Source organism: Natator depressus, chromosome 3 (assembly GCF_965152275.1).
Source record: "Natator depressus isolate rNatDep1 chromosome 3, rNatDep2.hap1, whole genome shotgun sequence".
Taxonomy (NCBI): Eukaryota; Metazoa; Chordata; order Testudines; family Cheloniidae; genus Natator; species Natator depressus.
In genome coordinates, this window is record NC_134236.1 from 36,643,809 (window position 1) to 36,715,897 (window position 72,089).

Genomic DNA, 72,089 nt, shown 5'->3' on the forward strand with positions numbered 1-72,089 from the left:
CTGATAATGGGTGGAAAGCAGAGAGTTGGAGTTAAAGGTTTTATTCTTCAGGAATACTGATGAGGAAGGGAATCCCAGAAGGCTCTATACTGAAACTAGTAGATTTTTACTATTGATTTAGATAACCTGCAACTGATTTAGACAACCCTATAAAGTGTCAAATAATTAAATCTGTAGAGACTACCACAACAGGCTATACTTTATAGGATAATCTTAATAAATTAAGCAAATGGATTCAGGGGTGGGTTGTAAAATTTCATGTTTCTGATTCTAAAATAGTGGAGTTGTGTGGAAATACCCAAACTAAGTATAGTTTAAAATTCATTATTGGATTAGTTAATACAGTTGTGTAAAAGGATCTTAATGTGTCATTAGAACCATCGTTTACATTTTAAGTTTAATATTAAGCAACGTTATGGAAGGAAGCTTAAATGCTGATTTTTCAAGATTGGTGCAAGTCCAAGGACACTTTATGAAGGACAGCTAGACCTGCCTTACAATACTATCATGAACATTTATCATTCCACGCACCAAAGCTATTCATCTGCTTTTTATAATAACGAATAAAGAAATATTCACCACATTTGTCATCAAAAAGTTTTTTTCCCCGGTGAGTGGGTTAGTATAATTTCAAATGTGATATATCCCACAATTTTCAAGTCCTGGTCACCTATACAGTTCAGAATATATAGTTCAGAGAAAGTATAACATAGGATAACACAGGTGACAAAATGAAATACAGGGGTTTACATTCTCTCATCCTCTCATTGTCATATAATATGGCCTTCAAACTTGGTACATTTTGTCCTTTTGCATTAGAAATACTTGTATAATGTCCCATTCCCATTGAGCAAGAATTCATAATAGGAATACTTCATACCTGTGAGGCACCCATATCTCAGTAAATTATAAGGTAGTGTCACACTGGAAGGGGTCACATCATAAAACATAATGATACAACTACTGCGAGCCAAAAGCTTCTGAATATGACATTACATAGATTTATCCTAGAATCTCTTTCCAAAAAGATCACTGAAATATTGGGGGAAAGGAAGTGAAACACCTGCAAAAAGATCTGAACCAAACATTCATGATGACCCAAATCTTTCTGGTTAATTAGATCTCAAAGAACTGTTGTTTGCACAGATAACCAAAATAGTCACTACTAAAGGGGTAGCAGACAGCGTGGGAGATTCAGTATCTCTCTAAACTGTCACATCGGGAAAAGAAAAAACCTTGAAGATGTAACACTATCCAGCTCAAGTTGTTGGCAGACATTAAAGTAATTGAATAAGTGGGTAATTTTAAATTATCTTCAAATAATTCAACTTTCAGCTATCTCTGTCCATTGAATAATGCCATTGCCTCTGGTCCTTTCCATGCTCTCATACAATCTAAATTTGCAATTACTCTTCCCTCATCTCTGAATGAAATGACATTCCTAATGTGACTGAGATCTTATAGCTTGCTGCTCTGGCTGAGGACTTTATAAAGGCTATGGGAACCTGTCTTCCAGCTTCGTAATGACCAAACTCACATTAGCTTTCATCCGCTGAGTCACTACACTTGTATGATGACTTCTGTAACCTCCATTAAGGTGTCCATCCATTATCTCTCAGCTTTTTAACATCTTAATGTGTAGGGAGGAATTCTTACAGGATGTACTTAATCCATAAAATACAATAAAACTGTTTAAATACAGATTTAGATTGAGACATAATTCAGGAGGCATAAAGAATCTGATGGTAATATTTTTCCTTCCACAAAATGGAAATTTTATAGGAGAAGAGCTGATACGAAATAGAAAAATGCAGATATTTATTAGAGGATCTATAGGACATAGAGTGTGTTTTTCTTCAGGTATCATTCAGATAACAATAGTTCTCTCATCCTCCAGTTTATTTGTGCTGTATTTGAGACCAGTATTTGGCCCATTGTGAGATTTAATTAGTTAATGTTTAATGCTCTATGTAACCTAAGTTAACTCCATTTTTCCCCCCTCTCTGCTCAGATTGGCTGAAGTCAAATGCCATACAAAATCAGGTACTATTACATTCTTTGGACATACACAGTATAAATACACAATAAAATATTTTTATATGTAACTACTTCATGCAGAGGTACTTCAGCAACGTATGCTCTGGCTTTGGAATAGCCTCATTGCTCATGAGCAGTGAAAACACAAGCAACCTCAAATGACATGCAACAAAACCATTTTATGACACTATTATTATTTATTTACTTATTTATCTATCTTATGCAACACATTCTGGGCTGCAGTGCAGACCAGTGAAGGGTTGTGTGACCATTCGCCTTGCAATATTGGGTGCCTTACAAAGCTTCGCTGCTGTAGCTCTCAACCTTGGCCGCTCACAAACAGAATGCAGGTCATACCCAAAGTGTCTGTATAGTTGCAGCCCTGTAGCTACAGCTCTGACCCCAGCAACACTCTGGCTTCCACCAGCCTTGGTTACTAATTGTAGGGTGACCTCACACTCCCAGTCCCAAATTTCCCCCAGAAAATGTGTTTTGCACCGTCCAGCCCTCTCCTGGGCAGTTCAGATATTAAACATCATTTGCTGCTATAAGGGGTCAATATTCAAGAGTTTGCTATTTTAACTGGAGTTACCCAAACAGTGCAGTTTAAACACAACATTGGACTAGTATAGATTAAAAATAAAACAAGTTTATTTAGCTACAAAGAGGTATAGTTGTACCTAAAATCTAAGGTGTCAAAATTAGAAATGGTTACAAGAGAAAGATAAAATGCTTTCTAGTAGCTAAAATTTACCAAGCAAGACTTGGTTCAAGGTAAAATCCTTACCACAGATTCCCAGCAACATTGCTGACCAAATTCTCAGGTCAGGATCTCTCCCAGAGTCAAAAGGCTGCTACCTTTGTTGTCTTAGCTGAAAAAGAAAGATAGCCCAAGAAATCTCTCCCTGTTTTTGCTCCTCACTTTTATAGTCCAGTCCCCCTTTTAAGTGGATTCTTCTGAGGGTTACCCCTCAAAGCAAAGTTTATTGAAACAGTAAAGAAGGCAACTGTGGAGTCTGGTGGTGAAGGTGGTTCCATGCTTTCTTCTCCCTTGTGTATGCTGAAATGCAGATTTGCCTTGTTTCCTGCCATTTCCCCTGTTTACTATGTATATGTAAATTGAGATAAACACACATTCCTTTGTTTAGGATTGTGAGGATGGTGCCCATGGGAGCCAGCTGAGGTCACGCAATTAGAGTGAACTGCAAACAGAATGGGGCAGACAAACCCCAAAAGCTGGTGGATACTCCAACACTTAGATTTACCAAGCCAGGACAAAACAGCTTCTGTATTACCCCACTGGTTATTCAGAAGTGCAAATAACACAGTTCCCTCAAAGTACCCCGCCTCAGGCCTCCATCCAGACACACATCAGATATGATGACGATTACTGAAAATCTTATCTGATCATATAAAAGAAAAGGTTCTTCCAATCCCAAAGGATCAGCCACACACCAGGTCAATATAAAAAACTTAGATCTTTATCCCAAATACACACTTAGAGCCAATCCTTATTAACTAAACTAAAATTTATTAAAAAAAGAAAGGAGAGAGAGTGTGTTGGTTAAAAGATGAATATACATACAGACTTGACTTCAATTTGAGATTCAGATACATAGCAGAGATGAGCTTGTAGTTGCCAAAAGTCCTTTTAGAAATAGTCCATAGGCTATAGTTCGATGTCCATATACAGGGTGACTCCAGCCAATGACTGGGGATCTCAATCCTTATGGCTCAGGGTTTGCCCTTCTTGAAACCCAAAGCAGATCTGAGATGAAGAAGAATTGTGTCCCAGGATTTTTAATACATTTCCAGAAGCCTTTTGGCCTGAGAAAACAATAGGCTTAACTTTCCTTCTCCCAAACATCATGGCAATTAGCACAGGACAATTTATCCATTAAACAGTTCAGATACAGGTTACCACCACCTTTAAAGAGACATATAGACAATAATACTATTTCACTCATGTGTCTTCCTAAATGTTAATATTCCTTTTTTGATCTTTGAATTAAAGCTATAGCAATAGACAATACTTGTTTGCTTACACCACAAGACCTGAGCAAACATCTACCCTTCTATCTCTAACAATGCAGGCTTACATTTCAAAGCAATATTCATTTACGTATCTTCCTAGCAAGTCTTTAAAGTTTGGCCATGAGTCATGTCAGTCTGAGAGTTAATTAACTCTTTCTGGCCCTGTCACCTTTCAATGAGATATTATATTACGCTTATAACTTTACAAGGATAGATTTGTTTTACAACTTTGACCTAGTCAGGGCTGCGTGGCATAGAATATTTGCTAATATTTTCATACGGGGGAATTCATAATTTTACATATAATGTTGCTACATACATTTTGCCATGACATTGACCAGCAAGGCATATTTTGTACAAAGATTACAATAATGGTGTGTGAATACAGGGTGCTTTCGATCACAGTATGTATTACAATCGTGCCTAGGGAACCCAACGGAAATCATGTCCCTGTTATGGTAGGTGCTACATGTACTCATAATACAAACACAGTTCCTGCCCCAAAGAGCTTGCAACCTAAATAGACACCAGTGGTAGCGTTATGACTTCCATTTTACAGATGGGGAACTGAAGTAGAGAGAGATTAGCTAGCTTGCCCCAGGTCACTCAGGAAGTCTCTGGCACAGCTAAGAACTGAGCAGATATTTCAAGTCTCAGTCCTGTACCTTAACAACAAGACCAGTCTACCTCTTACACCAGCAAGTATTCTGCATGCCATTTTTCAGAATTAAAAGTATTACTATTTGGTTCTGTATCCCTCCCCCGTACCATCAGGTATTACTGGCAGGATTTGACCCCTAATAAACAGCAGTTATGGGCAAGGGGTAACAGATTTAGAAATTAGTTTAGTGGAGATTTACTTACAGTTTGTTACTGAAAGAGTAACAAACATTTGTTTTAGAGGAAAAGCCCAGGAAATGTTTAAGGGGCAAATCCAACACCAGAATGGAATGGTTTCATTAATTTACAAAGGTTCTCTCAAACCCCCATTTTTAATTCACCCTGCCTTATCCCTAAGTATGATCATGTTGTTCAAATAAGCTGCAGATGCCAACAATAAAACCTAAAATCTAACCAAATTTCAAACTCCATTTTTACATTCCAGGCTCCAAAGGAAAACTGAAGGTTGCATTACAGCCACTCTAGACTTCAATCCTTACTTATTATGTTTCCAATAACACTGCTGGAGGTCCTAAATCATGTTAAAGTTGGTCTGTAAATTGGATTTTCAAACTTCAGAAGAAATGCATGAGCAGGGTAATGCACTTTCTTCTTATCTTGCATCACCAGTGCTTACACTAATTTCAACAAAATAATCTCTAAAAGGCACAGATTTTGTAAATTAGCAACACTGTATCCGTTGGAATCCTTCCTTCAGATCATCTGTAGGCTTTGCATTAGAAGAAGGGAAAAAAAGAAGTATAAAGCAACAAAAAGTAAAGTCTCTGCCTGAAGCACGCAGCATGATGCGAGAATTGATACCAGATTTTATTTTAATGAAAAGCAATTAAGGAAGTTCTTTATAAAGTGGATCAAATAGTCTTTGACTAAATAAGGTAACAGTGTATTTGCTCCTCACTTTTTGCTTCTGGTGTAGTACTCTCAGCTAGCTTTTACTGAGATTTGCAGGACTTACTTGAGGCCTTTCTTTTTCTTCATGGTCCCCCCGAAGTGCGGGGAGGAGTTGGCAATGTTGTTTATTTTAATTACTGCCTCATGGGGCCACAATTGTTTATTGTAAAAAGTCACTAATGAACAAATGACCCTGCCACCTGGAGCACTTTACAGGCTGGTGGTAAACTCCAGCTATTTAAACAAAAACCTTCTTGGGCTATTGATTCACTGGCTGGGTTGGATTGGACCCTGGGTGCATGTGACTGCTAGGCAACTGAGTGCTCATTGTTTTACACTCCCTATTACACAAAACAAATAAATCTTTTTCACGTTACCTTTTTTCCACACTCCATCTAAAAGAGCACTTATTATGTGACAGTTCACTACTAAATATATATTTGCGTCCATGTGTGTTCAGGTGACTATATTAGCAAATGTTTTCATACCCCATCGGGATTACAACAAATGTCTATAGCTTTAATATACTGGTGATGTTAATTCTGCTATAAAGACAGAAGTGGACAGGCCCAGAGTATAAACTCCTGTACATTTATTATGTTTGGATATTGCACTGCCCACTTCATTCTAAAAAAAACCTTTCCACTCCTTGAAAATAGGAACACCACAGATACAATACCGACTGTTCTGCTGAGTGGTCCTAAACATAAGTCCTGCACTATGATCTTCTTTACAAAACTTGTGGCACATACATTTGTTTCCTCTTCTCTGCCTGTCTGCTCTGTTCCTGTGAGCAGAACGTTCAAGAAGTCCTTTGATACAACTGCCCAGGGCAGGTGGAGGGTCCGCCACAGCTCCCCGGGGGGCTCTTACCATGGCTGGGCTGTGGCTCTGAAGCCCCGCCCCCTGGCCAGAATCAGGTCAGGGAAAGCCATGCGCGCAGCTTTGGGGAGCCTGGGTCCCTCCACCTGCACTGGGCAGGAGGCTTGGGGTGCGGGGACACCGGCAGGGGGCTGTTTTCAGCTCCACCCCCCCCCAGGCAGGGGGGGGAGGGAGGCGGGCTCCATGGCCCCACTCCGTCTTGGCCAGGGAGAGCCCTCTGGGGAAGAAGAGGGGTGGGGGCAGGACGCCCTCACTTTTGGGAAGGCTCTGGCACCCCTGTTTCTTCCCTTCTTATCCCCACTTGTCTACTGACTACAATAGACTAAAACAGCTTAAGGTTCTCCCTCCACTTTTCTTTCTGTCATACTGTAACTTTCTGAAAAGTTGAGAAAGTTTTGAAAAGTTATAAATTGGCAAAATAAAAAAAAAATGAAGTGGGGTAAGAAAACCTGGACAACATTCATTCTCTCACATTCAATGGGGGGGGGGGTAAAAGTGGGACGGGGAAATAATGGGGAAAACAGAAAAACCGCCAACATTTTGAAAATTCAAAAACTCAAAGTACAAAAGATCCTGGAAAAATCATGACTTCTGGTTTATAAAAAAAGTCTACTTTACATTTGAATTTTAAAAAAAATGACCAGCTGTACTTCTGAGTGTAGCTTAGTGACTTATAGCTTGAATAAAGCAATTGTCCTATACCATAGCAGACAATAGGTTCCTTTCTTACACATCACTGAATAAACCACTTAATTATAGGGATTAGAGTACTATGTAAATTTTCATAAATTAATAAACTGCAAAATTGGGACTGTACCTTGGCATAATTATTTGGACCCCACTGACAGAAGAGTTATGGTAGTTTGGCCCATTTGCAAGGCTACCATGCCAAAATAAAATATCTACAAGCCAATTGCACGCTTCTGGATCAATGCAGATCAGAAAGCTTGGTATAAATATAAAAAACCCCTAGAGATAAGGTATTTCAGTGAAAGGAGCTCACACTAATTCAGAGTGCAACCACCTTCAAAAAATGCTTTAAGACCCTGTTCAATAAAGCTTTTCCAACATAACCAAGATTATAACCAGCACCCCATCCTCCTCAGGAACATAACCTTCCTCTTCTGATTGGAAGCTGTGTTTGGGGAAGACAAGTGGAAAAATCCATGGAGTCTGCTAGAGATGTTGCTTTTCTTAGTTTAAATAACTTGAAAGGTTCTCAGATACAGCAATGGTGGGTACTAATATAAAACCTAACCTTAGTGAGATTTCCAGATGGAATTATTTGGGCTCACTTTTGATGGGGACCTATCACCCTCTACTCCCCTGTATGTGCATATAGGGTGGGTCACAATACTGCCCACTGTTAGTATAAATGGCTTCCTTTAAAATTAGGAGAGGTTACTTTAAATTGTACTGTCATATACACTCCTGTCAGTTGCTTTTTTGGTCACATCAATTTACACTCAGTTGAAAATGTCTAAGGAAAGCGGACACTTTCTGCCAATATTTGCTTTGTTGAAAGTCTAGTGTCAAGGTTCCTCCCCCACTCTGAACTCTAGGGTACAGATGTGGGGACCTGCATGAAAACCTCCTAAGCTTACTTTTACCAGCTTAGGTTAAAACTTCCCCAAGGTACAAATTAATTTTACCCTTTGCCCTTGGAATTTCCACTGCCACCACCAAACTTTAACTGGGTTTACTGGGAAACGTAGTTTGGGCACGTCTTTCCCCCCAAAATCCTCCCAACCCTTGCACCCCACTTCCTGGGGAAGGTTTGGTAAAAATCCTCACCAATTTGCGTAGGTGACCACAGACCCAAACCCTTGGATCTTAGAACAATGAAAAAGCATTCTGTTTTCTTACAAGAAGACTTAATAGAAGTAAAGGAATCACCCCTGTAAAATCAGGATGGTAGATACCTTACAGGGTAATTAGATTCAAAACAGAGAATCCCTCTAGGCAAAACCTTAAGTTACAAAAAAAGACACACAGACAGGAATAGTCATTCTATTCAGCACAGTTCTTTTCTCAGCCATTTAAAGAAATCATAATCTAACACATACCTAGCTAGATTACTTACTAGAAGTTCCTAGACTCCATTCCTGTTCTGTCCCTGGCAAAAACAGCATACAGACAGACCCAGACGCTTTGTTTCTCGCCCTCCTCCTAGCTTTTGAAAGTATCTTGTCTCCTCATTGGTCATTTTGGTCAGGTGCCAGCGAGGTTACCTTTAGCTTCTTAACCCTTTACAGGTTAGAGGATTTTTCCTCTGGCCAGGAGGGATTTTAAAGGGGTTTACCCTTCCCTTTATATATATGACACGCCCCCCCAAATCTCAACTAGGGTGAAACGCTGGCTGGGATTTCTTCCTGGAGCTCTAGGAAGAACAGAGTTAATAAGACACATGCACCTCTAAATATACTACCAAGTACATAAAGACTAACAATATTTTCCACATCTCAAGGACGATTTTAACCAGTTGATTCTGGGAAACTTTCACGGGAGAGTGCATCAGCCACTTTGTTAGAAGCTCCTGAGATGTGTTGGATGTCAAAATCAAAATCTTGGAGAGCTAAACTCCACCTAAGAAGTTTTTTGTTATTTCCCATGGTGGTATGAAGCCACTGTAGCGCAGCATGGTCGGTTTGCAGGTGGAAACGCCGTCCCCAAACATATGGGCGTAGCTTTTCAGGGCGTAAACAATGGCGTAACATTCTTTTTCACTGACTGACCAGTTGCTTTCCCTCTCAGACAGTTTTTTGCTGAGAAACACTACAGGGTGGAATTCTTGATCAGGTCCTTTCTGCATTAAAACTGCTCCCACACCACGCTTGGACACATCTGTGGTTACTAGGAACGGTTTGTCAAAGTCTGAGGCCCTTAGTACAGGGTCAGACATGAGTGTCGCTTTAAGCTTGTTAAAGGCCTTCTGACACTTTTCGGTCCACTGAACGGCACTTGGCTGTTTCTTTTTGGTTAGGTCTGTCAGTGGGGCGGCGATTTGGCTGTATTGCGGTACAAATTGTCTGTAATAACCGGCCAAGCCTAAGAAGGATTGAACCTGTTTCTTTGACTTTGGGATTGGCCACTTTTGGATAGCATCCACTTTGGCCTGTAGGGGGCTGATAGTTCCTTGACCCACCTGATGTCCAAGGTAAGTCACTCTGTTTAGGCCTATTTGACACTTCTTAGCCTTAACAGTTAGTCCTGCCTCCCTTATGCGCTCAAGGACTTTTTGTAGATGTTCCAGGTGTTCTGCCCAAGAATCCGAAAATATGGCCACATCGTCAAGGTAGGAGACTGCATATTCTCCTAATCCCGCTAGGAGACCATCTACAAGTCTTTGGAAGGTAGCGGGTGCATTTTGCAGCCCGAAAGGGAGGACATTAAATTCGTACAGCCCGAGATGTGTGGTGAAGGCTGACCTTTCCTTGGCGGATTCATCTAGCGGTACTTGCCAGTACCCCTTGGTTAAGTCCAAGGTAGAGATGAACTGGGCCCGGCCCATCTGTGTGTGGCATTGGATAGTTGTCTGGGCGAGTTACAGCATTTAGCTTACGGTAGTCCACGCAAAAACGTGTCTCCCCATCTGGTTTGGGAACTAGAACTACTGGAGATGCCCATGCACTTCCAGAGGGGCGGATTACACCCATCTATAACATATCCTGGATTTTCCCCTTCCATAGCAGTTTTAGCTTGAGGAGACACCCGGTAAGGTTGGACTTTAATTGGGTGAGCATTACCTGTGTCAATGGAGTGGTATGCCTGTTCAGTTAGTCCTGGGGTGGCTGAAAACGTTGGCGCATAGCTAGTGCACAGCTCCTTGATCTGCTGTCGCTGCATACGCCCAAGGGTCATGGAGAGGTTCACCTCTTCCACACCACCAGCACTTTTCCCTTCGTAGTAGACACCTTCAGGCCACTCAGCGTCCTCTCCTCCCTGGGCTGTAAACTGACAAACCTTTAATTCTCTGGAATAAAAGGGCTTTAGAGAATTAATATGGTACACCTTAGGCTTTCGGTTGGAGGTGGGGAATGCTATGAGATAATTAACAGCTCCCAGGCGCTCCTAGACCGTGAATGGCCCTTCCGACGATGCTTCCATTTTATGGGCCTGGAGCGCCTTTAAGACCATGACCTGGTCCCCTACTTTGATGGAACGCTCTCTGGCATGTTTATCATACTAGGCTTTTTGCTCTTTTTGAGCATCCTGTAAGTTTTCTTTAGCAAGGGCTAAAGAGGTTCGGAGGGTGTTTTGTAGGTTGGTTACAAAGTCCAGAATGTTAGTTCCTGGAGAAGGTGTAAATCCCTCCCATTGCTGCTTCACCAACTGTAATGGCCCCTTAACCTCATGGCCATATACAAGTTCAAATGGGGAAAACCCTAAACTGGGATGTGGTACAGCTCTGTAGGCAAAGAGCAACTGCTGCAACACTAGGTCCCAGTCACTGGAGTGCTCATTTACAAATTTACGTATCATGGCCCCCAAAGTTCCATTAAACTTCTCCACCATGCCATTTGTTTGATGGTGGTAAGGAGTGGCAACCAAGTGATTTACCCCATGAGCTTCCCAGAGGTTTTCCATAGTTCCTGCCAGGAAATTAGTCCCCGCATCTGTGAGGATGTCGGAGGGCCAACCTACCCTGGCAAAAATGTCTGCTAGTGCCTGGCACATACTTTTAGCCCTGGTGTTGCTTAGAGCTACTGCTTCTGGCCATCGGGTGGCAAAATCCATGAAAGTCAGTATGTACTGCTTTCCTCTGGGTGTCTTTTTCGGAAAAGGACCCAGAATATCCACAGCTACTCGCTGAAATGGAACTTCAATGATGGGGAGTGGCTGGAGAGGGGCTTTGACCTGGTCTTGGGGTTTTCCCACTCTTTGGCACACCTCACAAGACCGGACATAGGTAGAAACATTCTTGCCCATTCCCTCCCAGTGGAATGACCCCCCCCAAACGGTCTTTGGTCCTGTTCACCCCAGCATGGCCACTAGGGTGATCGTGGGATAAGCTCAAGAGCTTGGCCCAGTATTTAGTTGGAACTACCAACTGTCTCTGAGGATGCCAGTCTTCCTCGTGTCCACCAGAAAGAGTTTCCTTGTATAAAAGTCCTCTTTCTACAACAAACCTGGATTGATTAGAAGAGCTGAGAGGCGATGGGTTGCTCCGTGCCGCCGTCCAAGCTCTCTGGAGGCTTTCATCTGCTTCCTGTTCGGTCTGGAACTGTTCCCTTGATGCTGAAGACATCAGTTCCTCATTGGATTGTGGACCTATGCTTGGTCCCTCTGGAAGTGATGTAGGGGATGGGGCTGTTTCCGTTGACTGTGAACCACTCTCCGCTGGGACACTATGTTGGGGTTCAGGCTCCAGCTGAGCCTCTTGTGTAGGGTTATCGGCTGCTGCCGGTTCAGGTTCAGTGGGGCCCTCTGGTGTTGAGCGTTGCAAGTACTGGATTCAGTGCTGGCAATGGGTCTGGTGCTAGTTGTTCTGCTGGTTCCGGTTCTGGGACTGGTTCCGTCTGGGTCTCTGGGACTGGATCCACTACTGCTGTTGCAGACATTGGCCTGGGGTCCAGGTCCATCACCTCTGACTGGGTCCTGATAGAAGTTTCCGGAACAGAGCTAGGCCTCACGGCTTGTTTAGCCTGGCTGCAGGTGACCATTCCCACTCTCTTGGCCCGCTTCACATGATTGGCCAAGTCTTCCCCCAACAGCATGGGGATGGGATAATCATCATAGACTGCAAAAGTCCACGTTCCTGACCAGCCCTGGTACTGGACAGGCAACTTGGCTGTAGGCAAACTGAAAGAGTTGGACTTGAAGGGTTGAATCATCACTTGGATCTCTGGATTGATTAAATTGGGGTCCGCTAAGGAAGCATGGATAGCTGACACTTGTGCTCCGGTGTCCCTCCACGCGGTGACCTTCTTTCCGCGCACACTCAGTTTCCCTCCGCTCCAAGGGTATCTGGAAGGTATCTGGGCCTGCGGACCTCTGGTGTGATTCCAGTGCAATGAACTGTAATCTGTTGGGGTTCTTGGGGCAGTTGGCCTTTACATGCCCCAGCTCGTTACATTTAAAACATCGTCCAATTGACGGGTCACTGGGGCGAGGTGGGTTGCTGGAGAACGGGGTGGTGGGACGATAAGGTGTCTGGAGGGTTCTTTGGGAGGTAGGTGGGGCCTTGGGCGGCCCCCGGTAATAGGGTGTGGTCTGGGGTTGTCCCTTCTGGTCTCCGCTCCAACTGCGACCAGTTTTCTTCTTCTCTGCCACCTCCACCCATCTGGCTCCAATCTCTCCTGCCTCGATGACAGTGTTGGGCTTCCCATCTAGGATGTGTCTTTCTATTTCCTCAGGAACACCCTCTAAGAATTGTTCCATTTGCATTAGGAAGGGCAATTTTACTGGAGATTCAACACTTGCTCCTGATATCCAGGCATCCCAATGTGGTAGGCATGTCGGGTAAATGACACGTCTGGTTTCCACCTTAGGGCTCTGAACCTCCGACGAGAATGCTCGGGTGTTATCCCCATGCTGACTTTCGCCTTGGATTTAAACAGTTCATACTTGTTCATGTGTTCTTTAGGCATTTCAGCCACCACCTCAGCTAAGGGTCCACTGAGCTGCAGCCTCAGCTCTACCCAAGAGATGCTGTACCCAAGATGCTGTACCCAAGGCAGGCCCTTTCAAAGCCTTCTAAGAAGGCCTTCGTATCATCACCTGCCTTGTAGGTGGGGAACTTTCTGGGATGGGAAGTGGTACCTGGAGAAGGATTGCTAAGGTTTGTTGGTATATTCTGCTGAGCCTTTATCTTCTCCATCTCCTGCACACGCTTCCTCTCTTTTTCCTTCCCCTCTAGTTCTTTGGCCCTTGCCTCCATTTCCCTCCTGTGGGCAGCCTCCTGTACCTCCTTCTCCAGTCGCATGAGTTCTGTCTTTCATGTTCCTACTGTTTTTCCTCAGCCTGAAATCTGCATAATTCCAGCTTTTGTTGAGCTGTGGATTCTGTCATCCTAACCTCTCTGTTTTTAACTAACTTTACACCCGAGGTTTAGAAATAAACAAACAAAACTTAGCTGTAAAATTTTGCTGTGCTGGAATAGATATCTATTCTCTGATAGTGATTGTCAGCTTACAGAAAAAGACAATTCCCTTTGTCTCTGCTCTGGCCCCAAATCAAAGCAAAAAACCTCCAACTACTTTGAAACCTGCTTACCAGCAGCCCAAGGGGGGGGGGGGGGGAAACTTTTCAAACCTGTGCTCCTTGTAAAAAAAAAATCAAAATCCTAAAAAAAAAACCCTGCCACTTTTGTTCCATGCAAATCAGTGTTGTGAGCATGTGTAAGGGTGGGAGAATGTGGCCCAGAGCAGGGTAGGATCCCGGTAAATGGGTAGAACACCCCCCTATTTACTTTTAGGGGGAAAAAAAAACCTCTGGTTTGCAAAGACTGAATTTCCCTGCAGGAGATTAACTACTCTGCCTCCAGGCAAAGAAAACTTGCAATTCACAAAGATAATCCCCTTTTGTCTCTGCTCTGGCCCCAAAGCAGAGAAAAAACTAGTTGCTTTCAGTTGGACCTCCTTTCCAGCAGCCCCAAAGGAAAAAAAATCCTTTTTAAAATCTGTATTTCTGGTTCAAAAAAAATCTCAAATTGATCTCAAAATGATTTCAGGTTAATCCCACCACTCTGCCACCATGTCAAGGTTCCTCCCCCACTCTGAACTCTAGGGTACAGATGTGGGGACCTGCATGAAAACCTCCTAAGCTTACTTTTACCAGCTTAGGTTAAAACTTCCCCAAGGTACAAATTAATTTTACCCTTTGCCCTTGGAATTTCCACTGCCACCACCAAACTTTAACTGGGTTTACTGGGAAACGTAGTTTGGACACGTGCGTGTCATAAATAGAAAGGGAAGGGTAAACCCCTTTAAAATCCCTCCTGGCCAGAGGAAAAATCCTCTCACCTGTAAAGGGTTAAGAAGCTAAAGGTAACCTCGCTGGCACCTGACCAAAATGACCAATGAGGAGACAAGATACTTTCAAAAGCTAGGAGGAGGGTGAGAAACAAAGCGTCTGGGTCTGTCTGTATGCTGTTTTTGCCAGGGACAGAACAGGAATGGAGTCTAGGAACTTCTAGTAAGTAATCTAGCTAGGTATGTGTTAGATTATGATTTCTTTAAATGGCTGAGAAAAGAACTGTGCTGAATAGAATGACTATTCCTGTCTGTGTGTCTTTTTTTGTAACTTAAGGTTTTGCCTAGAGGGATTCTCTGTTTTGAATCTAATTACCCTGTAAGGTATCTACCATCCTGATTTTACAGGGGTGATTCCTTTACTTCTATTAAGTCTTCTTGTAAGAAAACGGAATGCTTTTTCATTGTTCTAAGATCCAAGGGTTTGGGTCTGTGGTCACCTACGCAAATTGGTGAGGATTTTTACCAAACCTTCCCCAGGAAGTGGGGTGCAAGGGTTGGGAGGATTTTGGGGGGGAAAGACATGCCCAAACTACATTTCCCAGTAAACCCAGTTAAAGTTTGGTGGTGGCAGTGGAAATTCCAAGGGCAAAGGGTAAAATTAATTTGTACCTTGGGGAAGTTTTAACCTAAGCTGGTAAAAGTAAGCTTAGGAGGTTTTCATGCAGGTCCCCACATCTTTACCCTAGAGTTCAGAGTGGGGGAGGAACCTTGACACCTAGTTTTCCATCAAAAAACTGTGATGGAAAATTTTCACGAAGGCCTACTCAATATGCTACAAATCACATACACTGAGTAGGTAGTCAAAGCGGAGTTCGCTTCATGGAAGAAAGCAGGCTATCACTTGATCCAATCCATTCCAGTTTTTTCTAAATTTAAGAGTCCCCTCCACACACACACACACTAATTGTGCAGCAGGAATACCTGAATTTGTCACCACATTTGAATTTGAAGGTGTTATGTGATGATTGTCAAATATTTTAAATATATAGTAGCAATTTGTTTCCCCTCTGTGATCAGCTCTGGTTTAATTTTAAGATTCAGCCCCTTCAGTGAATACTAGAGACACATCTGTCTAGCAGTTATACTGTTTTATCATGTCAGCTCCCATTTAACATACAATTATTTTAACTTGTAAAGGAAAAATATACTGCTAGTAGAATCTTGTGTTATTAGAAACAGGTTGCTAAAGTTTCCCACCTCACCCCCCACCTTCTGAAGAAGGCCTCCATCATAGGAAGCCATGTTAAGATGGAGTTGTCGTGATAGGAAGCCAAGAGAGGGAAGAATTCATTCCCATGTTCTTGTCTCCCCCGAGGGAGCTATTAGCCTATTTCAGCAAACAGCCTTTCCATAGCCACAACAGGTTTTCTTCTATTAAGCTCACAGGTAGTACAACTAATGAGGAAACTGCCTGGACTCTGACTGCCAGAGTGGTGTTCACATTCCTGAAGAGAGACTGCCTGCATAGGCCTAATTCTGCCATGGTCTCTTATCTTGAGCGGGATCCTACCCTGCTCTGGGCCACATTCTCCCACCCTTACACATGCTCACAACACTGATTTGCATGGAACAACTTGTGGAGAAAGTTTCTCAAGTTGCTAACTGTTGTAATAACTGGGTCTACAAATGGGGAATAGGGTGTGAAAGTTCATAAAGTGCAACAATAATCTATAACAATAAGCGTTGATGGGAAAAGGTGCAAAAAGGGAGACAAACTGAATTAGCACAAACAAAAAGGCTTACGGATGTAATTCTAGGACCATGTTAATTTTATGCCTGGTAAACAAGAAAAGAATGGGACTAGAAATCAGTGAGCCAAACTTGGTGTGTCAGAAGTTAGGCAAACAAAAACAATGAGGGGATGGGCTATTCCACTCATCATTCCCTTTTGGAGTCCTTAAAATAAAAGACTTTGGGGGTGGAAATTAGGAGAGAAGAAAAAGCAACAAATTGCTGACTGAAAGAGAAGGAAAGTACAAGCTTCACTATCATGGAGGGTACCCCCAACCATCTCCTGGGGTCCTGGAATCCACTGTGACACTTCATACTAATTCTGAGAGATACTTAATACTTCAAATGTTTTAAGTGTTTTTCCTTCTTTTCTGTATATTTAAAGGATTAAAAATATTTTTAGTAGTGTTTGCGCCATGGTACTAAGCACGCTGAGGTCTTTGTATACCAAACCCTGAACTTTGTTTAAAACTGCTAAATGCTGAGCAGCTTCAGGGTCATTTGGCCCATATATTCCATCTACATTAATACAACATAACTATTTATTGTTATTTATTTATTCACTTTTCATGCGTCCCATGATTTCCAAATACCTGACAGCAAAGTTACAAAGTTCTGTCTTTATCAAACATGGGACTGTATTTACATGAACCCCTTTGGCTCTGCAGGCTGACAAAAAAATCCATAGGATTTTTAACATGCCATATTAATCTAGAGTTCACATGATAGCAGATACTATGCCTGACTCTGTTGTGGGCCCAGTTTTGAATTCTGCCATCCTTGCTCACATTAGTAGTACCTTAGTCTGTGAATATTCCCCTTAACTAACCTTGGGATTTGTTTATGAACCTTCCAGCCTCCTGAAAAATCAAGGAATTCTCAGAAATACAGACCCACTGGTAATGGTGACTGCAGCATAGAAACTGCCTCCAATATCTTCCAGTTAAAAGTCTGGTTTTTTGCTTCATTTCACATGGCAAGAAGTGCCCCCACATGTTCAAAATAGCATATAGAGAAGCTGAGAAAGGCCACAAATGGCCTTCTAACAAGTCAAAAGCCAGGGAGAGTCCCCAAGGGGAGGAAAGGATAGAGTCAGAGAAGCAGCAGCTCTAAAATTAGGGAGTCAGATGGAAAGGATCCCGTGGGGGTGAGCAGAATTAGTATTTAATTACAGAACATGCTATACCATAATGCACAGGCACAAGGAGAAAGAACTAAGATTGCAAGGGCAATTTATATTCTGTCATTTCCTAAATGCTGAGTGCTTGGCTTTGCAACCTTTAAAAAGGTTCCTTAATGGAATGTTGAAAAATTCTAGCTCTCTCTGTATTTTTTCTAATATATTTTTCAGAGCCAGATTCTGCACCCTTTATTTGCAAAGAAGTATTTACTTATGAGAGCTGAAACAAATGGGATTAGTTACATGAGTAAGTCCTATCTACCACGAGCAATGGCTACAGAATCTGTCCCTCAATTTGTAGGAAGTTACTGAGTATCTGAATTCAGCCTTTGGTATGATAATTATTATTAAAGTGTGCAGTACTTTATAAATCTACCTCAACTATTCCACTTTTCCATTTGCTGGGTTGACAGATTACAGAAGGGATTTAAGTAATGCCCTCAAATCTGAAAGTAGCAAACCCTTTAGCAGGATGTACAGGCTGTCTGGAGGCATCACTATATATGCTGTGCTGATATATGTTCTGCAATATCCAGGAGGAAGCAGCATAATAAATAGACTTGTTATTTTGTAGTAATACAATGACTATTATTGGGCATTAGAGGTATTATAATTCAGATATACAGACAATAGCACATCGTATAGTCAGATATTACAGAGGATGAATTATATGGCTACACAGTATTATAAAATCCTCCTTCTTGGAGAACTGACAGTTTAAACTCTCCCAGTGTTGAGATTAAAACCACTGAAATGTGAAATGGCTGGTTTAGTGTCATGTATAATGCATTATTTCTCCAATCATAAATGCAATCTCCTATAAGATTTTCTGGACCAGTACAGATACTTTACACAATACTGTTGGCATTTATGCATCTTTTAATTTATTATATAATGTCCCCATCCAGTGCCCTAAACACATGTATGAAATTTAATTAATAAGACAAGCCTACGCAACTTAGTCTAATTCCATTTTTAAAAGTGACTTTTAGGCATTTAGGGACCTAAGTCTCATTGGAAGTCAATGAGATTTAGTCTCTTAAATCACTTTTGTAAATGGGACTTAGGCACTTTTGAAAATTTTACCTAAGGCATGCAAACTGGAATGAATATCTAGGGCCAGATCTTCAGTTGCTGTAAACTTGTTCAAGTGACTTAAGTGGCATTAGGTCAACCTACACCAGCTGAGGCTCTAGCCCCAAAGTATAAAAACCCTCACCCCCACCCCCAAAATAAGGCTCTGCCACTGCTCAATACCACCACTCAACCCTGATTCCCAGAAATATGTTCTCAACATTAAGAAACTGCATCTCTAGTGCACTGACAGAGGAAGTAGTACTCATTCCGTGACCCTATTTAGTGATTTATAGGTTAAAAACAGACACCTTACAATTGTACTGACGTATGAACTGGAAACCAGTGCAGATGGTGGATCAGAAGATGTAATATATGCTCCCTGCAAGAACCACCACTTAAAGTGGGCCAAGGACATCCATTTTCAGCATAAACAAGTTTCCAGGTGATTTTAAGGTGTAGGCACATGGAGATATAGTAGTAATCCAATCTGGAGGTCATAAAGATGTTAAATCACTGATGTGAAATTGTGATAAATAAAATACAACAACTTTTGATCATCGCAGCAGTTGAAGATAAAAAAATTCTAATTTGTAAACCTGAGTAACAAAAGGTGAGCAATTTCACCTCTGCTATTTTATCCCCGTGTTGCCTCTGCCCAAACATCCTACCTAGATTTCATCTCAATCACAATCAGTGTAGGGTGCAGGGCCACCGGTTTCTACAGGCTCACCCTGAGAGAAATATCCATGGGGAGCACAATCTGAGATCTGTTGGAGAAGAGATTTCCTACATAACATTGATATTCCTGTCAATCATGCTTGGAGTCTTAATGTTAGCTAGAATGTATACTATAGCTGAGGTACATCTTTTAAGTCAGGATAATTAAAAGAAAAAGATTTTGTATCCATATAGGTCACTGAAATGCCTTGTTGCATTGCAAAATTGTACCATCATATGTGAACATGTTTTCCTTTAGTTGGTAGCCTCTTTAGTTCTGCTAGGACAAGGATATTTAATTGCTGATAGTCTTTGATGCCCATGTTCGAGTCAGACATCTTGGCACCAGTCCTCCTTCCCCGCCCCCAGCCCAAAAGCGATAACGTGATTCAATATGGTAATTAGAAGATCTAGTGATACACATAATGAAGGTAACACTCAAAATGGAGGTTGAACTACATGTCAGATTGGGGCACACAGTTATGACTCCCAATCTCTCAGATTGGCGAACCAAGCCTTTTGTGAAAAGAGCTAAACCAAGATATGGTAGATGTGTACTATATTGGGTACAATCTGTCCACATAGCAGTGAGTGACAGTATCTCAACATATAGAGAATAATGAGTGAGAACGGGAATGGTGAAAGATGATTTACCATACCAATCAGTAGTAAAAAAGTGATAGAAAGTTTAAATTCTAGTAGAATCTCAAACGAACTGCAAATGTAATCACCTGCATTAATTTTTAACTCAAAAATCCAGCAAAAGCCATGAAACGCACAGTTGAACTGGCAGCATTTTCTTTAAGCATTTCCAAGGTATTTTGAAGAGTGACTTTTGCACACCACAGCATTTATTCTGCATTTCGGCACCACTACACAACATGCAGGTGTACACAATTTTGCATTTCCTGGCTTTATTTGGTCTCCAGGTAGCAGATACGTTCGCACTGTAAAAGAGATACAGGATTACAGTATGATTCAAGGCCCACTGAAGTCAATGGAAAGAAAAGCACTGACTTTGATTCATTTTGTATGACACACTTAGGGTCCCTTTGTGGATCTAGCCCTAACTTTAGGTGCCGATTTCTAAAATTTCATCCTAAAATCCCTGCTCAGCTTCCGCCCAACCCTGTAAGTACCTACATTTCTGATGTTAAAGTCCCCTTGCGGCCTAAAAATCTGCCACCAGACATGTGCACAGTTGCCTAAAGACTGATGACAACATGCCTAGCTCATACCTAATCTCCATCTGGATCCTCGAGATGGACCCCACAAGCATTGCTCTACCTACTCCAGTAGGTATGTTCTGAGCATGCCTACTGGATCAGGCCCTGCACAAAACACAGGAGGTGGTGCTTCCCCACCCCCCCAAATCCCCATAACTTTTATCCAAGTAGTCAGAGCACTCACACACAGGATGTGGGAAACCTGGGTTCAAATCCCTGCTCTGCCTGTGGAGCAGGAATTTGAACCCCAATGTCCCACATCCCAGGTGAGTGCCTTAACTACTGGGCTAGAGAGTCACTCTCATACTTTGGGCCAGTGACTAAACATACAAAGTGAAACAGTTTGAATAGGAGGGATTGAGAGAGACCCACCTCAGAAAAACCTGATCGTTGGGGCCCTCAGCTGGGATGTGGGAAACCTTGGTTCAAATCCCTCCTCCACTTCAAGCAGAGGGCGATAGGAACCAAGGTCTTTCACATCCTGGGGGAGTGCTCCAACCACTGGGTTATGGTATAAGGGAGGCATCAACTACACTGTCTCTTCCTACCCTCCTCTTTTTTTGGGCGGGGGAGGGTGAGAGAGGGCTTAAGCATCTAACCGGCAGGCAAGTCTAAGCCCTGGTCTACATTACAGAGCTAGGTGGATGCAAGGCAGCTTATGTTGACCTAACTATGAAAGTATCTACTCTAAAATACTTTCACTCCTGCCAACATAACTCACACGCTACACCAACTTAATTCCACCTTCACAAGAGTTGAGGCAGCATCAGTGTAGTGACTGTGTTGCTTCCCTGGACTGCTGCTAGCTTTCAGAAGCCATCCCACAATGCCATACACTCACAGTTCAATTGTTGCAAGCGCTCCTGGTGAAGACATGCACCACCAACACAAGGAGCAAAGTGTAGACACGTACAAGTGATGTAATTACTGCAGCAGCTGTATGCCAACGTTAGTTAGGTCAACTTAATTTTGTAGTTGAGACACTCCTTAAGTCCTCTATATGGATCTAGCCCTTGCTGAACTCCTAGTTCTAATTTAAGTGACTTCCAATATAAAGAGTGACATAATCAGGTAATCTATAACTGCTTCAAATAAAAGCAGTTCACTTAGTTCCTCACTTTAATGATGATGATGATACAAAACCAAAAGAGTTTAAAATTGTGCATTTAAAAAACCAGCAATTATTTTCAGAACACACATCATGAGTGCTTCAAATAGAACAATAAACAGGGTTTAAGAAGAAGAATAACACTGCCCTTTTCCTTCTGTCTAATCCATTGTAATGTCCAGAATAAATAAGAGCATTAGGGTTTTCTTCAAAAATGAAAACAGTTGGGTAGCAAATAATAATTCTGTGTCGATGAAGTTTAAAGACTGATGGTACCTTGCACGGCTATATTTGCTAGTTGGGAAATGGTGTGGGAGATTCAGCAGGCATAACTAATTCCTTCTGAGTCAAAATTGAGGCTATCAAGAATCCCAAAATTAAAGATCTGTCTATTACAACTGTCAGCTTTTGAGGTTCCTCAGAGGAAATGCTTTGGAGTACCTTGGGGCATAGAAAAATGACCTGAAAATAATTATAGTTCAAGCAACTAGCCTCTGGAGTTTCCACAATATCCATAGCTATTTATGCAACAAATTACCTCACTGAAGGAAGAGGCCAAAGTGGTTTTCTAGCAGACTGGACATCATGACAAAACTCCTACAACATGTTGGTACAGACCCAATCTGTAAAGCTATTCAGCTATTGTGTTAAATATATTTTCACACTTTCCTGAAGTATTAGTTGTTTGCCCAGATGTAGATTTTCAAAAGCATAAGGGGAACTGAGTGTGACATTCCACTTTTTGCCCATGAAAAGCTTTCCTAATAGTCTTAGAATTTGACTGAAAACTAAATTCTCTTTTTCTTACGCAAAGGTTTGTCATAAAAAATTATGAGATTTACAGGTACTAGAATTTCAATTTGGCAAGAAAATTTCAAAATGAAAATAAATTGAATCAGAACAAAAGCTACAAGTTTTAAAATGTCATATGAAACTTTGCCTTTTTTTAAGAAGAAATCACAATATAAAATACATTTGAAATAAAAAGTAATTTCAAAATGAAAAATCAAAGTGTTAGTTACAAAAATGTTAAAATGGAATATTGACATTATTGAAATGCTTTTCAATTTTTTCTTTAAAAAAAAAAATTGTGAAAATTGACACATTCCCATGGAAAGTTTAGGTTTTGACAAAACAGCGTTTTCCAATGGAAAAAACTTTGTTGGGAAATTTTCAACCAGCTCTAAAAATAAAAAGGAATGATTCAAATATTAAGCTAGAAGGACTAAGTTTGCTTTGTTCTGCAAGCTAACCTGTTGTATGAATATTACATATTCTATATATTTTTGAAGCATTAATATTGTGTTAGCTTATTGGATTAATTATGAAAGGTCATGGATAACATTTCCAAATAAAACTTGGAACTAGTCTGATTTACGGGACTTTTTCATGGTTTTCACAGGACGTCAGGTCAAATAGAGTGTTTTCAGCTGAATTTTGCTTTGAGATTTTAGGGTTGTTTGAACTCAAACTCAAGAATGGACTCAAGAGACACCAACACAGGTGAATCAAAATTGGAGATGAGGATTTCACAGACCAACTGTGAATTTAGGACCATACTGATTTTATCAGCCATGTAACAGCGTCTTTCAAGAGAATCATAATCTGTGACTAAAACAGTATAATTGAACTCTGTTTTCCAATCATGAATATTTTCTAATTTAGTAAGGAAGAAATACTTGGTACAGTGTTATGACTTTTCACGTTTCAGTACATTTATGTGCTAAAAGGATCATTTTTTATTTCTATTGAACCTCAAATTGTACAATGGAACCTTATTTATTAGAGATCTGAGAGTCTTAATTAGTTTCACAATCTGTGAAATGTTATATTTAACATTTATATTTTTCTACGTGTTTCTTATACTACAAGATGATATTTTAAAAGTATCTATCTTTAAATATATTCAGTGGGGTCCGAATTGTAATACCTTTAAATTTGTTGAATAGGTGGCATCACAATTAGACCCTAGGCACATCCCCTAAGCTTCCACAAGTTTTATTTACCTCAAAGTACAGAATATTCACTTCAAATAGTGAGTGCATATTTTGTTAATGGATGGAAAGTGTAATTGTGTACTTTAGAGTTTTAAAATGTAGCACAAGCAATGTGTATAAATGACCCAAATTAGCCTAAAGAAAGATTTTAAGACCTCTAATAAAATTTGATCAATTTAAATCTTCCTTAAAAAGCAATCTTCTGTAAGTCCACCTATACTTAATGAGCTCTCAGAAATCCTCAGCCACTGAACAAGATGATGATAATGCATGGCTGTGGTCTTTAAGGGAAAGTGCTAAGCAACCTCAATTATAAGCATCGATACCAGTTCTGGTGAGTGTAGATTAGGTCTATCTCAGTGAATTAAGTACTCCCACTTCCAAATTCCAAATCTGCAAGTCAAACTTCCTTGCCTTCCAAACTGGTTGTCCAACACACGAGGCTGGAAAATGGAATTTCTATACCATAGGAAATTCCTATAGGTCTGCATTTGTTTTCATCTCAGTTTGGGACAAAAAGCCAAAAAACCCACACTTGTTGTAGAATGAAAATTCCGTTTTTTTTTTTTTTCTTCACTTTAGTGTTGAAATGAAGAATTTTTACATTGTTGATAAATTTGAACATTTGGAAACATTTCAGCTCTACACTGTACTTTGGAAAGTAAAGTTTTTGCCCCCCGTCCATCAGCATTTTTCCAAAAAATATTTTAATTACAACAAAATTATTCAATTAATGATTTGTTAGAAAATATTTGACCAGCTGTGTTGTTCAGACAACCTTTGTCACTTATCAAGGAATATGTGGGTGTGTTGTATGTATGGATACTTCCCAAGCACTCTCTCTTTCAAAGAGGTCTTCTTATTTGTGCAAGGAAGGAGAAAGTGCCTTTTTTCCTCCTCTTCCTCAGGCTCATGCCTCACATTTCCTGCCCACCCACCTCAAACTAGTGTCTGCAGTAAGTTCCTGCTCAATGGTACCAGCTCTCATGGGCATATTCAATATTTTTCATATTTATTTGAAAACAAAAATAATTAATGAACAGCAGTTTTACAAGTTCTACACGCTGCTTGCAGTAATGGAATTGCTAAATTCCTCATTTACAAGAGTAAAACTTTACAATTGAATGCATGCAGGGCAAAATGATTGCTTGGAATTTTTGGCTTTGTGCTACATGTTTAGGAAGTCTACCTTCCACATTCAAGCCATGTCTAGAATAAGGACTTTAGAAAAAAAAGTCCCCCATCAGGGATTTGTAATGCAGTGCACTCACCTCTTGCAAGTGCCCAGTCAGCCTTGTCAGTCTGGTCTTCTGTGACTCAGCCCTCCAGCCAAGTCACACACGGTTCACATGCAAAACAAACAAAACGTCTTCCAGGGTGCCAATACAATATATTCTGCACCCCTTCCCAGGTTCAGTCTTTAACCAGTCCAACAGGGCCCATTTCATTACCCTTGCTTGGTCTGGCTAGGCTGCAAGTCTCCGACTCTGGAACTGAGCAGCGCACTGAGGGGGACTTCCCTGGGGACTCCTTGCCTTTACTTGAGTCCTCAGTTACTGCAGCCTTCCTACTGAGCCACCCGCCTTGGACTCAGTTCACTAACCACAGCTCTCCACTGAGTCAGTCCCAGCAACTACCTGCTTAGTCCCTTGCAGCTCCTGCAGGCAACTCCTGCAGATGCTCTGTCCACCCTTTCAACTCCTGCAACCAGCCAGGACCACCTCTTGCACCCCCAGTCTCTGCAAGCAGACTGAACTCACTCTGGCCCTGCAGCTCCTTTTATATGAACCTGCTGGTTATATGAAAGCTGTTCCTTGTAGCCACTCTATGCAGCTTGGAGGACCCCTCTATTGCTCTTTTCTGGGGTGGGGCGAGGCAGGGCTGTGAGGCCTCCAGACCTAGTCCACCCTGTCACAGGATTTTTTTTAATTCTCCAAATTGGAGAATATCTGGGTGTTACAGAAGTTAAAAGGTAGAGGTATGTGCAAATGTGTGAGCATGTATGAAAGTGATTTATCTACTACTTCTGCTGTTTCAGTGCATGGTTTGGTTACAGTGTTTCTTAATAAACTGAAATAGCAGCACCATAATCCACTACCCTCAACCACTGGGAAAAGCTCATAGAGTAAAAAGAATGCACGCATTAAAATAACATTCTCTATGCATTCAAAAGAATGAGTAATATATCTACCATGGTTTACTAATGTCTTTAGCTTTTATCAGGAAGTTAGTATCAGCTAGATAAATCATCTGCATTCCATTTTATCAGGCTTTCAAACGTAATAGCTATCATCCATCCAGACCACACAGGTCTATATCTCAGGTAAAAAGTAAAACAAAGCTGTGTGGTCTCATTTGTGAGCACTGTAAGGACAACTTATTGTTAACCTTAAAATAATCCATTGCATTTAAGATGCATAACCTATTTTCAGTAACCTTAAGTGATTATGCCTCGATTTTTTCCTACTTTCTAAGTCAATCACAAAAGCTGCCAGAGGAAAGTGTAAATTACACCTCCTTGCACCAGCCTAACCTTCCCAATATTCCAGCTGAAAAAACCTCCACTGCTATCTTCCCTCAAGATTTCCACTGGGGAACAGAGGAACAGGCAATTTAATTTGTGATGACGCTCAGACAGTGGAGGTCATTGAGCAGTTACACTCCCTAGCCACCCCTTTTCTGAGACATCACCACTCACTTTTAAGCCTGCACAGGTCCTTTGTGTAGAGAACAAAGATGGGGTGTAAAAGAGGTTGCAGACATTTTGTGCTGTTTCTTACTGACATCTGAGAAGGAAATTAAAATGGCTTCTCATCTTTGCTGATGGGATTAGTTGAGCCAATCAGGGAATGGGAAGAATATCATTTGAATTCTGCTATGACTTTCACCATGCAAACTGGAAATTCAAAATGAGTCTCAATCATGAGAATTGTGACCCAGTTCTTCACTCAGCTGCACCAATGGAATTTGATTCACCTCTACCCCTCCACAGATCCCCTGCCACTTGATTCCCTACCTCCTGCTCATGCTGTCCATCAGTGGAGTTAGGTTGGTGTGAACTTGGTGTAACAATTGAGAGGATCAAGCCCTCCAGGTTCACGAAAGCTTCATAAACTCAAAACCAGCTAAGTTTCATGTGTGCTCATCACCATGGGAGTGGCTCTGTTATAGTGCCCATATGGACTCTGGCCATCTCAAAAGGGAGGGGGGAGGAAATGGGGCCCATGATTCTGCCCATCCTACACACCAGCCATCAGAGCTGTCTAGTCATACAAGAGAGCAATGACCCATTAGTGGGTGCGGTCCCTAGTGCAGGCTGGGGCACTCTGGAAGTCCTGGACAGAGGCTCAGACTACAATTCACAGTCATTCTTTACAATTACAACTAGTCAAGAAAATTAACTCGTATCTGATATTTATGCTTTATGCCCCGTGGTTTGTTAGAAAGAAGGCCACCACTGTGGCTTGAATGATTGATAGTATGCTAAGAGTTCCATTGTCTGCAGCATTACAGAAAGTAGAATTCTAATGTGTCAAACTGAATGGAAGCTTTATCATTCATCCTTTTAAGTGGTGTTATCACTAATATGCCTGCTAAACAATAGGAAAAGCATAAGGACTGGAGTGACAGCTGAGTTGCAAGTAGGATGAGTATTTTAATACCTGTATCATTACCTATCCCCAGGAGCACTAATGGTTTAGGGCAGAGCTTCCCTAACTTTTTCATAAATATGCACCATATCTTGGTAGGGAGAATAGGATGGAACACTTTTCATTTAATCTGCAATTACAGACTGTCTCCTCTCTCACCATTGTGCACGCACACTATTGCAGTTGCTTCCATAGGAAAATAGAGAATATAATCTGTTAGCTGTCTTTCACTATTCATTTCCTTCCCGACTTCTTTTGTCCTTTCCCCTTCACATGCTTGGTTCCCCACACATGCTGTCCTACACTACTTTCGTCTCATCACGCTCTCCCGGACTACACCATATTACTTGACTGCTTCATTCCTTTCTCCTCTGAGTATCCCTCTTTCTGGAGGGGCTGGCACCTCCCCCGCCACATACACACTCACACACACGGTAGTGGCTCTGGGCTCCCAGGATAGCTCCTGCTTTCTTACTTCCCTTAATAGAAGCAACTATGCTGATTCCTGCTCCGTTGCATCCAGTCATTATAGTGCCAGCTTTCTCTTTGCACTGAAGAATGTGGACACCTGCAAAAGCAGATTTAGAGTCCAATCCTGCCCCCAGAGGAGCCACTGGGCTAGAACCCTCTTGCCCTGAACCTTGTGTAATCATTTAGATTGATGTACGTAAAATGCCACTAAATTAGAAGGGTCATGACTTACATCCACTTTGCAATAATGTAAATGACTACACAAGATGCAGGACAGTGGAGAATCTGTTCCAGTAAGAACTTTGCAGTTGTTGTCAATGAGAGCAGGATCAAACCCTGAAAACCACTGTTCCTTTTGCCGGTTAGTTAGTGCTGTTTTTGATGGCTATGAATGAAAACTACAACTTCCTACCTACCATAGGGTACATGCTGCAAAAATCAGGCAACAGAAGGAGGATGCAAGGGACTAAAACAGGAATAGATAGAAAAGTAATAAAATAAGCACTGTTAAAGCTTATTTGCTCTAAAAACATCCCAATTCCTCTCTAAATATTACTCAGGGTTCTAAAGTTACCTGCCAAACCTGAAGCAATTGTATTTTCAGCTTTGGAGAGGTGCCTTCATAAAATTTGCCCTCTTTGCAGAAAAATCATACATTGAAACAGCGTGAGATTTACTTAAACTTAAAATGCTTTTGCAGAGGTTAAAAAACTAGGGTGGGATATTTAAAAGCAACATCACTTTTCTTGGTTGAACTTCTATCGGTTTTAATGTTTTGACTGTATCACCCATATGAGACGAAGGAAAGCTGTAGGGAAACAAAAATCACAAAAGTTGGTTTTAAACAACTTTTTTTTATTCAAAAGTGGTCTAGGAGCTTTGTCCAGCTGCACCCACTTTCTCCCCGCAGATGAAAGTCCAAATATGTGACTTGCATATATGGAAGCTTTGAGTATCTATTCAATAATATCAACACTTAAATTCCCAGGGCAACAGAACCATTAATTACATTTCATCAGACCAGTTTGTTAGGGCTTTTGATACAATACGATCATGTGGGCCAAATAGTGTAAGGAGTTATATTCCTTGCTACCTCAATTAAATTAATGGGAGTTGCACATGGTGCAAGTCAGCATAAAATTTGGTCTAGAATTTCTATAGATCCCAAACGAGAGAAACCTACCAAACATCAATGCAATGCCTTTTTGTTTAACAGTGTTTGACTTTACACTTAGAGCAGAAACCTGCCTCTTGGTAGTTCACATAACGTAAGGACACTATCTCAGCATAACAACTTTAATTGTACAACCATAACCCTTCACCCCAATTATGTTCAGTCTTGGCTTATTTATTACCAGTGCCTGGTGCACTCTCTGTAACAGCCTTTTCCCTTCAACACTGCATTTAAAAAAAAAAAAAACACCAGCAATATTTTGTACTCCACACACATTATCATTTAAAAGTCCCTCGATTAAAGTTCTCTCTCTTTGAGAAGATGGCATGCAATTAGAGTGCAGGAAAAGCCTGGGACACCTATTTCTTATTTCACTTTTTATTTATTCATCGCTAGTTGTTGTTTTTTTACCCCTTTCTCCCAAGAATGATCTTGCAAAAGGCAAAAACTAGCTGAATAGTATTATCAATTTAATAAGGGTATCTGTGACATTCTGGGGTTCAATGCAGACCAGTAAGCGGGTGTGTCACCACTGCCTGGGTGCCTTAAATGCTCTGCTGCTGTGGCTCACAGCCTAGACACCAAGAGCCAGCAGACAAACATGCAGTCTCCTGAGTGTCTGTGTGCTTTACAGCTCTGGTTCAGAGCCCTGACCTAAGCAGTTTAGCATCTTACTGGAGTCGGGGTGTGCACAGGAATTTAAATTTGATCCCTTTGGTGGTGGGGGGGAGGGGCACAGAAGCTCATGCTCCCTCTTCCCCCATCTGGCCTGGGGCAGGAACTCGCTTTCCCCCAAGCCCACCTGGCCCAGGGCAGGAGCTCAATCTTGCCTCTCTCCACCCTGCCCGGCCCTGACAGGAGATCAATCTTTCCTCCCTCCACCTACCCCAACCCCAGCCGGAGCTCAGTCTTGCTTGTCTCTGTGGTCCCACGCCAGAGAAGTTCTGCACCCCTGACGATTATTGGGGAGGCACAGGCCCCTGGTTCCCCTCCCTGCACATGCCCTTGACTGGTGTTAACAAACACTATTTTAATCAAAGCACTGGATTGGTTTATAGTAAAAAAATAAAACAGCTTTATTAAACAAGAGACATATGTTAAGTGATGCCAAGTCAAAAGAATAAAGGTTAGAAAGGGTTATAAACAACAAAAGAACGAATACACTTTTAAGACTAAAACTTAATTTCAGCCAGTTACAATCTATGGCTATGTGTATATTACAGCTTATGTCAGCAGAACTTATGTCACTCAGAGGTGTGAATAAAGCACCCCCCAAGCAACATAAGTTGCACTGACATAAGTGCTGGTCTGGACAGCGCTATGTCGGCAGGAGAGCTCTTTCCCATTGGCATAGAGCGTCTTCACCAGATGTGCTGCAGCTCTGTATGTGTAGACATACATAATGAATTTCCAGAGACTTATCCCCCTTGGTTGAAGGGCCCATCTTTCTGCTATCTCAAGAGCTCTGGCCTCTTTAGTCCCTCAAGGTGTTGGATAATTTGGGGTTCTCTGCCTCTCTTTATAGTCCAGTAAACCTCTGAAAAAGCATCTCTCTATGTTCATTAACCCTGCTTCAAGAAGCAGGAAGGTTTCTTGGGTATGCCGTCTCCATCCCCTGTCAAGATTGTTAAATGGTCATCATTCCCCACTCATTCTCTTGATGGCTTTGTTCACCTTTCATGCCAGTATGCCTTCATAGTCTCTGCCCGGTGACCCGGCTGGAAAGACAAGCAACTAGCATGTCCAGATCACAAAGGATTGTGTCATTCCCTATCTTGTGAGCTTTAATGGTTCTGTTTACCACATATGTAAATTGCCACCTCATTATCACTGGTCAACCCTGCTTCACATGTATTCAAGACTGGGGCAGACCTATTTTCTGCTTTGTTCAAATACAGACTTGAAAACATAATATCGGAGAGCATCCCTAACTCCACATATAGTATTATTGTGAAATGTATGTATTGTTAACCACCAGTGTGCCCGTTTTCCAATGGTATATATAGGTCCTCTTTCAGATTTTATATCTATATATATATATATCGATATAGATATATATCTATATAATGACCAGTGGGGCTGGAACAATTTTTACAGTGGGAGTGCTGAAGGTGGAAACCACGTATTTGAGTTGCTATTACTACTTCAAGGCAGGGGGTGTGGCAGCATCCCCAGCACTGCTAGTTCCTGCACCTATGATCATGACACCAGTGAGCTGGGGTACACTGGTCAAGCCTGCTCAAACTCACTGCTAGATACCAGGAAGTCCCTTGCTTCTGGCCTTGGAATGCTGTTAGAGTCACACCTCCATCCTTACAAAACTGCCAGAGGGTTAGCCACTGGCTGACCCAGAGGCAGCAAATCAGAGCTCTCTTTCCTGGACAGGGCGTCTGCCACCATATTTCTTTCCCCTATGTCAGAAGAAATCTGTTTTGTCTCCTTTGTCTGTTTACAGTCTCCAGGACATATCAAAAAGTGTCTATAATATCACTTAGAGAGTTGTTACAAACATTCCACACTGACATTAATGACCCATGTGTTATTAGCTTTCAAATATATTATGGCACCTTTTCAATAAATATCATGACACTCGTGTGTGAGATGTAGTGATTATGTCAGGTGTGATAAGAGTTGCTGACACAGAGCAATGAGCCACTGTGGCAGGTTTTGTACCTCGTCCACCCCTTTGATCTGGGGTTGGGCGAGGGGTAACCCAGCCTTTCTGCGCCTACGCCTGTTCTACTACCCATCCAGTAGTCTGTACAGTGTGTCTCAATGGCCCGAGTCCCCCTAAACTCTCTCCCCCTAGTGGGACAGCATGGCCCAGTGGCCGGAGTCCATATAGTATGCTCCTAGAACAGTATGGCCCAATGGCCAGAGTCCTTCTAAATCCTTTCCCCCTAGTGGAATAGCACAGCTCAGCAGCCGGAGTCCATATAGTACACTCCTAGAGCAGTATGGTCCAATGGCCAGAGTCCCTCTAAATCCTCTGAGGCAAGCGAGGGGTCAGGGAATTATGTCACCTCAAGAAAAGGGGGGGGGCATAGTGACCTCCAGTAGGAGAGCCCGGGCCCACCCGCCTTCACTAGGCTCTGACCCAGGGCCCTGTCAGGGCAGAGTGATCCGCCACAGGGTCAGCGGGGAATCCGACTGAAACACGCTGACCGCATAGTGGTGGGAGGTACCACTCCCTTAGCTTCCCTGGGTCTCTTCCTACCAGTCCTCCAGTAGCCGTAGTCCCTGTGGCATCAGGGTCTCCAGGACTCTCAGCACCAGACGCTTCCTGGAGTTCCGATAGCTGCGGGCCTCTGGTCCAGGTTCCTGGTTCTTCAGCTCTCCCCAGTAAGGGCTGTAACAGCTCCTGGGCTGGAGCCTCTGCTGACCATCCTTCCTCCTCAGCTGCCAGCCCTGACTGAGGAGCCCTTCAGGCTTTTATACCTTACTTGCAATCAGAGCATGCCCAGCAGAGCCTCAGGGGCGTGGCTTCCTCTGCTAGGAGGGAAGGGTTAACTCTCTCAGTCCCAGTGTGGGGCCGGTCCGCCACATCACAGCCGCAAATCGGCTTCTGGGTCACAGTATCAAATGACAAAGTGATCAAAGTCAGGAAAGTATCAATTACATAGTATGATTCATAACATCAGAGAAATGCAGGGACTGAAGGGACCTCAAGAGGTCATCTAGTCCATTTCCCTGCACTGAGGCAGCATCAAGTAGATCTTGACCATCCTTGACAGGCATCTGGCGAACCTGTTCTTGAAAACCTCCAATGACTGGCATTCCACAACCTCAGAGGCCTATTCTAGTGCTTAACCATCCTTATACTTAGCCCTGGTCTACACTGGGGAAGGGAGGGTATCGATCTAAGTTATGCAACTTCAGCTACGTGAATAACGTAGCTGAAGTCGATGTACTTAGATCGACTTACCATGGTGTCTTCACCTCGGTGAGTCAACTGCTGCCACTCCCCTATTGACTCTGCCTGCGCCTCTCACGGCGGTGGAGTACAGGAGTCGACGGGAGAGCACTCGGGGGGGTCGATTTATCACGTCTAGACTAGACACGATAAATCGATCCCTGCTGAATCGATCGCTCCCCCCCAATCCCGCGGTAGTGTAGACATACCCTTAGAAAGAATAATAAAACTTCTTTGCTGCAGATTAACCCCATTACTTCCTGTCCTACTTTCAGTGGACATGGAGGATAATTGATCACAGTCATCTTATCTCCATTATCTTATTTGAAAACTATCAGATCCTACCTCGGTCTTCTTTTCTCAAAATTAAACATATCCAATTTTTTTAAAACATTTCCTCATAGGTTATGTTTTCTAAACATTTTATCATTTTTGTTGCTTTTCTCTGGACTCTCTCCAGTTTGTCCACATGTTTCTTAAAGTGTGATGCACAGAAGTGGACCGTGCTGAGCAGAACAAGACAATTACATCCCACAGGACGTTCTTTTTAATACACTCCAGAATTACTCCCCCACCCTGAAGCAGAATTCCTGTGCTTCCCTGCAGAAAATGGCAAGAGAAGCAAAGGGAAGCCATATGGGGGGCAGGCGCAAGGGGGGGATGACCATGGATGCAGTTTTGGGGGGAGGATTGCCCCCGCAACAGAGACGAGAAATGAGGGAGCACATGGGGTTACGTGCCACTGCACCCCCCCCACACACACACACCTCATTTCTGCAAGCCCAGAGCTGCCCAGCTGAAGGTGGCTGCGTCTGGGCTCCGCTGACTCTGCAGCTGAATGCTGGCTCCTGGGTCCTAGTGCCGGTCAGATCCCCTTCTGTGTGCTGGGAGCCTTCCTGTTTTCTGTGCAATAGAGAGCGCCCGCGGTGGGGCTGGGTAAGGGGAGGAGGGAGGGGAAATGAGGGAAGGGTGGGTGAGAGGGTGGAGGGAAGAGGCAGTGGGGAAGGCAGGGGGAGGGGAATGTAGGAGTGAGGCATAGGTGCTGGAACTAGGGGTGCGGAGGGTGCTGCTTCACCCCCTGGCTTGAAGTGGTTTCCATTATATACAGGGTTCACAGTTTCATTCAATGGTTCTCAGCACCCTCACTAAACAAATTGTTCCAGCACCCCTGGAGTGAGGGGAGAGGGGTGGGGCGTTGGGCAGTGGGGAAGAGGGATGAGATGGAGAAGAAAAGGGAATAGGGAAATCACAGGGGGAAGAGGAGCCCGGCATGCAGCATCCCTTTGGCAGCAGCTGGGGTTTTCCTGTTAAGCAGGCCCATCGAACCCTCACCCTGACAAGCCCTACCCCCCCCTACACCTGCACCACTCCGACCCCCCCCACCCAGACCCCCACTCCACTGATCCCCAACCAGCTGCACTAGGCCCCCACCCCATCAAGCCCCACTTCCCCAGCACCCAGACCCCCCACTGAGACACCCACACCCAGACCCCCCCCCACCAAGCCCCATCACCCCACACCAGGCCCTCCCTGCTGAGCCCCAACCACCTTCACCTGGATCCCCTGCAGAGACCCATTACCCCTGCACCTGGAATCCTGAACGAGTCCCTATGCATCCAGATCTCCCACTGAGCTGCCCACACCCAGATTGCCCCACACAGAAACCTCTCATCCCACACCTGGATTCCCCTACACTAAGTCCCTCCACACTTGGATCCTTCTGGGCTGAGTCTGCCCACCCACACCTAGTGTGCTGGCAGGGCCCTGGCGTGTTTCTGAGGCAGGCCCAGCCCTTGCATTGTGCCAGGGTTGGGTGCAGCTTCACTGCCAAGTCTCTGTACCAGGGAAGGTGGGGGCTTCAGCGTGATCTCCCACCTCAATGCAGTCAGTGGCCTGTGTTCCCACACTGGAGCCACATTTATTTATTGACAAATACATTTTGCAGAATTTTAAAATATAGTATGCATAATTTTTATTTTTTTGGCACTGAGTTTTTAATTTTTTGGTGCAAAATTCCCTCCAGAGTACAGAATGGCATTAGCCTTTTTCACAACTGCATTGCATTGTTGAATCATATTCAATTTGTGATTCACTATAAGCTCAAGATTCTTTTCAGCAGTACTACTACCTAGCCAGTTATTTGCCATTTTGCATTAGATTTTTCCCTCCTAAATGTAGTACTTTGGACTTATCTTGATTGAAGTTCATCTTACTGATTTCAGACCAATTGTCCAATTCATCAAGCTCAATTTGAATTCTAATCCTGTCCTCCAAAGTGTTTACAATCTCTCCCAGTGTGGTGCCATTTTCAAATTTTATAAATATTTTCTCTGCTCCTTTATTCAAGTCATTAATGAAAACATTGATTAGTACCAGACCCAGGACAGATCCCTGTGGGTCCTCATTGGATACATTCAGTTTGAGAGCAAACCATTAATAACTACTCTTTGAGTATGTTTTTTCAACCATACTTTTTTCAACTCCTACTTCATAGTTATTTCATCAAGACCACTTTTCCCCAGGTTGCTTATGAGAAGGTCATGTGAGACTGTGTCAAAAGCATCACTAAACTCAAGATATATCAGGTCTGCTCCTTCCTCCCCATCCCCTAGGACAATGACCCTGTCAAAGAAAGAAATTAGATTGATTTGGCATGATTTGTTCTTGACAAATTAAGGTTGGCTATTACGTGTCACCCTATTATCTTCAAGGTGCTTACAAATTGATTGTTTAATAGTTTGCTCCAGTATCTTTTCAAGCATTGAAGTGAGGCTGACTGATCTATTATTCCTCTGGTCCTCTTTGTTTGGCTTTTTAAAGATACATTTGCCCCTTGCCAGTCCTCTGGGACCTCACCTGTCCTGTATGAGCTCTTAAAGATAATCACTAATGTTTTCAAGATTGCTTCAGCTAGTTCCATAAGTATCCTAGGGTGAATTTCATTAGGTCATACCAACTTAAATATATCTAACTTATCTAAATATTCTTTAACCTGTTCTTTCCCTATTAATAACTAATGCTCAAATAAATCAATACTTCCTATTTATTTAAAATTTAATGTACAATCTGAAAACACTTAGTACTTTTGATGTAATCTTTGGGTATGTCTACACTGCAAACTAGACACCTGTGACTCACCCATGCCAGCCAACTCAGGCTTGGGCTGCGGGGCTGTTTCATTGCAATATAGACATACCCTTAGGGCAGAATTTTGACCTCCCCATTTCAGTTTTATATTCATTTCCATTGATTTACTCCTGAATTACAGCAATGTATGTATAATCAGAATCAGACCCACTGACTGCAGAATTTCATTATTCCACTTTTGTTTCTAAGTTTAGACCATTGACATAAAATTCCTTATTTTCTTCTCAGGCCTCATATGGTCCTAAGTATACTGGAGAGAAAGAGGTTAACTAATTTTTTACATTGCAGGCACATTATATAATTGGAGATATATAAATAAAGTCACCATTTAATAAAATTATACACCAAGGCCCCATTCCTACAATTTACTATGCACAGGTGAATGCTGAACCCACACCGACACTTCAGAGGGGTTCTGCACTGAAACAGTAGTCCATCGATACATTGTGCATTGCACAATTGGGCCCGTAAATTACATTTATACTAACTAACTAACTGCTCTGACCATATACATGAGACCAAAAGCACAGGGGGTCCAGTATATTTCATCAGTGATAAAGAGATCTTTTACTGGATAGCCTGATATTACTGTATTTTGAAAAAATATCACTGATTTCAAAAGCTGCCAAAGAACACTGCCCTGAAGTTATAAAAATGCAGATGCAGTTAACATAATTTTTGTGGCACCAAGTTTAATTCAAAAGGATTAAATAAGTGTATTCATAGATTTTTAAGACAATCAAATCTAGAAGCCATTTCCTGCATTAATCTTCCAGCTAACTTAATTATACAGCCCCAAGCTCTGGCTCCTGATCAATTAACAGAGCTGTAAAAATCTGGAGCCCAAGCCTACCACATATTAATCACCACATCTGATGTAAGGAAACAGCCTTTATTGTGGTTTGAAATCCAACCAGTAACCACAACTGATGTAGCTGTATTCCACTTAAAAAATAGAGTTTTTTTTAATTATTATATCTCTTAACACTGTAATATGCTGTACTGATAGACGGTCATGTTAAGGACAGATTAGATAAGTATTTAAAAATAAAAATGTCTTCTATAAGCTACTGAGCAACACTATGGATATCTACGCACCAAAAGGAATATTTTCAATAGCACTGCATGTCATATAGTCATTGCTAACTATCTGACATTGTAGCTTTTTAAATTGTTTTTCTTTTCATTAAATGAAAATTGTGTTCCCCAGATTAAGCTAATCAAATCATAAATGCATTACAAGCAATTTAGCAGTGATTTAAACATGCATTCCATTTCTTGCCCCATATCTACAACAGGTTTAACGATGTTTTTGTATTACTTCAGTGAGTGAAATTCCTGGGCAAATTTTCTGCACCTATGTTACCAAGAAGTAGAAATATACAGAAAATGAATTGTAGCCAGTGGTAAATGATGGAACAGTCAGGGGAAATGGTTCGAGCTCGATGTGAATTCAAGTGGGTTGAGGATTCTTTGAAAGGATGAGCTGTGCTGCCATTGGGACTCAATCAGAATTGTACTATGTGCTAGGCACTAAAGTACATAAATAGTTTCAATACCATTGAGAACAATTCTTTTCAGTTGTAACACCTTTGACATGGCTGAACAGATGCAGTAAATTCGCGTCTAAAATAACCAACAGTGGATAACAAAAAGGAAGCACAGAAATGTGAATACATTTACCAGTTACAGTGAAAGGAATCCAATTATGAAAAAGCTTATACCACTCTTTGTTCAGGAGACCATTTTCAAAATGACATCTTCAAGCTTAGTGAAGGTATCCATTCAGGTTGCGATTCACAACCCAACAATTCTACATCAATTGGCCTGATCCAAAGCCTTTTGGATTAGTGGAAAGGCTCCCGCTGGCTTCCAGTGGTTTTAGATCACAATGAATTTCTGCACATGCTTAACTACTCTGCTGAAATGAGGGCCATAGTCCTTTAGCTAAGGGTTCAGGGACAAGATGTCAGTCATTATACTAGACTATGAACAATCTATTTAAAAATATTTAGATAGACACACTTATCCGATATTCTTTTCAGAGAATTAAACTTAAATATATACAATTAATATGCTTTGGATAATTTCTCAAATGTTGGAGTCTTTCCTAGTTAAGAGATAGGTTCTCAGGATTTAAATTTTTTTTTTGGTAATAGTAGTAGTAGTAATTATTTGAACTCTTAGAAGCACTCACTGTGTGCTAGTCACTGTTTACAAACACAGGAAGATACTGCCCCAAGGAGCTTACAGTTTAAGTTCCTGACAGTGCACTGCTGTGTAGATTCCCCATTGGCTGTATATTACAAGGGGAGCTGGTAGTGACCCCATCATTTAGGTTGCCTAACACTTTCTATATATAGTGATCTTTTATTGAAGAAGTGTTCACACAGCCATTGTCTGCACCAGGCCTTTTGATATTTGGCATCAGGAATACTCTCAGGCTAGGAATGTGCCTTTTCTTTGGCCTATGAAACTCCACTCAGCTTTTACTGAGATCAAAATTTAAAAGTTACCATTTCCCTTTCCTCACTTTTTCTGTTCAGGATAGTTTTGGTACCATGTCAAAATAACTAAACATGGACACTGTAGGGCAGCAATGCTCCCACCACCAAATCAGCAACAGCATCACACTTTGTACTGGGGAAACCTGGGAATTGCCAGAGCAGCTGTGTGGGAATGAGAAGAGAGCTGAGCCTCTGCACAGGATGGGCACAAAGGGGCAAAATTAAGATTTATAAATGTTTATAAAATTAAGGTTGCCCAAGCCACTGTACATCTAACATTTCTTAACTGTCAAGTGTTTGACTTTACAACGTAAGTACTATTCCTTTTTAATGCACTTTGGATGTAGACTGTATTATTAAGATTGCACATATTTTGACTGAATCCTTCTTGCACCCCTGAGTCCTGGCATATGTATATTTTTATACATTATATAGTTTAGAAATGCATGCTTACTACACTCTATTGTCTCAATCAATACATGATTAGGTCTAGATCCTGCAAATGGGTCCCTCAGGTTGTGTGCCTGTACCTGCATGGATCCCCATTGAATCCAAGATAAAGGGATGTGCTCAGGCATATCCATTTGCAGGGTCTACTCCTTACCTATAAGGCACCGATCAGCTATCACAGAAACAGTGGGCCTTGAGAAGGTATTGGACTGATAAGGCAGTGAGTGGCCCTGCTGATCAGTTCAGGGAGCAGTTTTTCCTTTTAGTCAATGTATTGAACAACTCATTAACAAGACATTCTTTCTGTAGGTTTCATGCTGCTAAGGTGATTTTTGTTTTAATAGTGCCAATATGCAAGTGATTTCATTGATACAACGTATAACACTGCAAGATCTACCAATTGCGTTAATCACTAAAAGGTAACATTGTATTAATAGTACTGCACTGCTGAATAGCTTTCTGTTTTGAAAAAGCTATGCAGATTTTTGCTGTTGTTTATTTTTTAAAAAAAATTAGGTCAAAATTAGCCCCATTGTGCAAATCATCTACTTTATTTCCACAGGAAGTATCTTGCCTTATTCAGTCTAACAACAGAGGGCTTTATTGCAACAGAGAGCAAGAAGGCCCTCTTGATCTCAGCAGGAGTGGCTTTCTTTAAAGTACCACTGGAAAGGATTTTAAACCAGGAGGTATTTTTATCTCTGTCTCAAACGCGGAAAGATTCATTTTTTTTCCAACTCCCCTGATTTTTTCTGAAGATTGAAACATCAGACAAGCTGCTCAATGACTCAAGGCTTGTCTAGGAAACTGAATATTATTAAATGAAAATTTTATAAATAAATAAAAAATAGATTTAGGGCAAGAAGTGAGAGAATACGAACATCCGATCTGCCAAATCTGAACACCTCACAGAGAAATCAGCCCTTAACTGTGCACAAATTGAAAATATGATGCCCAGTTCATATCCCATCCAAATTCTTAGATGATGCCCTATCAGTTTGAATTCACAGCTCTCTACTGATTTATTCTTTTGTATTTCTGGAAAGCAGTTTTTGTTTTGTTTTGTTTTGCTTTTTGTATTCACAACCTTCAAACTACTAAAGGATATTGTTTCTGCTAACAGTGCTTTATGTTCCTCTCAAGAAGGAAAGAAAGAAGTCTTTAAATAGGTCTCTAGGATCCTGTAAAGTGGATTACAGTGAATCCAAGTAGTTGAAACAGTAGTTCTAGAGCATGCTACTGTTTGTCTGTGCTGAAAAGGCTATATATATTTTTAAGATCCTCTATTATATGTAGCTACAGTATAGCCATTAAATTCTCTCTTTCACCCTGCAGGTTATTGTGTTAACAAATAATGCCATGTGCTTTGTGGCTGCATCCTGATACTATATCAGTGAGCTACATGAAAAGATTTTTGTACTGCCCCCAAATTCACCTTTTCAGAATGGATTGCCTTTAACTACAGTGAACACATCTATTTGAAATGGACCTCTAAGAGATCTTTCTAAGGAGCTAGCCCATAAAGCTCTGTGACATCAGCAGCTACTAGGATGTGGGATACCCTGCATCTTAAGAAGCCAAAGAATGCCAGAGAGGGTGGGGAGGGTGGAAAGTGAAAAACTTCCATTCTTCCATATGTATAGAACTTGTTCAGTTTCACAGACTAGGAGCCATATTGTGGCTTCCCCAGCCGCTGGCTTGTTGGGGGAAATGGAGAGGAGCACTGCAATAGTGGCAGTTCTTAAAGAACAGAGGCAGACAAAATGCCTCAGAGTCTGGGGGAAGGAAGCAATAATATATTGCTATACACGGTATTGGTCTCAGACCACAAGTGGCAAGATTCTGACTACCTCCTCTCCAAGAGCACAAGGGGGCAAGAACAGGCTCTTGGGCCCTCTCTCCACCTTATAAGCCCTGATAGGAAGGGTCAGAAGCTTGTCCCATACCTCTACATCAAATATTGGTCTCCACAAAATGCTCAATATGGGGGTAAATCCTGCCATCCTTCTTCAGTTCTCACCCAGGCCAAAACCTGCTCCTGTACCACTGAGCCTCTCTGAATGAAAACCCAGGAGCCACATAGACTTTCTCCACAACATATCTGTCCATCTTCCTTCAGCTCTGCCATTTTCCCCTTTCAACAAAGCACTTTTGAGCATGCAGCCCTACAATGGGGGGGACACTTAACCTCTTGAGCACCTCCTGCTGCCACATCTGTTACTGCAGGCCTTTGCCCACCCTGGCTCCCCCTGTCGGTTGTCACACTTGCTTAGCAGGTCTTCAGTGGCTCAGCCCTCTGGCCAAGTCATACAGTCAATATGAACAAACCCTTTCTGGGTTAGCAAAACTCCAGCCGAACTATCTGCGCTCACCAGGGTCTTCAGCCCCATCTCTGGGTCCTTTAAACCCCACTCTTTTCTTGGGCTTTTACATGAGACTTCTCGGGGCTTAGTCCACTTCACCAGTGGGGAAACCTTGGCCCACCCGCTACTCCAGGTCCCAGCCCAGGGACCCTATAAACAGCAGTCATGTACGGCTGCCTCCACTTCACTGCTGATATTCCCTAGGCTTTTTCCCATATAGCCCCTTTCTCTTTACTCGGAGCTGCACTATAATTGGGTTCAGAAAAATAGGCTCCTCTGGTTTTCATCTGATCTGGAACTAAAGTGGTTACAGAGAAAAGAAAGAAGTGATAGCAGAAACTAGCTAATTATGTATTCAGATACATATGTCATAATTTCAAAAAAAGAAAAGGAGGACTTGTGGCACCTTAGAGACTAACCAATTTATTTGAGCATGAGCTTTCGTGAGCTACAGCTCACTTCATCAGATGCTGTAGCTCACGAAAGCTCATGTTCAAATAAATTGGTTAGTCTCTAAGGTGCCACAAGTCCTCCTTTTCTTTTTGCGAATACAGACTAACACGGCTGTTACTCTGAAACCTGTCATAATTTCAAAGGAAGCCATTCATGCATACACACTATTTGACCTCCATAATGGTATTTTCCCCTGTGCTTAAAATGGTCTGACAATAGTGTGTGGTGTGTTTGAGGAGGGTGTCACTCATTTTTTACAGAAATGAAAGTAGCATCACATCCACCTGTCTACTCTGCCCCACATCAATTCCATTACCTCACCTGCTCTGCCCCCGCCTAGCTGCCACATATCAATTCTGGCCCCACATCTCTTATCCAACCCCCACACCCCCCAGCCTCAGCCTCTGCTTCTGCTGCAGCTCTTTGGGATGTTCAGCCCCTTTTCTGAGATGTTCAGTAACTCCTCTGCCCCATCCTAGGCCTGGTGTTTCAGAGCGGGAGAAGGGAGGCAGGAGCAGAGAAGTCATCCCTTTGCTCACAGAAAGAGAGGGAGAAGAAGGAGCAGAGCCACTTTGAGCTGTTGGGCTTTTCTGCTTCCTCCTCCCTCTTCCCCTCCTGTGAGAACAGTGTTGGCTCCCAAAGGGAGAGAGCTCTGCCTATTTCCAGCAGTAGCTCTGATTGGGTGCACTTCTCCAAGAGTCAGGGAAGTGGGGACAGTAGCAATCAAAGGGGGGTTCCCCCAGGCACAGCAGACATGTGAACCCCTCAGCAACCAGCTCCAGCTGTAAAAATTTTATTCCCCAGGTCTTTGACCCATTGCCACCCGGAGCACTTTAAACACTGATTTTGATCACTTATTCATTTTCTTTACTGCTGAGTAACTCTCATGTACATAGCTGTCTCAAGGCATGGCAAATACATAAAGTGAGCTGTTCTCTAGCATACAGAAGTATAATAAATCATATTATACATCCCATTTTTTCAGTTTTAAAATTAGACTGACTAGAAACCCAATTCCAAAGGCTAATAAAAAAAGAGAACTGGTAGCCAGGTCTCCAATTGAAAACAAAAATAATTTACTTACAGTGAAAGTGATTTACATTTTTTTTTGCATGGAACCCTGCCTAATATAGGATCCCTGGCTCCATATAGGATCAGCAGATCTTCACTAGTGTATAGTTTACTTGACAGCAGAATTTGTTTGCATGGAAATTGGCAAGAGAAAGCTCATTCAAGCAGCTCAATTGTTTAAATTATCAAGAACAACTCAGCTACACAGCCTGTAGCCACATACATCTAACAGCAGATAGGGCCCAGTGTCAGCAAATCAACACTGACTGAAAACCCAAGATTCTACATCTACAAACAGGAAAAAGAATTTTTATGGCCAGATTTTCAAGAGAGTTCAGATCCAGCCATTCCCATTTAGGTGCCTTATGGGCTCAGAGTCCAGCAGCCGCTACTCTGTTACCTGTTATGAACATCTGTTCCCAGTTGTAGGAGCTGAACAGGTTTTAAAAACTGGCTCATAAACATCTATAACCAGATCAAACAAATAACAGGACTTAATTCTGATCCCATTTACATTAGTGTAAATGCACAATACCTTCCGTGATGCCAGTAACATTCCTCTGGATTCACAGTGCTGTAACTGAAGTTAGAATCTGACCCTTCATTTTTGACTTGGATCCTTCCAAACTTCCATAAAATTGTTTAGAATCAGAATGTTTAACTCATAGTGTTATGAGGATAATATACACAAAACATTACACATCCGTTTTGTTAGACTTCTTGGGTGCACTAGGTGTTCACGTTCATTAGCTAATTGCCAGTCAGCACAGCATTGCCAGTCAAGTTACTAGATCAGCTGCTGCACTTAGAAGTACATTTTCATTTTTATTTCCTTGTTGAGCAAATACAGTGTATGATTTACACATAACATTACTAATTAGGAGAGTGGCATCATAATACCAGCATTCAGAGCTAAGAGCACAATGCTACCAGATACAAGACATTAGCCATAATGATAGCTCTTCAAATTCCTCTTCAAAGGCAGAATAACAGAGTTGTATGATGCCAGATACTGATACTGCAGGATTTTCCATATAGAAGGAGGGAAATTCAATCCCCAGTTTCTTTTTTTTAAAAAATTGCAATCTCTTTGAGGCAGAAACCAATGTCTTTTTCTATGTCTGTATAGCACCTAGCCCAATAGGGCACATATCCTTTTAAGGGCCTCTCAGCATTTCTAGAACATAAATATTTAATAATAAATTAAAACAACCCACCACCACAGTTGTTTCCACTGCCAGTAAATTGCAGGGCTCATTGAGGCATTGGCTTGTATGTGTCCCCAAATATATGGGACAAACAGCGTAACTCCTAGAAACACTTCAAAAAAAAAAAAAAAGATGCACATCACGACTTCCTAACTCTTCCTGACAAATATTCATCTTTAAAATCCCCAGCTCTACCCCAGTCTCTCCTATGCTACCAAACATAGATGGAAGCACAACAAATTGACTTGCTTACAAGAGATCCATAATTTCAGATAACAGACCTAAAATCTTTTGGACAGCTGACCCAGCAACACTAGCCAAGAAAGCCAAATTTTCAGAAATATTCCCAGGTGTAACACCACCTTGAATCAGAAAACACATTAACTGATGTCCAAAATTTAAACTGAACTGAGAAAGCTGAGATAGGCAGAACAAAAATGCCTAGTCAACTTTAACTTATACAGCAATAAATAGCATATGGTACATAAGATGGAACTGGAATTCCAAAGACCCATAGTAATAGATGCAAATTTAGAATGGCTCACATGGCCACCTCCTTAGCACAGAAGATCATGAGTCCACATAACCATACAAAACATCAAGATCCTGCATGTACAGGATGCTCCATCAAATACTATATAGACACCAGTTCATCTACATATCTTTCTGCTACTTGCTCTCAGTTTGATTTGTTGCAACAAATACCAGCCTGACCCATGACTTGACTAATTGCCTGTGCGACAGTGAATTATTAAAATGCCTTTGGTAAATTCTTTATGCCAATTTCTAGTTTAACTTTATTTATATTATGTACAGCTAGCTACTTAATGGTATGCCTTCTCATAACACAAATAGCTTGCTAAAAATGCCCATACTAGACAGAAAAACTATGTTAATATTTACAGTGCCATAGGCACATAACAGGCAAAAAAAAAAACTATGGGGTTTTCCCCCTTAGGATCTTACAGTTTAACAGCTTAGTTGTACAGACAATGAACAGATTCTGAAGCACGTTTAAACAATAAATTATATCCTCTCTGAGCTCATTAAGAAGAACCCACTGCCCTACTGTCTACACTTTATGAAAGCTATAATAAAAAAATAAATAAAAAACAACAAGACACTATGATCCTGCAGTCCTTCTTCATCCTAAACACCCATGAAGTTATTCAGATGTCAACATGACTTTATTTCCGATTTTATATTATTTTAGGAACAGTAAAAAGCTTAAATTTAGCAAAACAAAACAAAAATCCCTACATACTACAATAAAAAAAGAAAATTAAACTGTTGAAAACTATAATAAAGTAAGGTTAATGGTCTGATTTCAGTCCACTGAAGCTAGTTTCTATAAAGTGAGTGGTGAAACACCTTCCTATAAAGCAATCCTTAATAATACTTCAAGAACTCTTGTGTGTGATTTAATATGTTTTACATTCTTTTCAGAGTTATGTGTTCTGAAATGTCTAATCTCAGGGTGGTCTGTAGGTTCCAAGGAAATTAAACAGTAAATAAACAACCACTACCCTGCCTATAAGTCTCCAAATCTGGATTGAGTTGTTCTCAGACAAAGTGTTATTTTTCAAGTGAAGAAACACTGCTCCTCAGAAAACTGTGGGTTTTATTTTTAAAAAGGGGGTTGGGAGGGGGAACTCTAAAGTTTATTTTCCTAGATCACTATCCAATTCTAAAAACTGCATTCATTATGGGTGAAATTCACCTCTGTGCAGAAGGTCAGCCCTTGGCCTAGGTAGCGCTTGGGTATGTCTACACAGCTCATGCAAGTGAGCCTCCAGTCCCAGCCCAGACTCAGGTTAGTGGGGCTCATGATAGTGCTCTAAAACTTGATCTGTAGACAGTGCTTTGAAGCTGTGGATAGCTTAGCCTAGGCGTCAGAGCCCGACCCACAGCTTCAAATAGCTACACAGCTATTTTTAGACCACAGACATGAGCTCCACTCGCCCAAGTCTGTCAAACCGGCTGGGAGGCTCACTTCCATGGACTGGGTAGACATACCCTTTCAGTTCCATTTAAAACCCCGAATTAGGGAATCTAGTACAAGGCCTATGAACAGTTTTGCTTCCACACAGTGGAAGCTTCACACTTCCTTCCTGCCTGAAGCTTCACACGATGGAAAACTTACTTCCAAAGATCCCAGCCTCTTGGTTCTTGTCAGATGGTGCCAGTGAATATATAGAAGTTGCAGGGGATTTTGCCTGAGAAAAGTACAAGGGGGAAGATCCATGGGGTTAACCTGTGAAAAAGCTTGCAGCTCCCAGGCCATAGTCTCTCTCTCTCTCACTTGCTCTCTCTCACCACACACATACATACATCTAAAAGAAAATAAGGCATTCAGAAAAAATAAAGCACTTGACTCATACACAACTATTGATATGATGCTGTACAGGAACTTTGCATTTTATCCGCTATTGTGTTAGATGCTAAGAAATACTTCAGAGAGTAGAGTCAAATCCTATTGATATACAGGCAGATCCTATTTTTTCTGGTAGTCTTCACGGTCAGGACTTCACACTACAAATTAGTGACTCCAGTGACCTGTGTAAATTTAAGAGTACCTTCAGGTTAGTAATCCTGAAAGTAATAGACATATGAAAAACACAGCTCATTCATGCCTAAAACCTGCATTCTAAATCTGGATCCTATTAGTGATATTTAAAGGGATTTAGGTTCCCAGCTTGCAAAGAGACCAGTATTGAGCTTAAATGGTAAGAATAATACATATTTATATCAGACACAAAACCCCCTGTATATTAAAACAACATTCAGGTTGTAAAAAATAAACACTGTGAAATTAGGAAATGCCAGAATAAGGTTGCACAGCACAAAATTAGGGAAATGCCAGAATTAAGGTTGCACTGAGACCGTTCCCCACTTGTATGTATGCATTATGATACTGTGTTTAATTACTTGATCACATATTACTTTTCTACAAGACCCCCCCTGACTCTTTCAATGCACAGGATGGACAATGCTTCTTCGTAAGCAGTTATGCAATATTTTGTTTTATTCTCATTGCACTGGGTCCGCACATTGAATACATTATTCAAAACCTGCTATGAAGACAAACAGTTATTTCCTCATGGTCTTTTCTATGGCACTCATCACTACAGTCTTCATTTATCTTCACAGAACCTCAGTGAGGTGAGAGGGTGGTATTAACCACATTTTACAGATGAGGGCAGAGAGAGATTAAGGTCAAAAGTACCCTCTAATTTTGGGTGCCCAATCTGAGATGCCTATGGCCTGGTTTTTCAGAGTAGTTAACCTTATATAGCAATCTAAATGCTCAAAGCACAGTTCCAATTGACTTAATTTGCAGCCATGAGTGCTCAGCACTTCTGCAAATCAGACCCCAGGGTCTCAAGAGGCGCACTCACAAAATGAGAACACACAGTTAGTAACCACCCGGGAAAAGTTTGGTGTAAGTGATTTGACTGGCATCACATAGGAACTCTGTGGCACAGGCAGGGATTTAATCTAGTTCTCCAGGGTAGCATTCATCTGTCTTAACCATAAGATCATCCCTTTCCTTCCTGCAATCCTCTGCCTTAGTCACTATACATCTTCCTACTTCTGCAACAACTGAAGCAGGATGCCTACAGACAATAGCCTCTGTCACTGCAGAATCCTGATTCATCCCCAATGTAGGTCCATCCTGTGGACTGAATAAGGCAGGGATCCTGCAGAAAAAGTAATATATGAACTAATTAAAAACTGTATCATAATTCATAGGCATGGGGGGCTGAATTAAGATTGGCAAAGCAACCTTAATTCTGGCATTTCCTCATGTCTGTTTGACTTTGCAATCTTAATAATGTTCTTTTAATATTTTTATTTTATGTGTGTGTGTGTGTGATTTCCTTGCTTTTTTAAAAAAGCAAACTGAAAAAACAACAGAAATTCTATCCTGTGGCATCATATTGACACCCATATGGTTCATCAACAGTGTTGGAACCTTTAGATCCACAGCACAGACCTCTTCTGTCACTCAAGCTAATGAAGTAGCCCAAAACAACAGTAGGTTGTGACCCTGGAAGTGGAGTAGCACTAGACAAGGATGGCATACTTTGCCAGGGGGCTTCTAGGTATCTGCTAAGAGCAGCAGAATGGTGAGACTCAAGAACCCTGGGTTCCAGTCCATCCCCTGGAAGGGAGTGTGCTCTAGTGAGCATAGACTCTTCTGTCTGTTCCCCTAAACTTGAGTCTTTCTGCCCCATCTCCTCCAATCTGTCCCTATCCTGGTCCTATTTATTTCCCTCAACTGGCTCCTTGTCCCAGTCCCAGCAAGTTCTTTGTGCCAGTATCTATTCTTCAGGCTTCTCATCCTAGTCCCATGCTCCTTGCCAAGTCAGTCCTAGTCTCTCCCTCTGAGCTCGCTGACCAAATCCTAATCTCTCCCCCCTTACAGTGTCCCCACCTCCCTGCACCCAGTCCTGGTCTCCTTGTCCTGCCTGTCCCAGTGTCCCCACTTCTGACTCCCCATCTGATTTGTCTCTCCTCTCAACTCCACAACACTGAGTCCTCGTCTCCCTACCCAGGGTCCTCATCCAGTCTGCTCCCACTCTCACCAATTTCTTGTCTCAGTCTCTTCCTTCCCTGTCTTCTTGTCCCAGTCTCCTTGTCAAATTAGTGTCAATCTTCACCCTCCCACCAGTTCCTCATTCAATCTCAGGTGTTGTCCTCCCAGCCAGCTGGCTCCCAGTCCACCAATTTCCCTCACCAGCTCCCAGTCCCAGCCTTCCATCCCCACATCTCCAAGTCCTAGTCTCCCTGCCCAACATCCACTCAGGTTCTCTCCTCCCTCCCACCAGAGTTGCACCAGATTGCTTTCCCTCAGTCTATTCCTTTCTTTTTCCCTTGGTCCAGCTTTTGTCCCTTCTGCATTGGAATCAGGCAGCTTCCTCCTTCATGTTTCCTGGGTGCCAGTGTGGTGGTGGGGGGGTGGTCATTGAGAACACAGAAGAGACAAGCTCCTTGCTCTCAGTTCTGGTGACCATTTTCATCCCAACCTGGAGCAACCACTACAAGAAAAGTCCGACTTCACCACTATAGCCCTGAGCTGGAGCACGCTCATCTGCTCTGTAGGAATGCCACATGTACATTTGGTCAGCACCGTGAGCTTTGAGAGGTTCAAGCATGCTCAGGGAGGCCAGAATCTTCAGAGATTTGAGTTGCTAAGAAACTGGAGAACATGTGCATATGCAAACTGAGATTTTTTCAAGATTTCTAATTTTGGCCACATTTGTGTGGTTTGTAATGGAAATGGCAAAAGGCAAATCCCTGACACAAAGGCCACTGCCCTGCCAAATTTCAAAGTCACTGCTCCAAAGCACGAGGATGCTAGAGCTTCTCAAAGAAAAGGCTGCTAGAATTGTTTTACTATGAGAAAAACAATACTTATTTTTCCTAGCCTCGTTCTCAGAAATGGCTGAACCACTATGGCCATACTTAAAAAAAATACATTCTGACAAAGGAAAATTTTGGCAAAAATGGTTGAAAGCTAAGTTATAAGTGACTGAAGGTCTTATAATTGGAAGTTTTGGGCAACCTTTAATAATGGGTGGTATGACCAGTCCCCACCTGGTAATAAAAGGCCATATAGGATAGAGAATGTTCTGATTACAATACATTATAATCATCTGGTGAGAAAAAATCCTAACAGATAGCATTTAAAACAAAACAGACTTTTTTTCCTTTTTTTTTAATGTTTTGGCTATACAGATCAATGTAATCAGAATAAGCAACATATATATACATTGACTGGATCTTACTAGCTTTAGTTCTCAGTGCTGAATTTGGAAGCATATTTGAAATTCCAACATCTGGGTTGGTTGTACTACATTATAACCGACTCCATCTGGAATGGAAACTGAAGTCCTCTGTTTAACCATAGAACAGGCAGATCACAGATAGCAGCAGTGTAAGCATTACAAAGGATGAGAGTAATTCAGTCATGCAGTCCGACTCTTCTTGCCTCTGTTATGTTTCACGGCAACAGAGAAATTAGATAAAAACATAAGATACCCATGCATAATGGTTGCAACGCTATTTTATTTCTTAGAATTCAGAACACACAAGAACCCCAAAACAGAGACACAAAGCAGGCTGTTCTTCACTTGTCTTCACTGCAACAGTTAGCTTGAATTAACACACTAGAGTTAACTGCACTTAAGAACATAAGAACATAAGAATGGCCATACTGGGTCAGACCAAAGGTCCATCCAGCCCAGTATCCTGTCTACCGACAGTGGCCAATGCCAGGTGCCCCAGAGGGAGTGAACCTAACAGGTAATGATCTACTGATCTCTCTCCTGCCATCCAGCTCCACTCTCTGACAAACAGAGGCTAGGGACACCATTCCTTACCCATCCTGGCTAATAGCCATTAATGGACTTAACCTCCATGAATGTATCCAGTTCTCTTTTAAACCCTGTTATAGTCCTAGCCTTCACAACCTCCTCAGGCAAGGAGTTCCGCAGTTTGACTGTGCACTGAGTGAAGAAGAACTTCCTTTTATTTGTTTTAAACCTGCTACCCATTAATTTCATTTGGTAGCCCCTAGTTCTTATATTATGGGAACAAGTAAATAACAAGTAATAACTTCTGATGTGTCAGATTCTTTATGTGAATGTTTCTCGTCTGATCTGGCCCATACTTTGGCCTCTTTCATCACCTCCTCCTGACTAAAACCTAGAGAATCTCTATCAATACACTGTCCTCTAGGAGAAGTCTCTGTCTGATCCACGTGCGCCTCTGCAGCAACCGGCTTTCCCCCAGCTCTTAGTTTAAAAACTGCTCTGCAACCTTTTTCATGTTAAGTGCCAGCTGGATTCACTTTGGTTTATGTGGAGCCCATCCTTCCTGTATAGGCTCCCCTATCACAAAAGTTTCCCCACTTCCTAATAAATCTAAACCCCTCCTCTCTACACCATCATCTCATCCATGAATTGAGACTCTGAAGCGCTGCCTGCCTACCTGACCCTGCGCATGGAACTGGAAGCATTTCTGAGAATGCCACCATAGAGGTCCTGGATTTCAGTCTCTTTCCTAGCAGTCTAAATTTGGCCTCCAGGACATCTCTCCTACCCTTCCCTACGTCATTGGTGCCTAAATGTACCACGACCACCAGCTCCTCCCCAGCACTACACATAAGTCATCTAGATGCCTCGAGAGATCCGCAACCTTCGCACAAGGCAGGCAAGTCACCATATGGTTCTCCCGGTCATCACAAACCCAGCTATCTATGTTTCTAATGATCAAATCTCCCATTACTAACACCTAATTTTTTCCTAATGACTGGAGTTCCCTCCCCCAGAGAGGTAACCTCACTGAGAGAGGATACCCCAACATCATCTAGAAGGAGGGTCCCAACTATGGGAAGGTTTCCCTCTGTTCCCATTGACTGCTCTCCTTCTCTGGGCCTGTCATCCTCCTTAACAGCGCAGGGGCTGTCTGACTGGAGGTGGGACAAATCTACAGTGTCCCGGAAAGCCTCATCAGCATACCTCTCTGCCTCCCTTAGTTCCTCCAGTTCTGCCACCGTGGCCTCCAAAGCCCATACACGGTCTCTGAGGGCCAGGAGCTCCTTGCACCGAATGCACACATATGCCACCCGCCCACAGGGCAGGTAATCATACATGCTACACTGAGCGCAATAAACATAATAGCCTCCACTCTGCTGCTGTGCTTCTGCCTGCATTTCTCCTACAGCTACCTAGGTTAATGATAGGGATTTTGTTTAAATCAAGAAGTTTTGATTATAGTTTAGTGTAAAGGTTTTAAAGAATGGCAAGTGTACCTTGCCCCCTTCCCACTCCCCTTCCCAACTCCCTCTCAAAACTCCCTGTTAGTGGCCCCTGTTCGCAAAGCTGACTTGCGCTAGCCTAGCTCCAGTGAAAGTGACCATGCTTCAGAACAACGCTGGAGTTACACAGACTGATTTGATTAGCAGAACCATGGTATTAGCTGCTGCTGAGTTGTTGTAACTCAAGCTGTTGCATCCACACTGCATTACTAGCTCCAGCATCGGCATCACTCAAATGCTAACCCATCCCCAGTGGGCCAATTAGCTCAACATTAAAGCACCACTTAACTCAAGATAGAGATTTTTGTGTGTGGATGGGAATCAAGTTAGGGGGAACAGTCGAGTGATAACTCAAGCTAACTGTATTGTGAACGTGCACCCAAAGAGGCACAACTCACCCCACCTTACCCTAGTTGTCTATCTGCAAACTGGCTGTCTGCTTCCAAGCTTTCCTACAGAGCCCTCTAGCCTGGAAGCAGGACCCAGACCCATCTCTCCCTCTCCCAACTGTCTCTTAAAGCAATAACTTGCAATTCCAACACAGTCCTTAACACACCACAGCATAAAAGTGATTCACCATAGATATTCAGCTCCCAAGCCTGGTCCCATCAACTTCAGTATCAGATCATGACCTCAGTCCTTAGTGTGTCTACTAAAGAGTGCCAGCAAAAGCCGGGTTTTTTTTTGTTCTTGTGATGTGGGCTCTGAAGTCGAATCTTGGCCCCTCAGATGTCAACTGCAAACTCCTATTGACTTCAATAGGGCCAGGGTTTCACCCTGTTTTTTAGGAACATAACTGAGACCACCAGCTGATTTCATGTAGATCACCAAATCACTGTCAAATTATGGTAAGAATTTTTGCCCAGATTTGAACAGTAACCTAACTAGAGGCAAAGGACTCTGTATGCTAGAAAGAGATATTTCAAGTACACATGAGAGCAGAGCTCATTTGCCAAATCTTCTTTGCTGGTCTTGAAAAGACCTTTATTATTGCAAAACTTAAAAAAAAAACCACAACTTTTTGTGAGAGAAGATTTTTTAAAATTTTCTTTATGTCCTTTTTAGTTTAAATCTTTTGCCGAGAGCAATTAAAGTTTTCATTTGCACATATCTCTTGTTTATCCATTGGTCACTCCCTCTGGTCAAAAAATAGTTATGGTTTGTAATTCCTTGAAAAGAATTACAAAGGAAGAACTAGAGAACTGTAGCCATTGAACATCACTGGTAAAAGCTGAAATATTTTTTTGTGAGCAGAATTTGTATTCACAACAGGCAGTAGAGTTGGCACTGCATGTACCAGTACCCATCTGAGTTATGTTGCTTGGTTTGCTTGGTAAATTTGGTACTATAGTGGTATCTGTGAACCTGGTAATCTGTAGAACCTACAGTGGTTATCAAAAAGAGAACATTTTGCCTATAGATAGCACAAGTTATCCATGGTATTTCACATTCTGAAGGATGGGGGAGGGGCTGTTTAACCTTGCAGATTTCATTCTATGGCAACTGTTGCCAAATATAGGCTTTATAATTGTGATTACTGTACCTGTTTGCGTTAATCACATCCCAGCAAGTAGGATGGAACTGGGAGTTGGGTGGATGCATACACCAGGAATTCCTGCATACCCACCCAAGCATCACAAGGCAATTTAAAAACTAGTTCTGTTTTTGTTTTTAAGTTCAGTGGCGGGTATTCCATGTTTTTGGGGTCTCTAAAGTGGCTGATCTTGAGTATAGTAAAATATGCTCAATTAACATAAAAATTAAAAACAGCATCGCAGTTCCTTTAAACCAAGGACCTCATATAATTATACAGAGTAGAGGTAGCGGATCATTCAGTTTGGGAAACACTGGAGTGGATTACTTTAAGCAAGATATCCTCTGTTTTGCTATCTCCTTTATGGAGAAGGAAATTAAAGGGATTTCTATAAATAAAACTAAAATGCAAGCCCTGAACAGTAAGCTCAAGTCTACAGAGAACTGTATCACAGAAGGAGAGGGATAGACTGAAGAGATAACAAAAGGTGAGTTAGTTGTAGTCCAACAACTGAAATACTTAGAAAAACCAAGAAATGTGACCGTATTTCTTGGCATCCCAAGGTGGAATGAAGTGGATGAAGACTTAACTGCATTCATGGAAAATGTAAAGCCCAGAGTTCTAAACTTTGACCTGGTCTATATAACACAGTTAGGTACATGTAAGTTGACTTGCATCAGCCTAGTTGTGGATCTGTTTCTAGGGATATCAGCCTTATTTCTTCATTTTCAATTCGACACTTTCCCACACCAGTCCATGAGGACTTCAGCAGGCACCGCTGCAGTAAATGGGCGAGCAGCATTTGGGCCCAGGCAACTTTGGGAGGCCAACAGCACCTGTGCTCTCTGTGCCTTTGTTAATTTCAGGAGCAAGATATCAGCTAAAATCACCACTGCCCGTGAAAAATAGTGCCAGTACTCAGGCTATTGCCCTGCACTCATACCCATGGAAATAGGAACCAAAACTTTATTGTTTCATGCAGGCGAACAATTATCTCCTCATCCGCCCATCCCCACAGCTGTGCCATCCTCACCATGGCTGGGACTGGAGATAGGTGTTGTGCAGAGGCACTCCAAAGCTGAAGTGCCAATAAGCGTATGTTGTTTAAACCTTTAGGGGAGAAAGGGAAGGGAGTCGTGAAACTTAACTTTCACTTTTGGTTGCAACTTTAAATACAATGATACCTCTCTGTGTTTCAACTGTAGCTGCTGCCGTTGTGGCTTGAAGGGTCTCCTCTCCACACCCACAGAATGCCCGACAGTGATAAGGAGAGAAAAAGAAGGGGACATGTTCAGTGAGATCCTTCAAGCTAGCACTGCTTGCAGGATGTCACTGAACAGAGGACCTGGAGGATGAACAGTGAGGACAGTATGGAGAGGGAAAGAACTGACAGGAAAAAAGTGCAGGAGTCGTGGAGAGAGAGATGCACCAGGACACAATGGGGCTTCTCTGGGAGCAAAACACAAATGCTGCAGACTCTTGTGACCTACAGGTTCAACAATCACAGGCTCGCCTCCCTTCGCAGCTAGTGAAGAACTCCATTTTAGCACCTTCCTGCAGACGCCCCACAACATACCACAGGGCAGCATCCCTACCCCTCCCATGCTACACCAGAGGACAGTAAGGATAACCACAGTTTCACATTCAGCAACCGTGGCTCTGACAGTTTAGTGTTTGTATAGCTAAAAGGGACACTCCTTTTTGTGCCAAAATCAATAATAAAAATGTTAAATAAGATGGGTCCCAAGGCCGATCCCTGAGGAACTCCACTAGTAACCTCCCTCTAGCCTGACAGTTCTCCTTTCAGTATGACCTGTTGTAGTCTCCCCTTTAACCAGTTCCTTGTCCACCTTTCAATTCTATCCCCATCTTCTCCAATTTAACTAATAATTTCCCATGTGAAACTGTATCAAATGCCTTACTGAAATCCGGAGAGATTAGATCTCCTGCATTTCCTTTGTCTAAAAAATCAGTTATCTTCTCAAAGAAGGAAATCAGTTTGGTCTGGCATGATCTACCTGTTGTAAAACCATGTTCATATTTTAATCCCAGTAACCTTTCACTTCTATGTGCTTAGCTACTTTCTCTTTCAACATTTGGTCCAAGACCTTGCATACAATTGGGATCAAACTAATAGGCCTGTAGTTTCCCAGATCACATTTTTTCCCTTTCTTAAAAATAGGAACTATGTTAGCAATTCTCCAATCATAGGGTACAACCCCCAAGTTTACAGATTCATTAAAAATCCTTGCTATTGGGGTTACAATTTCATATGCCAGTTCCTTTAGTATTCTTGGATGGTGATTATCTGGGCCACAGGTGCTGGAACTAGGAGTGCTGGGGGTGCTGCTGCACCCCCTGGCTTGAAGTGGTTTCCATCATATACATGGTTCACAGTTTGGTTCAATGGTTCTCAGCACCCCCCACTATAAAAATTATTCCAGCACCCCTGAGATGGGCACCCTGATTTAGTCCCATTAAAACGTTTGAGTTTGACTTCCACATCAGATGTGGTAATTTCTACCTCCATATCCTCATTCCTATTAGCCATCCTGTCACTATCTCTAAGCTCCTCACTAGCCTCATTAAAAACGGAGGCAAAGTATTTGTTTAGGGGTTGGGCCATGCCTAGATTACCTTTAATCTCCACGCCATCCTCAGTGCTTTAGTGGTCTTTCTTTATTTTCTTTTTGACTATAGAACCTTTTACTATTAGTTTTAGTTCCATAAAGTTTAAAGAGCACAAGCTTCTATTTCCACCCCTACCTCCAGACTTAAGTCCAGCTACACAGGCTACAAGTGACTTTGCTGTACTTTAAAAAGTAGATGAAGCTTCTATTTCATATTTGGAAAATCTTCAAGTCACTTCCAGTATTTTGTGCAATTAGCACTGTGGTGCTGAACCTGAGCCTGCCAGCCACAGCGGCTCAGGAGAAACATCCAGATTTAACTCATATTGGGCACAAGGTTTTTGTTAATTTGGTTTTGATTTTTGTCTCTCCCCAGTTCTCAGGAACTGGAGCCATAAATGCTCACACAATTAAAGCCTTAGATGGCAAGTGACAGACAAGAGATGAGGGGAGAGGGATACAGTAAAATCATTTGCAATTTTTCATTGGTCATAAATAATGAAGTCAGTGCCAAACATCCTCATCTGCCCCTCAATCCAGCAATCAAATTGGCTTCTTATAAATTGATTTCTTACATGTGATGAGACATTAAGAATGTTACCAGTCTTTCATCGTTACAAGAAGAATTTAATCTTTCTAAAACTGATTTGGTTTTTAAATGTAGGCCTGATGTGTGATTTGCATGTAATACAGTAGAAAATAACAAAAAACACCAAGTATTTTTCTGTTATCCAGAAGTAATAAGTACTTCTAGTTTGGCACAACTCTAACACCCATCAAGATTTTCTTTATTTTTGTGCCCAGAGTGAAACATCAATTACAGTCACATGCTTTGGTTGTCTTGGAACTTATCAGTATGGTGATAGTTTCAAAGAGAATTACAGACACAGTGTTGTGGTGTATTCCAGAGAGGACCATTTTTCAAAGTAAAAGCCTAATGTAAAGTATTTAGGGTAATATTATATAAATAAGCAATAAGACTGAGGATTCAACTGTAGCGCTCTGTGATTTTCCTTTGAAAGTTTTTACTTTTTGGAGTTCACTGTAACCTCATTACGTCTTGCTGGCACTTTCTCCAGTAGAGGCAACAGCTGCCCAACACTGATAAACTTTAGGACGGCTGAAATGGATAGCTGGGGTTGTTGCTTCAGTATAAGAACACCATATATAAAAGTTCTTACTTGGCACCATTTGCTGTGGTTAAATCTCACAATGCATAATGCAGTTAACAAAAGCAAACTTCACAAAAACACATATATTGAAACAAAAATCAGTGTGTATGATTCTCCATGCTGTTACACCACCTGAAACGGCCGTACCACCTCTGACATAAATGGAATGTAAAATTGGTGCAGGGAAGTGGAGATTCAAGCACATAAAGCTCATTATGCATTATTTATTATTTTTATAATTGCCATAGATGCACATAGGTGGCACTTCTAAAAATCCTTTGAACATGTGTTGAATAAAATAAATATTTATGTAAAATGCAACACTCAATTATTAAATCTGCTAACTCAATATAGAAATGTGCTATACCAAGTATGTCACTCCGAGATACAAGAAGCCTCTGTTAAATGAGCAAGCCCTCAAAGGGTTCAGGTTTTTCCTCTGTCATTTCTACAGAAGAGCCACATGAGGGATTTGTCTCTTATTCCTAAATTCACAAGCAAATAGATGGAGGAAGTTAAATCTTGCCCATACGCTCAGGGTTCAGATGATTGCCATATTTGGGGTGGTTAAGGAATTTTCCTCCAGGGCAGATTGGAAGAGGCCCTGGGGGCTTTTCGCCTTCCTCTGTAGCATGGGGCACGGGTCACTTGCTGGAGGATTCTCTGCACCTTGAAGTCTTTAAACCATGATTTGAGGACTTCAATAGCTCAGACATAGGTGAGAGATTTATCGCAGGAGTGGGTGGGTGGGATTCTGTGGCCTGCATTGTGCAGGAGGTCAGACTAGATGATCATGATGGTCCCTTCTGACCTTGATATCTATGAAACTATGAAAAAAAAAAAAGGCTTTCAGTATACCATTAGCATCCTCCTTTCCCCTGCCAATATCTTTATTGTGAGCCAAAATTACTTCAGTATTACATGTTGGAATCTACAAACACTCTGGATGTGGTACTTTTATTATTCTAATAGAACATCTATGCATGGACCACATTAAGAAAAGGCCCTATGTGAAAACAAAGTGGGTATCTATTTCTTGGGTATGATTATCAAAAACATCATTTTGGGGTACAGAATATTACCTTTCTGCTCATCAGCTCTTCTAATTCAGATTAATGTGCTTCCTGTAGAGAAATTCAGGAAGATGTAGAAAGAATTTGCATAGCTAATCTTATGTGAGGGACCTTAAAAAACTAAGGGCTAATTTTGAAATCAGTGTGATAACCACCAGAAAGCAATTCTCAATATTTAAGCAACAGAGACTAACTCTCTGTCAGCACAAGGAGAGAGGTTAGCTTTGGTGAAGTCAAATGCAAAGAACAGAAACACTTTTGACATGGTCAGGGCTGGCTCTAGAAGAGCTCAGAGTTTCCAACAAACAATTTGGAGGCTTAATTGTAGAGGAAATCTGTTTATAAACAGTGTTTATCCCCCAGAGCTGTCACTCCAATCCCTATTTTGTTATGGTAGGACGTATCAAGGCATCACACTAGGATACTCTCTCTCTCCTTAATACACTGTTCCTTTTACTTTAAGGCTGGTCTACAGTGCAAAGTTCGGTCGGCTTAACTACATTGCTCAGGGCTGTGAAAAAAATCATGCCCTATGTGATGTAATTAAGATGATTTAAGCCCCAATGTAGACACTGCTATATTGACAGAAGAATTCCTGCTAACTGGATACACCTTTTGGAGAGGTGGTTTTACTTCAGTAATGGAAGAACCCCTTCTGTTGCGGTAGTACGTGTCAGCAGCACAGCCTTACACTCTAGAGTTTCTCATGTAGACATATCCATATTCTCTAAATGTAGTGGGCTGCAGCAGCACAGAATAAAGTACGTGAGTGTAAAAGGATGAGGACAGTCAATAAATCCATTGTCTCAAAATGCTCTTTGAGGGAAGGTAATAGCTGCATAGATGCTCACACACCAGTGGGCTTGCTGCCTTAGATCACCTGCATGTGTCTCATATAGTTAAGCTTCACGCCATTGGCAAAGACTTCAAAGTTGAGTGACCATTAAAGTGAAATGTATTCTTTGTTCCATTTCTAATACAAATTGCTATATTCAGAGTAAGGACAAAAATGAAAAATTATAAAAGTGTGCACATACATATACAAAAACCCTTCGTATGTTCTTTTAACATATCACACACAAAACTCTGACAAAAGTATGTAAAATAAAGAATGGTCTCAAGAAGGTAGATTGGGAACAAGAACAAGGGGACAAAAAATGGAATTAAAAGGTGGGAAATTCAAAAGTGACAAAAGGAAACACCTTTTCCACATATCATGTGATTAAACTATGGAACTCAAAAAACTTAATATGATTCAAAAAGGGATTGGATATTTTTACTGCTATCAGGAACATCCAGAGTTATTTATAATAAAAAATTTGGAATGGATATGAAACCTCATGCTTCAGGGCTTAAGCCGATCTCTAATTATTAGAGATCAGAATGAGACAATGTGGGAGACAAATTGTTCCACATCTGTCTACTACAAGATTTTTACACCTTCCTCTGAAGCATCTGGTGCTGGCCACTGCCAGAGACAGGATATTGAGTTAGCTGAACTGTGGGTCTGATTCAGTGTGGCAATTCTTATATTCTTACTAGGTAGTGCTTACAAGCAAAGGATCACATTCTTTCCAATTGTTTACACAAGGTACTCGTGACAGACAGTCTGTCCTGAAAAGGATTTGTTGGTTCAGAAAATGAGGTTTCAAGGCCATTTTCATGAAAGTTTCCGTAATACTTGATGGCCTGTATTTAGGACTAGACTTCATGCTGAGTAATGCTTCAGAAGTGCCACCCCTGAATGTCCACTTCTTGAGAAGGGCATGTCTTCAGAAAATACAAATACAGTTCTAGTAAGGGCAACTCTGTTCTATGCACTAAAGTTTCCTGACTCAACATCACAGGATCATGATCCATGTCCATCCAAAGCAGGGGATGAGAATTTTGTAGTCAAATAAATCACTAGAATGCTCACCAGGGAGCAAAAAGGAGGACAAGACTTGTACAAAACAAAGAAGAAAATCACAGCTAATACATTCTGTAAGATATTTATTTGGCTGTATTTACAATCCTGCCTCCACTGTTTGAACTCTCTGACCAACAACAGGGGCCTGATTTTCAGAACTGCTGAGAGTCATAGAAGTACAGGACTGGAAGGAACCTCAATAGGTCATCGAGTCTAGCCCCTGCACTTGAGGTAGGATGAAATAATAACTAGACTATTCCTGACAGGTGTTTGTCTAACTTGTTCTTAAAAACATCCAATGACAGAGGTTCCACAGCCTCCCTAGGCAATTTGTTCCAGTGCTTAAATACTCAGACATTAGGAAGTTTTTCCTAATGTTCAACCTAAACTGCCCTTGCTGCAATTTAAGCTCATTGCTTCTTGTCCTATCCTCAGAGGTTTAACCCTCCTCCTTGAAACAACCTTATATGTGCTTGAAAACTATGTCCCCCTTAGTCTTCTCTTCTCCAGACTATACAAACCCAATTTTTTCAATCTTCCCTCATAGGTCATGTTTTCTAGACCTTTAATTGCTTTTCTTGCTCCTCTCTAGATTTTCTCCAATTTGTGCACATCTTTCCTGAAACGTTCCTCCCAGAACTGGACACAAGACTGAGGCTTTATCAGTGCAGAGTGGAAGAATTATTTCTCATGTCTTGCTTACAATACTCCTACTAAAATACACCAGAATGAATTCACAACTTTGAGTCATTGGGAGCTGTGGGACTCAGCATGTCTGAAAGTCAGATCCTAAATGTGTAAGAGCATGTAAGGAAAACAGATTCTACTGTTGTTTCAGGTCAGCAGTAAGCTGTAGGCTGCCAAGAAACTACTAAAACTTTGTATGCTGTTCATTAGGATTCAGCTGTAGAAGCTAATTTTTAATCTGTCAGTTTGTCCAGTTATGACTATTTAAAATCAGCAGAAGCTCTTTGATAAGCATCATTAGAGTAACAATCAACTCAAACTGGAGGCACAGTTTAGAGTCACCTAAACCCATGACCAATTCCAGACAGAAGAGAGTAATTACAAGGAAATCCTTTGGTTTAATCTCAGTTGAATTTCTTTTAGGACAGCTGTTAAGCATTTCAGGTTTCATGCAGGATTGAATCTGTGAGTGAGCTTAGAGAAGTACAGGAAATTTAGGCCATGTTCATTTTCATTGACTGGAAAAGAGAAATTTAATTGATCCCTGGAGACAGTAATCTATGGAGACTATCACTGCCTGCTTCTCCAAGTTTCAGGAGAATTGTGACTGCCTCTACTAAAAGAGGTCATTTTCACATACATAGACGTTATTATGGTGTATGACTGGTAGGCAGAATCAGTGAACGGTTGGAATTATTTTTTTAGTTAGGCCATACAGCCTATTGCTCTTAAGAAAAAAATCTGAAGAGATGGTCTTTGATTGCACCATGCACATCAGTGAGTCAACACCTTAAAAGCAAATTCCCTGATGAAAGTCAACCCTCAGGGTACATCTGCTTATTAATATGTTACACTGTGATCTGACATTGTCTGGGAATGAGTCCCAAACAACATGCAATCAAGTTTTGTCCCTTCCCTGGATTGCCCTGATAAAGAAAAAGATTAAAAAGAAAAATCAGATAATCAGTCCAAGGCTGGACCCTTACAGAGGTCACTATCAGTGTGATGTTTTGCCATGTGTTGTCATACCATGGTATCTGAGACCCCACCAGTTAACTACACTACAGTCTATAAAGTAACTATTTATAAAAGATGTCTTGATAATGACCACTATATCCTTGGGGTATCTTCAAAGAAGGTTAATCAGGAATATGGCTGCTCCATTATCATCCAGGAATGGAAGGATTTCCGTGGGGCTAGGGCATTGGATTGGGAATTAGAAGACCTGCATTCTATTCCCAGTTTGAACATGAACCTGCTGTGTGACCTTAGACAAATAATTTTGTCCGCTTGCGTCTTGCTTTCTGGTCTCCGCCTTACAGTCTAAATTGGTAAAATAGACTAAGCTCTTTGGGGTAACTATGTATGCAAACAATCAGCTTTCAGGGGACTAAGAGCCTTTAAGAAAGGCTGAGAGAGGAGATTTTCAGGTGAGCACATAACTTAACTGATATGTAAACTTTTCATGTGCACTTCTTGATTCAACAGACACTTTACTCAGCAGCATTATGATGTCTCGATGTAAACCTCTTAAAAAAAAAAAGTGTTTGCCCGCTAATCTGACCCTTGCCTCTGGACATTGAGCTATATTCAATTGTGAAGCATGCCCAGAGTGAGTTAAGGCTAGGAATATTATAGCAACAGTCTTGCAGTCATATTTTAACTGGGACGCACAAGTTTGGCTCTCCCAGTATGGCAATATAATTGAAATAGATGAGCATAGGATCTCTGAACAGATAACACATTTGTCCCTTTCTTTTTTTTCCCTCTTATGTGTAAAATGACTCAACTGTTGTGCTTAAAGATACAGCAGAGGCTAGGAAGAGGTGGTGGAGGAAGCCATGGGAGGCCTCAACTTTTCATTTTTATTTGAATGTCTATGAATTTTAAAAAAAGACCCTCATTCTTACAGAAGCACATAGGCTCAAAAACATTTTGTAACTCTACAGCATGCAACTGTTCAGGAAGAGAAAAAATGTACATCACAGTTATACATCAGGGGAAATGGTGGGGAAATCACAAGATCTGGGGCTTGATTCTCCACTGTCTTGCACCTTGTGTAGTCATTTATACATGTGCAAATGTGTGCAAAAATGCTACTAAATTAAAGTGGTGGCATTTTACTCTCACTTTGCACAGGTTAAAAAAAATGACCACATGAGGTACAAAGCAGTAGAGAATGAGGCCTCTACATCTCCATGGTGAAAAAATGTAATGGAGAGCATTGAACCGGGGACTGGTCATTTTTTATTTATTTCATAATGTAGCACTAGATGAGAGGATTCCATGGGGACAATTAGGAACAAGGCATATTACTTTTTCCTCCCTGTAAAGCCTATTAACAAGCTTATTACATGAATTCCTTTACTCGATAGACTAAGGAACTCTCCTCCCAAAGCCTTTTATTTTATTTCATTTTTTTTTAATTATACTTGTGTGCTCTGGGAGTTTGAATAGCCGGATTGTTTTTTTCATAACGTTTCCATTCATGTCTTCATTAGGAGAAAAAGGCTGCTAATCCTAGACTTGCTCATCTTGAATTATAGCATTGGTACAGGGGCTACTGGCTAAAGCACAAGACTATCAATCAGAAGATCAGGGTAAAATTCTGGCCCTGCCATGGATGGGTTGAGTGACCCCGTGCTAGTCACTGAGGGTTTCAGAAATGGCCTCCTGAAATTAGTAACCAATATAAAATGAGAACATCTATGTTAACCAAGACTGCTAATTAGGTGGTTATCTATAATTTTTGTACACAACAGCTGAATACAGAGTTAGGGTAAGATGGTCTTTCAGTAAGTAAATAAATAAGCAGAGCTGGTTGGGAATTTCTCAACAAAGTGTTCTTTCATCAGAAAATGCCTGTTAACCTGAGAAACCTTCCCATGAAAGTTCCAGTTACAGAATGGGAAAAAACAGAGACATCCACCTTAAAACATCCTGTAGCCTGGTGGTTAGGGTACTGTTGTATGAATCAGGCAAGGTACTAACAAGCTTCAACAGGACTTTATTTTCCAAAGTGGAAACCTCTTTACCAAGCTGCTGCTGCACCCTCTGTAGCTCTCTCCCAGCCTCTCAACTCCTCCTGCCCTCCTTCCTATTTCCTGTCCTTTCAGACTCCCAACAGCCAGTGCTCCCAATTCTAATCATTACAAGCAACATCTAAACACATCTTCCCTCCTCTCTTAAGAAACTCTCCCAATTAAAACAAACATTATTCTTCCAACAATAGTGACACAGGAACAAATATGAAACAAGACACGATACTGTTGGCAGAAATAGTACACTGAAAACACTGTAGATACTACATAACAGTCTCTAGTCCAGACAGGTGGTCGTCTGGGTCTGACAGGCCGTCTCTCAAGCCCCGGTTCCGGTGCAATGTCTTGTTGTCTTGGTACTACGGTGAAGTCATCCAATGCAGACTGGGTCTTGGCATAATCTCCTCTTGGTGCATAGGCAGGTGCAAGATAAGAAGCATTCCATACCCGCCCATCAGAAAGTAGATAGGTGTAAGGTCCCTTCTTCTCTATGATTTTAAGAGGAGCTGTGAATTTATGGTCCCCTTTGTGTAAAATTCCAGGTTTTTGTATTCTAACAAAGGAACCACACTCAAACTTTGGTTCCTTAGCACCCTGCCGCTTGTTTGTGAAAGATTTAGACTTTGCTTAGTTCTGTTCGACTGTTTTTCTCACATCATCCTTGTTTGGGGCATCAGGTCATGGCTTTAACAATCCAGCAATGTTCAGTTTAGTATTCATCTGTTTTCCATGAAGTAACTCTGTGGGTGATCTTTGCGTTGTGGCATGTCGTGTAGCCCAGTTTGCTTATAAGAAATCAGTAGTAAAGGGTATCCACAATCGCCCTTCTAGTTTAGTTGTTTGCAAACTCTTTCAAAATTCTGTTAAATCATTCGATTTCCCCATTGGCTTGAGGGTAATATAGGGATGACCTTCTGTGTAAAATGTTCCTCTGTGCTAGAGAAGTTTCAAACTCCAGGGAAGTAAATTGACTACCATTATCTGAAACCAATTCTTTGAGGTTACCTTCCCTGCTAAAAACTGAAGAGAGTAACTTAATTACTGTAGCAGAAGAGATTTCTGATGTAAACGCTATCTCAGGCCATTTACTGAAATAGTCTATTAAAGTGATAGCATAACAGCAGTCAATTGGAGCAGTATCAAAGGGTCCTACAATGTCAGTCGCCACTTTTTCCCATGCAGATTCAGGAAGAGGAACAGGCTATAAAGAGAGGGGTAGATGTTACTGCTGTCTTATCATGCTTTTGGCAAGTGACACAGGATTTTATGCGTGTTTCAGTTTGAGAGTCCATCCCTGGCCACCAGTACAGATCCTGTAGTTGTTGGTTTGGTTGGGACAATTCCTTGATGAGTATCGTGTGCCAGGTGTATAAGTTTTGACTGTAATTCTTCTGGCACAAGGAGCCGGTGTGTACCTCATAGCACACAGCCATCAAACAAAGAAAGTTCATCCCAAACTCTAAAATAAAAGGCAGCAAAACTGGGTCAAGGTTTTTAGCGTGACTGGGCCATCTCTTTGTAAGAAATTCCCATAGTTTTTGTTCAATTGGACATGCTGAACAAGCAGCTTGAAATTGTTCTCTTGTAACTGCAGTGAGAGCGCTTGTAATAAGCGCAACCACTATAGCCTCATCCTCTGGTGGACCATATGGTGAAGGCAAAGGCAAGCGAGAAAGGCATTCAGCAACCACATTTTGGTTTCCAGTCTTATATTCCAGTTCATAATTGAAAGAGAGTAGTCTTGCAGACCATCGAGCAATACGGTATCCTGCTCTTCCCAGTCCTTTCGTGGTGAGCAACGTCGTCAAAGGGCTGTGGTCTGTGTGCAACTTGAATGTACGGCCCCACAGGTAAGTTCTCCATTTTTCAGTAGCCCAGACACAAGCAAGTGCTTCTTTTTTGACTGTAGAATATTTTCTCTCAGCATTATTTAGTGTCCTTGAAGCAAATTCAACAGTCTTCTCTGTGTTGTCCTCAGGCTGTTGTGTGAGAACAGCCCCAAGTCCATAATCAGAAGCATCAGTAGTTACAATTGTGGGCAATGCAGGACTGAATAGTGCAAGTACTGGACTATGTACAATCAAGTCTTTCACCGTTTCAAAACTAGCTTGTGCATCCGTTGTCCACACTAAGGTTGAACTTCTCCATAGTAATTCCCATAACGGTTCAAGGACAGAAGCATAATTGGGAATGAATTTTGCATACCAGGAGGTAAGACCCAAGAAGGAACGTAAGGTTTGCAGATCTGTTGGAGGAGGAGCATTTGAAATTGCCAGGATATGATCTCGATCAGGTTTTAGTCCAGCCTGTGAAATTGTATGCCCCAGAAAGGAGAGTTCAGTTTGTCTAAATTTTCATTTAGACCTATTGAGCTGCAGGCCTGCTATGCTGATGCAGTTTAGTACAGACTGCAGGTTCTCATGCTCCTCAGAAGTATTTCCAAACATGATAATATCCAAATAGCCCTGAACTCCATGTTGATTATTTAGAATCAATGACATCATTTTTTGAAAGGCACTTGGGGCAGATGCGAGACTGTATGGAACACTTTTAAAACAAATAAAGAGTCCCTCATGTGTAATAAATGCTGTGAGGTCTCTGCTATCTTCATGCAACATAACCTGGTGGTATGCGCTCTGCAAATCAAGAGTAGAAAACGTCTTTGCTCCACAGAGTTCTGCAAATACTTCTTCTATGTGAGGAAGAGGATGGCTGTCAATCACAATAGCTTTATTTGGCTCTCTTAAGTCCACACAAAGGCGAATGCCTCCACCCTTCTTCTGCGTCACTACTATAGGTGAAACCCATTCCGAGGAGTCTCTCTCTTCAATAATGTCCTTTTGAACAAGTTTTCTAAGTTCCTCTGAAACAGCTTCCCTGACTGAAAATGGTAAGCACAGTAACTTCTGTCAAACAGGCATCACATTATTCCGCATTTTAACTTTATGCAGAAATCCATAAGCACAGCTGAGTTTCTCCTCAACCTGGTGTTGGGTCCCAGCTGAAACTTGTGTGTACCGCAAGAGTGCTTTGCTGAGGAAGATCAATTCGTCCATTAACTACCTTGAGATTTAAAGCAGCCAATTAATCTCTGCCAAGGATAGGAGTGCCTTTGTGGGCAATGTAGAACTCTGCAGTTACACAGCAATCACCAAAAGTAACTATTGCTGGCAGGCAGCCACATACTGGAATATGGTTTTTCATATAGCACACCAAGTGAAGTTTGGGTTCAGTAAGAGGCACATCTTTAAAGTAATGCAGATAGATGGAATCAGGTAGTATAGATACTGCTGAGCCAGTGTCCAACATTAGCTGAATACAGTGTGGTTTGCCTGAGGGTATGGTGGAAACATTTACAGTGCACTTTACCTGTTCTGGAATACATGCAGTAGTGATTTTGTCCACCCTCAGCGCAGTAACATCTGATATTGTAACTTCATGCACCTGTTGATTGAACTGGCTACTGTGACATACTTTAGCAAAATGTCCAATCTTTTTGCAATGATTGCACTGAGCTACTTTTGCCGGACATCCTGTGTAGCTTGCAAGGTGTTGTGGGGATCCACAGCAAAAGCATGCTTTTACTGTATTTTGAATTTGCTGATTTGGTGGTTTTTCATTCATTTTCCTCTTGCAGTTGTGTGTCTGCAGTGATAGTGAACTTTTCTGCAAAGGAGTCACAGCCTGGACTGTGCCTCCTGTATCCATGCTCATTATTTTGGATTCAGCTGTACCTGACTCAATCTGAGTGGCAATGGTTATTACTTTTTCTAGTGTAAGTTGTGGTTCTAGAAGTAAGTGTTCTCTTAAATGAAGCATGGTTGTTTTCTCAATGAGCCAGTCTCTAATCATGCCATATTCCCAAAGTCACAAATTACTATCAGACTCCTCAGGGAAGCAATATACTGCATTGTAGTTTCCCCTGGTTTCTGTTCACGCTGGCGAAATCTGTAGCGATTAGTTACTACATTCACTTTTGGCATAAAAATTCTTTAATGCAGTGAGTGCAGTCTCATATTTATCATCTGCAAGGGGAAACGTGTAAAATATACGCTGCCCTTCTGCTCCAAGGCAGTGGATTAGCAGAGCACACTTTCTTACTTCAGAAATCTCTGTAGCACTGATTGCAAGCAGGTAAGTCTCAAACATATGGATCCAGACAGTAAAAGCAATTGGAGGCTCACCTCGGCTTTGCAGAAAGGGTGTAGGTGGGTTCAGAGGCAGAAGATCCATCCTCGTCGCCAAAATGTTGTATCAACCAGGCAAGGTACTAACAAGTTTCAACAGGACTTTATTTTCAAAGTGGAAACCTCTTTACCAAGCTGCTGCTACACCCTCTGTAGCTCTCTCCCAGCCTCTCAACTCCTCCCCCCCCTTACTGTTTCCTGTCCTTTCAGACTCTCAACAGCCAGTGCTCCCAATTCTAATAATTACAAGCAACATCTAAACACCACAGGTACTCACCCGGCATGTGGGGGAAGAGATTCAGAGCACAGACTTCAGCCTGGGTCTCCTACATCCCAGCTAAGTACCCTAAGCACTGGGGTATTTGGGGAGGGGGGATGTCTCTCACAAAAAGTTTCACTTTGATCTCAGTGAGGAAAAAAAAAGTGCTGAAACCTCAACATAATTCACAAGAGGAAATTCTTGTTTTCCAACCAGACCTAAACTTAAGATACTATACAGGAGCACAGCTGGGAGATTTTCAGTTGCCATAACCATACAGCTAAGGGTAGCCTAGAATTCCTTCTTACCTGTAAGGGGTTAAGAAGTTCAAATAACCTGGTTGGCACCTGACCAAAAGGACCAGTGGGGAAAGAAGATACTTTCAAATGGGGGGAGGAGGCTTTGTGTGTTCTCTTGGGAAGCAGAGAAGCACCAGGTCAGAAAACTCCTTCTCCTAAAAACCATCCTAAAATGAGTCTCAATATTGCAAAAAGAGTAAGTAAATAAGGCAAGGCATGTTAGATTATCTTTTGTTTTTTAGCAGGTGAATTTTCCCTGTGCTAGAATGGAGATTTATCCCTGGTTTTTTTGTAACTTTAAAGTTTTGCCTAGAGGGAAATCCTCTGTGTTTTGAATCTGATTACCCTGTAAAGTTACCTTCCATCCTGATTTTACAGAGGTGCTTTTTACTTTTTTTTCTTTACAATAAAGTTCTGTTTTTTAAGAATCTGGTTTAGCTATTTGGTTGGTCGATTATTCTCAAGTCTCCCCAAGAAAGGGGGTGGGACCATTGCTCCTTTTTCTGTCATCTGCCACCACTGAGAACAGCTGAGCTCCATCCTCTTTGGAACCCCCCTTTAGGTAGTTGAAGGCTGTTCTCAAATCCCCCCCTCACTCTTCTCTTCTGCAGACTAAACAAGCCCAGTTCTCTCAGCCTCTAATTGTAAGTCATGTGCTCTAACCCTCTGATCATTTTCGTTGCCCTCCACTGCCCTCTCTCCAGTTTTTCCACACTGTTTCTGTAGTGGGGGGCCCAAATCTGGACGCAATACTCCAGATGTTGCCTCACCAGTGCCGAATAGAGGGGAATAATCACTTCCCTCGATCTGCTGGCAATGCTCCTAATAATGCAGCCCAATATGCCATTAGCCTTCTTGGCAACAGGGGCACACCGCTGACTCATATCCAGCTTCTCATCCACTGTAATCCCCAGGTCCTTTTCTGTAGAACTGCTCCTTAGCCAGTCGGTCCCCAGCCTGTAGCAGTGCATGGGATTCTTCCGTCCTAAGTGAAGGACCCTGCATTTGTCCTTGTTGAACCTCAGATTTCTTTTGGCCCAATCCTCCAATTTGTCTAGGTCCCTCTGGACCCTATCCCTACCCTCCATGTTTCAGAACTTCACTCCTTGAATGGTTAGAAACCTTCTAAATCATATCCTTTGACAATGATTTATCATTGGCATTATTAGTTTGCTAACATTTGCACTGTTATTCCTTGAAACATGAAGTTCAAGGTCAAACATTGTTAAATATAAGTCTTTTTTCCATATTATTATGTGATCATGCAGCCATCAAGAATCTGGATAAATCATATTTTGACCTGTTTTCACAAATGCAGTTTGAATTCCACCCCATTATTCTGTTCCTTAAGAGGCTGGCTATGTCTCAGGCTTCTGAACTAATTGAGAATTTACTTTATAGCCAATTCTAAGGATCAAGCAGATATTGGTTAGGTTACTTAATGGGCTGGGCTATATTATTGATTCTTCAGATATTTGCAATATGCTGTGTGTTCATAACAAAAGAAGTGTTGAGATAACCTACTTGATGAGGAGAAAGGGGCAGTGATAGTAGTCCCAGGGGCACGTGTGATTCTCAAAGAGAAAAAGCTATTAGCAGAGCTAGAGAAATGCTGCACGCTGTTGACTTAACACGTCAACCCTTCTGTAATACTAATTTTAACAGTGCTCTAGTATAGCAAGACAGCAATGCTGCAGTTAAACTAGTACAAATCAGCACAGCCAGAAAGCTTCTCAGAGGGAAGGTGGAGAAAACTGGGGATGTAAGTTAGAGTTGTTTTAAGTAAGCTAGCAGGAGTAATCAACGGTCCCTTTGGCAAGTGGACAGAGCGTAGTCGTATAGCCTCTGTGAAATGTTAATTCCCTGATTACAAATTGGAATCTAATTTGTTATGTGACCTTTTCCCGGACATACTGGACTGGAAGATATATAGAAGTTGCATTTTGAATGTGAAAACATTGCAACACTACCATGGGTCCCTCAGGAACTTACAAATCTAGGAAGTTTCACCCACACAGCCTCCATCTGCAGCCACCATTTTAGATCTGAAGCTTGAAATAAATCAAACACACTTATGTATAGTGATCACACTTGAAGCATTCCTTCTGAACACCTTCATAAATACCTTAATTCTGATAGACACAAAAGCACTTGCCAAACTGTGGATCCAATCATAACTCCGACAAAATTCTCATTGAAGCAACTAGGAATTTCACCAGCACAAAGACATCCCAAATAGGCCTTCTTTGTTGTACAGACAAGTCACTACTCAACTGAAATACAACCACACTTCTGGAAGGGAACGCAGCAGCCACTAATGCACAGCAGCACTACAGTAATAGAACAAAGACGACATGGAGGTGGAAGCTTGTTCCCCAGCAATTTTTTGTTTTGTTTTTTATGCATGACTAACTACCCACCAGATCTGGCCAGATTCAGATGTGGCACCTAGAAATAAGAGTGTGACTTTATTCAGAAGGCCTGTCAGTAACAAGATCAATCAGTTCACAACAATGCAAACCTTCTTAAAGAACTTTAAAGGATGGTGGGGAATGCATTATACTGTCTCAAGCCTTGTCTACACACACACACACATTTGCACAAGTTTAAGTAAATTAGTAGTTTAAAGCCAGTTTACTTAAGCCTCCGCAAAACCCCATGGAGACACTTTTAAAATCACTTTTAGAGTGGCATATTTTAATTTATCTTAATTTGGTAAGAAAAAAACAGATTAAGCTAAATCAAAATAAGATACTCAAACCAATTTAAGAGTGTCTGTATAGGATTTTGCATCAGCTTAAAATATTATTGAAACTGGTGAAATTTTTGTGCGTAGACAAAGATGTCAGAGCTTTAATTTGTGGGTTTCTAGAACATGAACAGAACATGGTATTAACTGCCAGGAAAACTGTGGGCCATTTTAGTCCGTTCTGCCCTCCCCCCCACACACACACCACTGTCCCACATCTTTGAATATTGTTTGTTTGCAGGTAAAACACAAGCTGGCCACACAAAGAATCCAGGATGGAAACTACTTGGTGTATGTTAGGGGGCTTTACCAATTAGAAACATGCATACTGCTTAGTACAGCTGGTTGAGATTTTGACTGAAGAAGAATTACCCCAATGAAATAAAGGGTTCTGTCAGTCATTTTTTAAAATTTCAGGATTTAAATGTTTTGGAACTTTCACTATTTCAACTTTTTGTCCTATTCTGGGACTAAAAAGAAATGTCAACATTTTAGAATTTCCTGAGGGACAGAAAATTCCATTTTCTGAATAGTTCTACTGTCTAGAAAATGCTTCTTCCCCTACCACCATCTCATTAGTGGTTGATATGTTGGTTATGCAACATCTCCTCATCAAAACCTTCACAAGAGATCTATCTTCTTGTTTAGCCCCACTCAATCAAGTAATACCTATAATTTCTAAGGCTTATGCAACATCAAATAGTTCTAAAATGAGATTTTGATCAGATGGACGGACAATCAATAGAAAGATGAAATGCCAGCAGACACATTCAGAAGATT